The sequence below is a fragment of the Apodemus sylvaticus genome, chromosome 14 (assembly GCF_947179515.1).
Source record: "Apodemus sylvaticus chromosome 14, mApoSyl1.1, whole genome shotgun sequence".
In the NCBI taxonomy this organism is placed as follows: Eukaryota; Metazoa; Chordata; class Mammalia; order Rodentia; family Muridae; genus Apodemus; species Apodemus sylvaticus.
The window spans coordinates 48580089-48652177 of record NC_067485.1 but is presented as its reverse complement, the minus strand read 5'-3'; the positions used below and the strand labels follow the sequence as shown (position 1 = coordinate 48652177).

The 72089-nt window shown below is 40.3% G+C and overlaps 1 protein-coding gene and 1 pseudogene across 1 annotated transcript; one reads left to right on the top strand and one right to left on the bottom strand.

Annotated features, from left to right (window-relative positions):
• Nucleotides 1-11075: 11075 nt before the first annotated feature.
• Nucleotides 11076-15174, bottom strand: Yae1 (YAE1 maturation factor of ABCE1). Its single transcript, XM_052157190.1, has 3 exons — nucleotides 15000-15174; nucleotides 13434-13555; nucleotides 11076-11644 (listed from the first exon to the last, which is right to left on the bottom strand). Exons 1-3 carry the CDS (start codon nucleotides 15123-15125, stop codon nucleotides 11239-11241), a joined length of 654 nt encoding a protein of 217 aa, XP_052013150.1. The 5' UTR covers nucleotides 15126-15174; the 3' UTR covers nucleotides 11076-11238.
• Nucleotides 15175-35162: 19988 nt separating this feature from the next.
• LOC127664576 (ZW10 interactor-like) lies at nucleotides 35163-68459 on the top strand (annotated as a pseudogene).
• Nucleotides 68460-72089: the final 3630 nt, after the last annotated feature.

Below are 72089 nucleotides of genomic sequence, written 5' to 3'. Positions count from 1 at the left end.
TCTTCCTTTTATTATATTAAACACAGTATATATTTTAAACCAATCATAAAAATGATGAACAAACTATTAAATGAACATAAGAAGATGGTCTTTTCATTTGTTTGTTTTGTTTTTAGTAGAACTTAAAATCTTGGCTCTTACTGTGGTGGATACCCAAAATAAGAACAATTTTTTTGGCATTGGAATTCATCGTAAGAAGGCTGTACTTCAATGTCCCTCACATCACCAAATGATTTTACCTCCATGGTAGCTAAGCTAAGAGTTGACAGTTCTGCTGTGCCAAGGAATGAATTATAGGCACAATTATTTGGATACAGATTTCCTGCTATGGTCAAAGCTATTTGACTTAAGTGATTGTCATCATTCTCAGCCTACAAAGAATAGGTTACATTCATTTAAGAAATGGTATGTGTATTAAGGTGGTCTATCCATGAAGTCATTCATTAACTGTTTCAATAAGCAATGGTTCTATTTGGAGGGTGGCACAGACATTAGGTGAGGGTAAGATTCTGGTTCATTCCCTGTGATGATTTTGAAAGGCATTCATCTCAGAAACAGAGTAACCTACAAGATCATCTTCAAAATTGATACAATAATTATAAATACCAAGTAAAACATTCAGTCTCACTCTTTATCGTTCTCTTACAAGCTACCTCCCAAATTAATTGTCTTTGTTTCTTTTGGCTGTATAAATAATTTTGAAATATTTAAGCTGTTCTGAAAACCATAGTATAGTGTAAAAACATATAAAAAAATAACCAATCCTACTTACAGAGAGTCTGAGATAGGAGAAGCATGATTTCAAGACCATTATGTGGTAAACAGCAAAACACTGTCACGAACAAACAAGCAGAAAGTGTATATGGATTATACAATATTTAGCATATCTCTCCAATTACCAAATTACAGAGACCACTGGGTGAGAGCCAACAAATTTCTAATTCTTCATATTTTTGAATTTCAATTGATTAGGATATGTTGTTAATATTAATTTTCATATTAAGAGATATTAAGCATAGGAAGTCTTTCAATTTTCTGGTGTCTTCCAAGAACTCATGTAGCTGAGAATGACCATTAACTCCTTCAAAATTTTTTATTGTTATCGTTTTTAGTGATCTGTGTGTGTCTCTGTGTGTGTGTGTACCACAGTATACATACATAAGTTAAAGGACATACAACTTGTAGAGGTTAGTTCTTTCTTTCCAAGAGGAGTCCCTGGGGTCAAATTTAGGCTATCAGGTTTCCAGGATGGCCTGGTTAGTTTTCTTCTCAACTTGTCACAATGTCAGAGTTATTTGGGAAGAAGAATTTCAACTGAGAAAATGCTTTCATCACATTGCCTATGGGCAAGTGTTTAGGGACTTTTCTTAATATTGACTGGTAGGAGTGAATCTAGTCCCCTGTGGGCAATTCCATCCCTTGGCATGGGTCCTAGATAGTATAAGAAAGAAGGGTCAACAAAAGCCACAGAGAATAAACCAATTATAAGCATTTCTCCACAGTCTTTGTTTCAGTGTTTGTCTTCAATTTCCTATCTTTAGTTCTTGTTATAACTTCCTTCAATAATTGACTTGGATATGTAAATATAAGATGAAATAATATTAGACATCTTAACTAAGATGCAGGCCAGGCACTTTTGCCAGGTGAAGCATCTCACTGGCTTGACCTTGAACTCCAGAACTTCCCTCCTGCTTCTACTTTGCAAGTGCTAGGATTACAGGAACATGCCACCACTCTGAAACCACCTTTATTGTGGTTTAGAATTGGAGGTTTCAACCCATGGTCAGTAGATTTTTGTTTTATTTTGGTCTGAAGCAGGGCAGAATGTTATGTGGTGGAAGAAGTGAGTGACAGAGAAAGTTGTTCCTATTATGGCTGGGAAAATAGGGTTAGAGTCTAGCTGCCTATCACAGTGGCATCCAGGGAGCAGCAAGTCAGAGAAAGTGATTTTGATGTCTGTGTATTTCCTTCAATCAAAAGCTTCCAGAACCCTAGATCCCTCCCGATACGCCCCATCTTCTAAAGATTCTATCAGTTCTCAGTAGCACTTAGATGTTGCGGTCCAAATGTTTTTAACATTTGGGAGACATTTATGACCCAAACAATAACGCCATTAAATTTTAAGATCTAAATTTAAGATTTTGATATAATTGGAAAAAACAAAACAAAAACCCCAAACTCTTCCTGATTCCCAGCTGTATATTTGACTTCCCCAAGAACATTTCCTGATTCAGTGTTTTGAAGTGTGTTTGCTTTTTTTCCAGATCATCCTAGGCTAGCCTTGAACTCAAGACCTCTTACCTCCTGTTCTTTAGTTTTGATATACAGGCATGAGCCATAATACTGGCCTTTGCTTCCTTACTATAAAAACAGTGCATTAAAATTCATTTTGATAAATCAAGCCCTGTAATCTCACTACAACCATATAGAACTACTATATTCGAGAATGATCTAGATTTATGTACAAAATACACATAAAGTCTTGGGCATAAAACGTCAAAGTCCCTACATAACATTTTACAGTGACTTGTATTAAATGTATATCCCAAACTCTTTGTTTCTATTACTGCTGTAATGATAACTTGTAATGTCTCTTTGTAGCATTTAATCTGGTGGAGGTTATAATAATGCTTTTTTATTTTTCATTTCTGTCCTGAGCTGGCCCCAAACTTGTGATCCTACTGCTGCAGCCTAATAATTTTTAAAATGTTGCTCTATTAGTGTGTTTCTCATGCTTCTCCATTATAGGGAACATGGCAATGAATTATATTTGTGCTAATATTTTAAATCTCTTAATTACTTCCTTCAACCCAATTCCCAGAGTCAGGATTTCTCAGCAAATGTATTATTACTTCATACCAAATTAAAAAACATAAAAACAGAAACAAAACTAAGTTGATTTCTAGAATGTTCTTTTGTCACCTTCTCTAGTCATTCTTGTACCAACCAATGTACATTGTTGCAGGATATTTGAACTGTCAACCACAATATTGTGCTATTTATTGGGAAAACCTGTTTCTAGTTGTGGAATGGCTCAGTCCTCACACATACCTTTAATCCAAGAGCTTTCTGTTTGCTGTAAATAGGATAGGTCAAGAGTAGAGCAAGCAAATAGTTGACAGGGAAAAAATATGGGACAAAACCACAGAGAGTGGACAGAGAGAGGGAGATAGGAATTAGAACAGAGAGACGTAGAGGAAGTAGAGGGCGGGACATTCAGTTTGAGTTTTTTTTGTTTTTGTTTTTTTTTTTTTTTTGAGAAGGTATAGAGAGTTTTTCTTTCTTTTTGGGATATTGGCCAAGGAGGAAGGTCAGTTGGGTGCTTTTTCTGCCTCTTTGAACTCGCAGCGTTGACCCCAGCATCTGGCTCCTGAGTATTGGCAAAATCAAATGTTTGAGATTTTGTTAAAAACAACAAACAGTATACTCTATCATCAGCAACTTCTTTTGCCAAACTTTCTGGAATTATTCCTTGATTGCACACTTGAGACAAAGCAACCTGTGACATGGGCAAAAGTGTTGTATTCATCTTGGAGAGACAGAGGCCTCAGAGCCTCTAAGAAACACTCTACCTCTGCTGTTGACAACTTTATGAAGGATTTCTTTTGTTCCGTAACAGATAGAAATGCTCTTCTTTCTGACAAATGTGTGACTTGTGACAGACTTTGTGACAATTTCCAGACATCAAATGACTCTGATATAGGCACACCAATAATACATCATTTAGCATCTTGATGTGTGATAAGTATTTTGCAGTATCTCTGAATAACAAAAACTATTTTTCAATATCATATCAGTATAGTTTTGCTTTAAAGGCAAGAGCTGCCAATACTGTTGTCAAACCAGTCTCTCACTTTATTATAAAATTTTGATAAAATTTGTTTAAAAATGTATACAGAATTATACACTTAAAAAAAAGAGAGAGAGTATCAGGGTCTAGAAAGATGGCTCATCTGGAAAAGGCAAATGCCACTAAGACTGAGGACCCCAGTTTGACCCCCAAGACTCATATGGTGAAAGAAGAAAGCTGACTCCAGCAAGTTATCCTCTGACCTTCACTCGGGCAGTGGCACCCACACCCCAAATAAATGTGAGAAGAGGCTGATGAAAACGATGTGATTAAAAAAAAAAATCAGAGAACATACATCCAGAATGCTGACTGGGCAATTCCCAAGTGAGCAGCTTAGTTACTTGAATGATGTGTCCTTTATGTGAGGAGCACCTTATCTGGTTGTGGATTTGTTGAGAAAACCTAGAGTGGGTGAAAAAGTTGTCTACTACTATCTTTACGTTATCAAAAGTGGTTTGTGTGGGTAAGAGAGAAGTAGGACCCAGAGCTAGAGAAGAAGAGAGATGCCTTTGTTTGAAAACTTTGGTCTTGCCCAGCATGCAGACTCTTCAAGTGCATACAACCATAACTTCACATAGTCTCTCCTTGAAGGCTCTATGTTTCTGGGTCTTGCTGTTTCTTTAGGTCTCAGTTTGGGAGAATGAAAGGTACTTTTTGGGGGAAGGGTCTTGACATAGGCTGGTTATGGGATAATTTTGATAACAGGTCCATGCTAATTTTGTTTTAGAAAATCTCTCAGCTTAGAAGTAGGCAGACATCCTAGTTTTTTTGTTAATAACAGTCCTCCTAACCCTTCCCTATATGCCTAATCTGATAATGATTCAACCATAAGCACAGCTTCAGGGATAATCACTAGCTCCTTGTGAGAGGGCACAGGCAAAGGAAAGGGAAACAGCAGGGTGAACCAGCACCACCCAGTGGCTGAGAACTAATTCAACAGCTTCTTAAAAAAACAGAATCCAAAGACCCTGGCCTCACTCTTTGATAGTGAGTTGTATACAAACACACACAAAAGGACAAGAAAATGGAGTATTCCAGAGGTTGAAAGTCTGGGTTCTTTTTTGGAAAAAGTTGTAGCAGTATGCCATGATGTACAGACACCCCCTTTTAGAAACAATTGTTTTTATGTGTACGTGTGTAGCCTGCTTTTCCCTATAGGTATCATCTCTGGCCATGCGCCCACAGATGTCAGAAAAGGGTACTGGATCCCTCAGAGCCAGAGTTACAGAGAGCTGTGAGCCAACCCACATGGGCTCTGAAAACTGAACGTAAATGCTTTTAACTGTGGAGCCATGGCTTCAGCCTCTAACAGCCCCATTTTGAACTGAATAGGAATATGTAAAAAGCAAGTTCGTTATCACAAAATGGGTGACATCAATCGGACTTTGAGAATTTAGTTCCTACATATGCTAAACACGATTTGCCACCACTTCGGAGGTGATCAAGATTTTCTCCTTCAAGTGGGGAATGGTACATTTTTTTTTTTTAATTTGTAGCACATTTCTGAGGAATTTTCATTTCTTTCAATTTCTGGTTATCATTCATATTATCCAAACAATATTTTATTGTAATAGTATTTGCTATGATGGTTAATTCTGTCAGCTTCACTGGATCTAGACTCAAGTAAAAGATGTGCCTCTGGGCAGGTCTATGAGGGCATTCCCAATAATTAATTTGGGGGAGAAGAGTCCCCAAAAGTAGGCAGCACCTTCTGGTGGCACCCCAGATATAAATAAGTCTGAAGGAAAAGCAGCATTGCCTACTTGCCCGCCTTCACTTCTTGCTGGTCAATGTGTCTGTTCTGTTGCTGCCGTTGCCTCTAATACCCGGCCTTCACCTCAGAACCCAGCTTCCAATGTGAACTAAGGCCAGCAGTTCTCTGGGACCCTTCCAAGTCTCAGTGGTGCACCTGGACTGCTGAAGCACCCCTTTATAAGGATGAGCAGCTATTAGTTTCTCAGCCTCTCCAACACGTAGAAAGTCATGGCTGGCCTGCCAAGTCTCTCTATTGTATAATCTAATGCAACGAACCCTTTAATAACACATTTATCATATCAGGGTTGTTCCCCTTGAGAACCCCAGTACAATTGCTCTTGGGGAAGACTTATGAAATGTAGATAGAAGAAAACCAGGGGAAGAGAGAGCTCCTAGCTCCACTCTTCAACACTTCAACATGTAATTATTTAGTGAGCATCTATCTAGAGCACAAACTCTGGGGCCAGACTTACTTTACATTTCAGCTGTGCCACTTTGGAGCTGAGTTTGGGTTAAGTTGCTCAGCCTGTTCCTTGTCTTAGTTTTCTTGTCTCTAGCATGGGGCTAATGTATCTCGCTCTGACAGAGTTTTAATAAGGATTAAATAAATCAATCTATGTAAAGCTTTTAGAATAGGGCCTGTGCACACTAACACTGTATTCATTATGACTTCTACTGCCAACTCCTGCTATTAAAACCATGAACTAGGAATCCTGCTGAAGGCTAAGCACTTATTAAACTGTTTCTATCCAATTTTGTGTAGTTTCTTTCTGTACTTTAATACCTGAAACTATAAATTCATTTTTATGTTTTAAATTTACATTATAGTATGGTAATGTTTATTTATTAGTACAACTTTTAGGTGGTAGAGTGAATTAAACCCAGGGCCTCACATACGCTAAGCAAATGCTCAACTACCGTGCTTTAGTCTGAACTCAGTGTACTATTTTTAAGGATTGGTAATGCTGTTGCTTGATGTTATATTTAAACAGTTATAAGATGGTGAACCATTTTAGATATGTGAATTTTTATCATTAACATGGAAAAAGAAAATTATCTTTTTTTTTAAAAAATCATGTGGCTGTGTAGCAGGTGCATGCAGTGCCTATGGAAGCCAGATGTGGGCTTCATATTCATAACTGGAGTTACAGATTGTTGTGAGATGTCATGTGAATACTTGGAACTGATACTGGGCCCTGGGAAGCTATTAACTGCTGAGCCATTTCTCCAGAGCCAGGAACATCCTAAACAGGTATTCTGGAATCCCATATCCCTAGTCTTTTCAGTTAGGCTAAAAGATCCACTCATACTTTCTTCTCTCATGCAGCAATCTGTGCATCTCTGTACAGTGTAGGATGCTAAGTACTGGGCATTTAACCGGGAATAAAGCAAGGCGCTTTCCTGATGTACTCTGAAGTTGAAGGACACCCCAGCTGATGTAGAGGGAACACTGGGGAAAACCTGAAGCTTAAATTGCTGGCTAGGCATTTTCAGGGTATGATGGACAGAGGATAAAGTGCTCTGGGCAGGAGCTGAAAATAAGTAAAATCAGAGGTTGAGAATAGTCTCATATGTGCGGAATGACTGTAGTCTTGTCTGTAAACTGCACGGTGGGAGGAGGCATGCAGGGAAATCTGGCTAATGCTGCTTGGACCCAGAACTGAAACTCTGGCTTATAATATGTAGGAAAAGGGGAACACATCCAGGAACAGAGAGACCCTACCTCAAACAAAACAAAGAACAAGAATGCAGAAAACAAAACAAAACAAAACAAAAAAACCAACCAAATTAAAAAAAAATAAGAAAAGTCTATTTAAATGAAAGGCCAAGTTCAAAACATTTTGAAGATATAAAAATACTCAATTGGATCTAGAGTACAATGGCAAAACAAACAAAAAATCCAGTACAAGATATAAAGATGTCTAGCCTTGGGTGAGTCCAGGTGACATTAAGAGAGTCAAAACACAAACTGCAAAGAGAGTCAGGAAAGGGGAGAAAGTAACAGGCTGTCTGTCTAGACATGCTGGTTTAAGCCACTGAAACAGACTTGAGAAACTGGCAGGTGTAAGTTTAGCTCTGGAGCCTGGGATAAAGATGGAAGCTGAAATGATAGCATAGTACAGTCGGTGCTATGGGAGGTGAGATCATCTGGTTAGAGGAAAAAAAAAAAAAAACAATCAAAAGGGGCCCAAGAATGAAACCTCCAGAGATTTAAGAAATGGACAAAAAGAAAAATGATAAATGACCAGGACAAGACTAGTAGTAACTAGGACAGGAATAAAGACAAGCAAGCAGAGGGGCTTATGAGAAGGGGTGGCTAACTTTGTCTGTGGACAGGCAAGTGGCCGGACTGCAATGTGGCAGTTGCTGATATGTTGTCAGCAACTTGCCTAACAGTGACCTTAGGATAACGCAGTATGAGAGGGTGAACAGCAAGCACTTGAGGCAGGAACATCAAACTCTGTAAGTCTGTTAGTCATGAAAAGCACCTATGAGGATGCAGCATCTCCTCAATGGGGATGTGAGATCTCTGGACAGCAAAGTCTTGACTGGTAGTTTATGAACAGCATATGTTTATTTCATCTATTGGTCAAATTTGGGAATAATTTAAATAATAAGTTAAAGACTCCATACAATCTACATACACACATACATGTAACTATTTCCCCCTAGGTCTTAGACTAGAACACAAAGCAATAAAAGGTATAACCTTACTTTGAATAGGGTGAACATCACAATTTGGCCTTTATATGGGCTTACCATGAAAGCAGTTAGCAAGCAGTGTGCCACATAGTAATGGTTTTTTTATCAGACATAATATGGTCCCATAAGGTCCTATCTCCTTGTGACATCATAAACACCTTATATATTTTAATATTTGTTCAATGGAACTCCCCAGGATCATATTTCTCAAAATCCATCCACAGCAAGTGGCACACGGCTGCAAATAAAGATGCTTACAGACTAATCTAGCTGCCTACTTACTCTGCAAATCATAATTTGGCGGTCTAAGTAGTCCTAATGACTTAAGTGTCAGAGGAAAGCTCCCCGTCCCCATTTGCTTAAAAATACCTAGATGTGTCAGTGCCAGAAGTAAGCTACTTCAGATGTAATCTCTTGGCCATGAAACTCTGGTCACAGCTGCAGGGCACTTACATTCACCTAGGGCCTTTTCATGAGACCTGGCTGGCTCACAGCATAGAAAGCAAGGCAAAAGGCTTAGTCTAGTAGACTTTTCCTTTACTGTTTCTAGTTGATCATACCATCTGCAGTGCAGGAACTACTCTAGAACTTTTTGAAAAAGGAAGTTTCCCCTCTAACCCAACAGCCTTTGTGTGTGTTGTATGAGCATTATGTCTTTGTGTGTGTTGTATGGGCATATATGTCTTTGTGTGTGGTGTATGGGCATATATGTCTTTATGTGTGGTGTATGGGCATATGTCTTTATGTGTGGTGTATGGGCATATGTCTTTGCGTGCACACACTGAGGATAGAGGGCATCTGAGGTATTCCTAGCAATCTCTGTTACAGAAATGACGTATCCAGGTTTTTATCTTGCCTTAGACCATTTACTTTTTAGATTAAAAAATATAACTTTTATATTTCTAATAAGACTTAAACAGTATAAAAGCTAGGCAGTTGTCTGTCCTCTATGTTGTTAAAATTTATTGATAACCCTGAGTTATAATTTATTAGGTTTTATCCGGGCTGTTCTTAACCTCAATTGGCCAGTCCTCAGGACCATGTTTTTTACACTCTTTTTCCCCTCATGGTTCTCCTCTGACACCAAGTCTGTGAAACCTAACCCCACTTATGTCTCTTCTGCCCAGTAAATGGCATATTTATTTACCAATCAGAAATAACTTGGGGGCAGGGTCACTCAGCATCTTAGACTCTGGGGCATGCCAACAAGTACCTGCAATCCTAGAGGTCCCAGACCCCCTGGGGTTAACGTATGCTTGGAACCATATTTACCTTTTCAGTGGATACTGGATATGCAGCAAATGCTTTTAACTACTGAAACACCCCTCCTGCTCCCCCAGCTGATACCCGACTTCATCTTCTGTACCTTTTAGTGTAATGGCACTTTATGCAATTAATGATGGCAAGGGATCTTCTATTTAGAGAATCTTATCTAGATAAAATCTCAAGATTTATTACATTCAAATCTTAAGAGTGGCCATCACTGTTAGAGATAGTTATATCGACGGAAAATACAATGTAGAGCAACACAGATACTTTAAAGACTTTAATATTCTGTGGGTTTGAGATGTCCATATGGAAATCGTTCATGAGGTCCTAAGTTCAATTCCCAGTAACATAAAGTTTCAAAATAAAAACCCAGCCATCAAATGTTACTTTGATAAAACATGTATTAGTATATCTACAACACTATTTCAAATTTTGCTGCCCCAATTTCTTAATGTTCTGTGCATTTTAAACAGGGACTTGAGAAACTAGGAGAACATTTTTTGTAGTCCTTTACAAGCTCCTCCAGCCAGTCTCTCATGAGTGCATCTGTCAGCACAGCTAAATACTGGTTAGAGAGCAACTGAAGCTGTCAGTAAGGGACGGTAATTGGGGTGTCGCTTATGTCAGGCATCATATTAACTTTGGGGGGAAGGTGATGAAAACTCCTTTCTTGATCCTGGGTCATAGAACAAAAATCTGACTGTGGTTCTGTCTATGCTAGATCATACATTACATGCAAAAGCAGTAATGATTTTTGTCATTTTTAAATTAAAATGTAAATATCAAGCAAAGTTGTAGTTCAGACAGAAATAATTTGTTACATTTTGAGAAAATGTGGCCAAGTCTCCATTACCTAGAAAACTAAGCATTTCTATTCCTTTTTTAAAAAAAGATTTATTTTTATTTTTTTTTTTTATGTATGTAAGTACACTGTCGCTGTCTTCAGACACACCAGAAGAGGGCATCAGATCCCATTATAGATGGTTGTGAGCCACCATGTGGTGGCTGGGAATTGAACGCAGGACCTCTGGAAGAGCAGTCAGTGCTCTTAACCACTGAGCCATCTCTCCAGCCCCAATATTTCTTTTTCTTTACCATTTAGCACAAACTGTATTTTTTTTCTATTTTTCATGAAATTGAACATCTTTAATCAATATGTAAATAAGGTATTAGTACTTTGCTTCTTATTATTCATTCAGTAATATAAATATTCTGTCAGTGTCACAGTCTCTTGGCTTTAATGTATAGCTACTTATAGACCTACTTCTACTTATCTATGCTAGCCTTCAGGTTATTTCTCGTGACTCTCTGGCTTGCTTGCTGGTGAAGAGGTCTTAAGCCACCCGATTCCGACAAAAGCAGAAAGCAGCATTAGATTCTTTTTCCTTGTTCTAAAATGTGTGGCTTTTGCTAGTCTAAAAACAACTGATTTTGATTAGAAATTTGAAAATGACGAGGATTTCTGACTGTATTTAAAACTAAAAAATTTACCAATGACAAAGACAAACACCATTCCATTTATTAGTGTTAATGCTGAAGACCTTAACACTTCCACAAAGGGTAATTACAGGGGAAGTGTTCAATCAGTGGTTACCTTATCTAGAACACAATGCTCTATGTAATATTCCAAGCATTACATCCACTAGAAAGGGGAGATAATTTTATAGTTGTCTCAGGTGCTGTAATATATCTACTGATACTCCAAGCTGTTTCACTAAATTGGATGTCTGTTCCAGAATCCAAGTGAGGTTTGGTTTTTCCAAATGCGCATGCTCCTGTGTTCTGCAACATTCTGGATGTGAACAATCTATCCTGTTTGGACTCCTGTCAGAATCTGTGTTAATCTGAGCATTACTGTCACCCCTCGCTTCGTCAGCAGGAACTACATGACAAAGGTCCATATCCTCAATGGAGTTCAATAAATCTGTAACTCGTGGCTGTGACGTAACTGACTTCAGACGTTTGAGCACACACTCTTCACACTGGCCAACGGCATCCAGAAGATTATTTATCTTACTGATCAAAGTCGAACTATTACCATGAAGGTGACACCAGGAAAGCAAAGCACTGAATGAAAATATGAACAAGAGTTAAATAGGAAAAAGATTAGTCACAGGCATTTAGAATGTTAAATACATGTCTTTCTTCTAGACAATACCATGCAGACATACTTAATCGATAATGCATGTCAAAATTAAGAAAGTAATATTGTACACACTCACTGATAAGTGGATATTAGCCTAGAAATGTGGAATACCCAAGACATAATCCACATATTAAATGATGTCCAAGAGGAACGGAGGAGTGGCCCCTGGTTCTGGAAAGACTCAGTGCAGCAGTATAGGGGAATACCAGAACAGGGAAGTGGGAAGGGGTGGATGGGGGAATAGGGGGAGGGAAGAGGGCTTATGGGATTTTCGGGGAGTGGGGAGCCAGAAAAGGGGAAATCATTTGAAATGTAAATAAAAAATTATGGACTAAAAAAAAAAAGAAAGTAATATTGTAAATAACACTGAAGTTTAAATACAGTATATTTTAATATGCTAATTAAGAAGATTTAATATTATACCCCATTTTTAAAAAAAATTTTACATTTTCCTGGCCATGTAACTTCTGTACAGTAAGATATTTATAGAAAGACCAAAAAAGAAGGTTTCTCATTTTTCTTTCCTTTTAAAATAGAAAACCTAGACTTGCTAAATTATTAAAGACAAAACATTATCAGGAGTATTTTAGAGCTTCACCCTAGGCTACTGACTGTTTTATCAATGTGACCTCAAGTCTTTTTTCTCTTGGCACTACTCAGTATTTAGCCTACAGCATCAGGTAGTTGAGGCAAGCGTCCGAAGCCTGACCTTTAGCACCAGCCCCACATTCTTCTTAAAGGAGAGCACACAGCTTCTAAATCAGTCATTCTAAACGTTGTCACAAGTGAGAATCACCAACAGAGCTTTAATATTCTTGAAAAGTGTTAAGAATTCGACTCCTAATATATTTAATTGTTTTTGTTACTTTTCTAGTAGACCAACCTTCCTCCCTGGATTTTCTATATAATATAAAAATAATAGTTCTTTCTTTTTTCTTTTTGGAGGGTATTGAAGCCAGGGCTGTGTGCATGCTGGGAACACTCTACCCTGAATTACAAGCGTCTTTGAAAATACTGTAGAAGTGAAGTGTCAATGGATGTGAAACACTGGGTCATAAGCTTTCCAAGGTCATAAACATGAAGTGAAGATGAACGCTTGGCCATTTTCCTCTTGTTCTGAATTATATATTCTATTTAATTTTCTAAAAGTCTCAACAAAATGTAAAACAATTTTTTCTTTACATGTAATTTTTTACAGTAGTTCTCTATGAGGATAGTCTACAAAGTATCCCCATCAAAGAGGCTTGCCCAACTCTCACTCAGCACGTATACCCGACTTTTTGGCTCTAGTCTCTGCCATTATTGCTATGATATCCTACAGGTATTTAAAATTCAGGACTGAAGCAAACAGGACTTCTTTCTAATAGTAATTATGGATTTCCTCATGGCCTTCTAGCTGAAAGACCTACCATACTGTAATCTACTACACGTGCAGGTAAAACAGCTTATTTTGAAGCTGAAAACTCCATCATGTGTGATTAGTGCAAATGGCCAAAAGGGAAAGGCATCAGGCACACCTATTAAAATGGAAGAATTGACGACAACAACTGTTAGAAAACTTTTTGAAAGCAGTATTTTATGATCTGAAGAGTCATATAGCCAACATCAGGAAAAACACTTTGAAATGTTGAATTTTTACATATTACCTTCATTAAAAACTTCCATTAGAATCATGGTTAAGTGATTTATCACTTAACATTTTAAAATTACCTCAATGTTCCCCTGAGTAGTCCGTAGCTCACAATGGCGTCTGCACCCTCTTTATAGCCTTGATTGAAGCCCTGTTGAAGAGTAACTGCTTTGCCAGCATCTATCCCATCTCTGTAACCTTCCTGAAAATAAGAAACCAGTTGTAACTGACACCAAACAAATCTCTTCAGGAAAAGCACGGAACCAATTTTGAGGACAAATTTAGGTTTTTACTATACTAACCGAATTATGATATGGCAGAGATGAAATCCAAAGCAGAATGTTTCTCCTGAAATCTTATTATTGGTTTAATCTTTCCTTATCACATCTGTTTTATTTTTTTAAAATCTTTTCCAGGCTGGCCTGGAACTCATTACCCCACTGCCTCGTCCTCCTAAGTGCTGACAGGCACAGGCCTCACGCCACGTGCTTAACTCACTCTGGAAGGCCAGGGTTATTGCACAAACATTAAAGAGCAGTTGGTATGTGATTTTTAAAGACTGTGTTAGCAAGGTCGTCACAGAAATAGAAAACTACATGTCTGGTGTCTTGGTAACTGGCCAGAACAGGGGAGGTAAGGAGGTTGGGAAGGCCAGGGAAGAGGAAACTGTTTTAGGAACAGTAAAGAGGAAGTCTGATTTTAGAAATCTAATCTGAACTGTGGCGTAGAGATTTGTCCTCTTATTACAGGTTTAGCCCCAGACTCCTAAGCCATTTTTGTAATGACATGATGGTTGCTGGGCTCAACAAATATTAACTTACTGGAACATTAAATTAGGGTAGACACAACTGCAGCTTTAAAAGCGTATTTTAATGGCTAACATATTGGGTGGATGCAGTTCTTATCATTTAAATATTTAAGTAACATATATTTACTTATTTTTCCTGAGAGGGGGCATTTATTTACTTGCACACTCTATTTACTGCTTGAGTGTGAAGGTCAGAAAGTAACTTCCAGAAACCCCTTCTGTCCTTCCACGATGTGGGTTCCAGAGATGTTATTCTCTGGAATCCACCACTATGTGGAGACAGATCTTAGCAAGTAGTTCTGATCCACTCTACCCAGATAGTATTACGTTTCAATGAATGGTGAGACTGGTCCGGACTGAATGTAAAGATGGGACAGTATTCCCTTCTCTACTTTCCCCTTACCGTCCCTTGACAACATTCTTCAGTTCACCTTTTCCAAGCCTTTGTAACACCATGCCTAACTTTGGACTCTCCACCCACTGAGCCGCTGTGATTCTGCGTTCTCGGCCGGCTATTAGGCTAGTAGGTGTGTATTTCTCTTCCTCAGCTCTTTTCCTCCCCAAACTGCAAACTCTTGTGGGACTGGATAAAGTTCACGTTAGTCGGTCAGTGCCCCTGCTCCAAACCCAGCTGGGGCTCCGAGAAAGAACGCGCCTGTTTAAAAGTTATCAATATACAACCAGGAATTCCTAAGACCGGGCAACCTTGGGGCGCGCCCGGCAGACAGAGACCGGTACCCCCGCCGCCCAGGCTTCCATCTGCTTGCCCCAGCCGGGGAGTCCCTGTGTACCGCGTGGGAGTCCCTCTCCCCGCGCGTCCCGGGCCCCGTCCATTTACTTGGACTCGTTTCCGCATGTGACCCTGCCATTCCCGCTGCACTAACAGAGTCTCGTCCGCTTCCTCGTCAAATACATCCTGGTCTTCAGGGCTCGGGATCACTGCAGCCGCTCGAAACCAAGACATCGCGGGGAACTCCACGAGCCCGGTGCTGCCGGAAACTCAGGCAAGTGCTTCCGGTTCGGGGGCGGGACGAAAGGGCTAGGCGTGGGACAGAGGGGCGTGTGCGGCTCTTCCAGCGCCTAGGCGGCAAGGGGCCGGGTCTCCTCCCACGCGACTGGGTTGGGCGGCGGGTAGGTGCTAGGAGCTAAGTCGGGCGGGTAGGTGCTAGGAGCTAAGTTCCACCGTTCATGGGCTGAGGCTCAGTTTCTGCAAGTGCAGAAGGCATTGGACCTGCAGCCAAGAACATTAGAATACGAAAGCTGATTCCAGGATCGGTTTGAGGTTAAGTAATGCGAACACATTTGTAAAACCAGCATCCATTGGCAATTTCCCTCTTAGCCTTTAATGTCTCCTCAGTGATTAAGAGAGTTCAGGAATGTGGCTCAAGCATTAGCAACTTCTGGCTCAGAGAACATGTTGAACAACAGTAGTGTTCTTGTTTTGTTATATGATAACTGAATTTTTCTGACAATTTTTTAAAATATCTATTTCGTATTAGTCATCATTTTAGGTCTTTGAGGGACAGCGCACTCACTCTCAGTCCCAATGGACTTCCTATTAGTGTAGAAATGGCTAGATGGCCAACAGTAATATATAAGTAACTCATAGTTTGAAGACTGTAAGTGATATGAAAAAAATTACTGTGAGGGAAAAGAATACAGGTTACTGTTTTAGTTCATTTTACATAGTTCATTTTTGTCCTGAGGACTGAGCCACAAGCCTTGCAAATAAGGAATATAGGCTCTGTCAATAAGATATCCCCTACAATCCCAAAGTTATTATTTTATATCTTAAGAGAGAATTTTGTATCACATAAATATATGTATAAAACAAAATATAAAATTTGTTAAGGTGTATGTATATAGAGACCCTAATTAGAAACTAAATGGCAGTACAGGAAGCAATAGAGATAGTGACTGAAAAGAGTAAAATAGAAAACCCAGAACTTCTTCCATGAGTTGTTGGTTCAGTAGGCAAAGTCCCAGGAACTGTGTCAATCACCATGACCCATGTGGGAAGAAGAATTCCTACAAATTGTCCTCTGACCCCACACATGTACTGTTGTGGGCAGGCCCACACCCACCCACCCCATATGAAAATAAATGCAATAAGAAAATCCAACTCAACCCTTGTATGATAAACCCTAAAGGACAGGGTCTGAAGAGATGGCTCAGCAGTTAAGAATGCTTGCTGCTCTCTGGAGGATGTTAATTTGGTTCTGAGCATCTACATACAGGTGGGTGATGGCTCACAACCACCTATAACCCCAGCTCCAGGAAGTCTCAAGCACTCTTCTGGCCTCCAGAAGGGCTTGCACACATACGGCATACATGCATACAAATACATACACATACATATAAGTAAAAATAAGTCTTAAAAAGAAAAAAAAGATAAACAGACAATCTTGTCCTGCCTCTTTCTCAATAAAAGAAATGAAAAAAAAATTAAGCAAGATAGGAATTAGGAGTTAACCACTGACAGATATGAAAAACACTATAAATTAGTCTAACTCAAGATTAGCAGATTTAGTCTTTTAAGGCGAAGTCTTATAAAGCCTGAAATGTAGGAGGGTGAGAATAATTTTGAACTTCTGATTCTTCTGCGTCTAACTCCTGAGTGCTGGGATTACAGGTGTGCATCAGCATGCCCAGTTCATGTTGTGCTGGGGAGTGGATACAGGCCTTCCAGAATCCATTCCACCAACTGAGTGACATCTCCACACCCTTCAATGAATATATACCCTTTAAAAGTTGAACTACCTGAGCTATAGCTTTGCCAACAAAATAATTACATTGCAAGGACAAAGACAAGAATTAGAACCCCATACCCCACATTAAAAACAAAACAAAACAAAAAACAGAAAAATGGCAGATGTAATAATGTGTGTAATTCCAGATTTTGGGAGGTGGAGACAAGTGGATTCCTGGGGCTTTCTGGTTAGCCAGAATAGTTTATTTGGTGTGTAAACTCCAGCTCAGCTATTCCAGCCCCCCTTACCACAGGTATAGGATACATGAGGAATGGCCCTGAAGTTGTTCTTTGACATGCACCCTAACATTACTGCACCGGAATACTAACAAGAATCCCCATGTGCATACACACACAGACACACACAGACACACACACAGACACACACACAGACACACACATACACACAAATTGTCTTATTGCATTTTTAAAACATTTATTTATTTTATGTATATGAGTACACTGTAGCTGTACAGATGGTTGTGAGCCTTCATGTGGTTGCTGGGAATGGAATTTAGGACCTCTGCTCACTCCGGCCAGCCGGGCTCACTCCGGTCGGCCCAGCTCTCTCTTGTTAACCTTGCTTGCTGAGTACCTGCTTGCTCAGCGCCGCAGGGCCAAAGATTTATTTTTTATTATAAATAAGTACACTGTAGCTGTCTTCAGATGCACCAGAAGAGGGCATCAGATTTGTGAACCACCATGTGGTTGCTGGGATTTGAACTCAAGACCTTTGGAAGAGCAGTCAATGCTCTTAACTGCTGAGCCATCTCTCCAGCCCAGTTCTCTCCAGTTCTCTTACAGCATTTTAAAACAGGTCTTCAACTTTCTCTGCTGTGGCTCTTCTCCTGTTATAGTGACAGGGAAGTTTAGATATCTCAAAAAAAAAAAAATCAGCAACAACCAATCAAACAACCAACCAAACACAAACAAAAACCCCCAAACCCCCCAAAAAACATACAGGAGCCAATCTGATGTAACTTATAGCAGAGTCTTTATTTTATTCGATCTAGCTCCGCCCCTCAGCTCACTGCTGACAGGCAGGATGGTTTTGGTGTAGAGAAGAGCCTGGAGTTTCTATCAGGGCAAGGCTTTATAGTAAGCATCAAGTAGGGGTAAGTGCGTAAGTATCTAATTGGAAAGCTAATGTGGCCTTTAATATAATTGGCTGGTGCTAGAAGTCATATTGTAAACTGAATTTCTGTTCCCCCTCTGCATTGGTGGTCATTAGGTTAGGGGTGGGCTTGTAACCAGGGGTGCAGGTTTGTTGGGGGAATAATCTGGAGATGCTGGTCTTGTTAGGGGGTGTAACTTGGAGATTCTGGCCTTGCTGGGGGTGAGCCTAGAGACTGGGGCTAGGCTCAGGTTTTGTTGAGGGAATAATTTGGAAACCAGTACACTAGCTCTAATGTTAGATACCAGCCTGTTATTTTATCTGCATTTAAATTTAGGTCAAGTTCCCTAAAAAGTGGAGTCTGAATTTAAAAGATTTGGCCTCTCACTGTGGCCCTTTTCACAGAGAAATTTCCTACAGCTGTTGCAGGATATTTGATCACATTGTGAACCCCGAGACTGTGAACTGTAAAAAACCTGTTTCTAGCGGTGGTGTGGCTTAGCCTTTTATACTAGGGCTTTCTGCTTAGGGTAAACAAGTACCTATGTGCCTCAGCCCTAGCACACACCTTTAACCCAAGAACTAAATAAAATCAACCCTAGGTCAAGAAGTGGAGCAGGTAACCAGGGGAGTGCACGTAAGTAAACAGAAAAGAGGGTCTTCAGTTGAAGGATATTTAAGATAGCATGGAGAAGAAGAAAGAGACTTTTCTTTCTGAGACATCAGCTGGGTGCTTTCTCTGCCTCTCTGAGCTAGCAGGTTTTCACCCTAGCATCTGGCTCCTGAGTCTTCATTCGGTAAATCAAATGTTTGTGATTTTGTTTTTGTTTTTGTTTTTTAAAAAAAACATACAACCAAGAAATTTCAGCAGGACATCAGACGACAACTCCTGGAAGCAGAAATATTAATGCTCCCAGTTGACCTGCCCCACTGAGCTTAGCTTTGTGTTTAGAGAATATAAAGTGTTCTTTTCCTTTTCTTATGTTGTTGAATACTTTGTGCACAAGGGAAATAATCGTATCCCATGAGAGAGCAATTGTCTTGCTTAGCTTCTGCTGTTCTTCCCTGTTATCTGCTCAGTAGGCATTTGTGTGGTGGGATTGTTTTGTAAGCACACACACAGTACCTGTGGGGCTGTGCACTAGTGGGCTGTCAGGGCAAAGATGCAGGGAAGAGATGTTGCTTTGCTCAACAGTTTCTACCTCCAGCCCTTGGGCACTCACCCTGTGCTCAAGCAATCACTGTCAACGACAAAGTAACTATTGAAGTTATAATTGTATTAAGTTAATGCTAATAATTTGAATATTTTATTTTATTTTTGGCTGCTGGGGTAACTTAGCCCTTAACCAAGCTTATGTGGTTGTTTTGTTTTTTGTTTTTTTCCCCTTTTTGGGGGTACGGCTGTAAAATATTTGAATATAGGAAATGTTATTCTTGCAGCCTTGATATTCAGGGTGGATTGTAAAATATGAAGTTTTGTGAGATTTCAAATATTTAGATTATTTTGATAGCATTATTTACAGATTTAAAAGATGTGGTTATCACTAGTTTGTTGAGGGGAAAAACCTCTGCATAAAAAAACTAACCTGGAATAAATATTTTGCATCAGTAGAAAAAAGAAACAACATCAATATACAACAATGAAATAGGTATGAAAATCAAGCATCATACTGATGTATCATATAAAAATTTATTTTATACTCTTTGGTATAACATGTAATTTTATTATTTATTAAAGATAAAAACAAATTTGCATACTACTGTATTGGACATTATTTTTCCATAAATAATTAAGTCTTAGCTGTATTACTTTATACTACAGGACATGTAGCATCTTCAGTGTTTTTCAAGTTGAGAACAACTCTCATGAAATGTATCTGTAGCTCAAACAGCTATTTTTAGAATTGAAAATTCTAATACAATGCAGTCTGAAGATACACTGATACTGACACATGGATAAATGATTGTAGGGAATATTAAAGGTTGTTGTTTCCATTGTATTTTAAAAAAAAGCAGAGAAGGATGTTTACAGTGAAAACCCTTCAGCATGGAACATGCAGGTCTTGACTGTGATCCTGGGTGCGTGAGGTCAGGGTCGCTGGCACTGTGTGGCACGATAGTGTGTGCAGTGCACAGCATGCTTGGTGTGCTTGCTGTGTGCTTAGATGCAGGCTGCAAGAAGTGAACAACACAGCGTGCGTGAGCAAATGTTCCCAGATACACCCTTCATTCAGTACACACTTGATTTTGTGTATTTGATTGGTGTGTGTTCAGAAACCTTTTATTGTTGCTGAAGGTTTCACTCTTGAGTATTCAGTTCTCAATCTCTCTCTCTCTCTCTCTCTCTCTCTCTCTCTCTCTCTCTCTCTCTGTGTGTGTGTGTGTGTGTGTGAGTGCACATGCATGTGTGCAGCCTATCTGCATGCATTGTGTGTACATGTGTGTGGGGGCAGGGGGTTAATGTCTGATGTCTTTCTCAGTGTCTCTCCATCTTATATTTTAAGACAGTCTCTCACTGGCAGTCGTGAATGGGGTAGGCTGACTGGCCAGAGAGCACCAGGGATTTGACCCACTGTCACCTAGAACAACCACACCTGGCTTTTTATGTGACTGCTATGGCTCTGAACTCATGTCCCCAAGCTTGTGCGACAGGCACTTTATCAAATGAGCCGTGTCTCCAGCCACAGCTGCACTTTAGAAGTTTTCTATACATTCTGGACATAAAACCCAAGTCAGATGCATGTATGCAGATGTATTCTGTGTGTTAATTATACTCATTAAGAAACAGAGATACGTATGAAAGCACTGGGACCAGGGACTAAGGAGAGGAGACATGCAGGCAAAGGAAGCTTCCAGCAAGTGATGCCAATCAGCTTCCATGGCGGGTAAGGGAGGTAGGATCAGAGCCCTGGGCCACAGTGTATATTTGATGATGCCTTAGCTAATGCATGAAGTGTTTTGCAGCAATGAACAAGGGAAGTCATGCATTTGGTACACACAGACTGTCATGCTCTCTTGTCAGCTTAGTTGTGCCTGGGGAATGTCCTGGAAGAGTGTGGCCTTGCCTAGGACACCACAGCAGATTCCATAAATACTCATGCCGTCAACAACCAGATGATCTGTCAGTGTCCTTTCATGTGTATTATTCTATTGTTTCCAAAATTGAATCCCCACTCTTAAAAAGGAAAAAAAACCCCTCATAAATAACTATGACACTCTTGCATAAATTTTGATGTCACTATAGGAATTACCCAGGAGGATTTAGGAACTGTATCTTGCTGCTCAGTTTGTTTCTTGTAAACACACTCTAATGGGGTCAGCCTTTAGGATTCACCACAGTCTCCTGGTTGTCATTCATCTTTGTCTTTACTTTCAAAGACTCTAACAATTCTTCTTTATGTCTTTTTATTTCTCATCTCCTGCTGAGTTTCATTCTTTATCTTTGTTTCCCACACTTCATTTGTGCCTCTTGCAAAGTGCTCTTTGGTAGTTGACATAATAAACTCCAAGAGGGAACAAACATTTCTTGGAATCACCAGAGTTTCTGGCACTGGGTGCTTAATCATTCAGCCTTGGTAACTTAGCAGCAGAAGATGTCTTTAAAAGCAAGGAAATGTGGTTTACTGCTCCCCTTCCCCCCTTTAGTGTTTCAGTAATAGATTCCTGTGTTAGCACATTGAGGGACTTTTATCAAGTTGGTTCAAAGGTTATATAATATGTATAGAAAATTAATACAGGTGTAATAATAGGTGAGAGAGGATTAAAAACAGTGACTGCAGAGGGAGGGTTGACATGAGGATTGTATGAAGATTCTAGACAGCTGCCTCCTTTATTTTAGTTTGTCTCTGGAAATCTCAAGTCAACCCAGCCATCAAAGTGAGGAGGAAAAGTACTTTTAAATCCAACACAGATCACTTGTTGAGTACTAGAGAAAAAATGAAGGAGGAATGCCAGACAGGAAGTCTATCTGTCCTTTCTAATAGCTTGCTAATGGGATATCTATCTATCTATCTATCTATCTATCTATCTATCTATCTATCTATCTGTCTATCTATCTCTCATCTATGCATGCATGTTTAGGTCTGTCTCATCTTGCAAAAGCCCTTGATTACCTGCAGGCTCTTTTGAGGTTATTTCTTTATATCCCTCTTTCCCTGTACAACTGAGCCTCTTGAGAGCCCCTTCTGCACCTCTCACTTTTCAAGTCATTGGGATCTGTTGGTGGGGATCTGCAGGTAGAGGCACCTCAAGATTTTTTATCTGACTTTCAGATTTGTCCTCTTGGGACAGGCTCTGGCAAACTGCCCACAGGGTTTCTTTGCTGAGATTTACTTCAGGGATTGCAATGTACGATATGACCTTATTTTGTCTTCCTTTAATGTTCTTGCTTTTCCTATGTCCCTTAGCTTCTTGCTGTTCAGACTGAGGTGCCAATGCCTGTAACATCACCTGGGAAGTTCATTAGAAATGCAGAGTTTCTGGTTCCCACCCGGAACTGTAGAATCGGCGTCTCTCCATCCAGGGTGATGGCAGGCACCAAGCCTGAGGAGCTCTGCAGCGCCTTCAGGGGCTCCGTTACCTCCCAGTGCCCACGCCAGGAGCACGAGTCCTCCTCTTCCTCTCTCTGGTCACATCACCGTTTCTTTGGCATTTACCATGTCTTAGAGATTATGCACATTTACTCTTCTTCTTCATTCCTATTGCCACTTCCTTAGACATTACAACAGCTGCCTTAACTGATCTTCCTGCTTTGTGTCCCTGTTTCTCCCAGTCTGTTTTTTCTACTCAGTCCGAGAATTATCCCTGAAGCAAAATCTGATAGAACTATTTCTTGCTTAATATTGTCCAGTATTCCCTAACCACTCTTAAGATAAAAGTATGACATATGTGGCCAGCAGTGTGATGTGTGGTCTGGTACCCACCAATTTGCCATATGAAGTTTCCTCTGTGCGGAAATGTTATCTCCTTCTTCTCCTAATGCTTTCTAGTTACATTTGCCATTTTTAGCTTAGATGGTCAATCCCATGTGGAAGGCTTTCTCCTGATTTTTCACAGGCCCAAAACAAACAGACATAAGTGCTGGTGCTAAGCTTTTAATGTAATCCAGGGAATGGTGGAATCCACTTTTTTAGTGGGTCTTTCCACATCCATTAACTTAATCAAGATAACCTCTTTCAGGTAGAGCCAGAGACTCCAGTCTTGTTGCTCACTGGCTCACTTACGTGGACTACTTACTTAGAAAGACTACTTTGGGAATGAAATTTGGAGTCTTTCCTCCATTAGCTATAGGAGAGATATCACTTGAACTAATGCCTATCTCTGCTCTCCTCTCTGGTTCTCCACACAACTACCCGACTTGCTGGCACATAAGTAGGGCATCTATGAGTAGTTGTGGTTCATTGCTAGTAAACGGCATTGATGCTCTTCATGTCCCAGATTAGGTCGTGAGCTCCTGCCTTACCTACTCTGCCCCACCCAGGCAGTAATTCTGGTGATCACATACTCCAAGAAACAGACGGGGATGGCTCAGTTCAGTATGAGGTGTTCTTAGAGTTCACTGGAGTTGCAAATAAGCAGGAGGCACCACCAGGTCCCTCTCTCCTCTAGCTGCAGCTACTGCATGCTTCTCCCAGAACTCTGAGACTTGGAAAGCTCCAGGTCGTCTGAGGTGTGACTGAGCACACCACTAAAAAAAGAAGTCCTAAGATCCAGATTATTCATTAGATACAGCTTTGTGTCCTAAACCAGTGAGATGGCTATTTGGGAAGGGAGGACCTGACTTATGGGGAGAAAGGACAGGAATTTCTTATAATTCGGGGATATTAAAAAACCACTGTCTTTTGCCAGATCTGTGCGCCAGTCATTTTGCTTTTTTCTCTGCTCTGGTGTCACTCTCTACAGAATGGTATATTAAAAATGTTTCGTTTCCCCTTCCATGTTAGCATGCCTACAGATTATCATTCTTAAGGTCTTGTTCAGACAGCTATTTCCAGGGGACACATCTCAAAGTGTCCCCTTCCTGTTCCTCTGTCTCTGAACCTTAGGTGCCAGACTATGTTGCAGTTGTATCCACTGGGGTTCCCCTACTATCTATTAGTTGTTACATTGTGTCTAGCCGTTGTTTTCTGTAATGGTCTCCACTTACAAAGAGAAGCTTCTCTGCTGAAGGAGTGAGCGCTCCACTTACCTGTGGGTATAAAGATATTTTCAGAATGTGGTTAGCTTTAGGCTGATCTGTTAAGGTAGTCACTAGTAGGTTCTTATCTAATACCCATGAGTTACCTACCTCCAGGTAGTTGGCTAGGTTTATAATACCAGGAATAATTTTCTTCCTGCTAAATGCTTTCAGTCCAATGGGACAGCTGTTGGTTGCTTCCAGCATGAGTGCTACTCATGCTCGTCATCCGTGGTTCATATGTATCACACTGGGTAGGACACTGATTGCTCTCCTCCCTTGGCAGCTTACATAGTACTTTCTGTACTATGAATTTAGACCACAGAAAGGAGTTTTCAGGTTATATCCTGATCAAATAATCTAAGTCCTGTGTTTTCAGCAATAGGGGCTTATCTTCAACTTCTGAGAGGTAATCACAGGCAACATCAATATCTTACATTGTTTGATTACAAAGTCACTTGGACCAACAACTCAAACAGTGGTTTCTCATGTGTCAGGGTCCAGCATCGACACAGGATCGGGAGTTCTCACCTGGAAGCAGGGATATCTGGAAGGCGCATAATAAGTATATGCAGACTACTTTGGGTTCAAGCTGACAGGCCACTTTTCTTTCTTTTTTTTTAATATTTTATTCAATATTTTTTATTTACATTTCAAACGATTTCCCCTTTTCTGGTCCCCCACTCCCTGAAAGTCCCATCAGCCCCTTCCCTCCCCCTGTTCTCCCACCCACCCCTTCCCACTTCCCTGTTCTGGTTTTGCCTTATACTGCTACCCTGAGTCTTTCCAGAACAAGGGGCCACACCTCCTTTCTTCTTGTACCTCATTTGATGTGTGGATTATGTTTTGGGTATTCCAGTTTTCCAGGCTAATACCCACTTATTAGTGAGTGCATACCATGATTGATCTTTTGAGACTGGGTTACCTCACTTAGTATGATGTTCTCCAGCTCCATCCATTTGCCTAAGAATTTCATGAATTGGTTGTTTCTAATGGCTGAATAGTACTCCATTGTGTATATATACCACATGTTTTGCATCCATTCTTCTGTTGAGGGATACCTGGGTTCTTTCCAGTTTCTGGCTATTATAAATAGGGATGCTATGAACATAGTGGAACATATATCCTTATTACATGGTGGGGAATCCTCTGGGTATATGCCCAGAAGTGGTATAGCAGGATCTTTCAGAAGTGACATGCCCAGTTTTTTGAGGAACCGCCAGACTGATTTCCAGAGTGGTTGTACAAATTTGCAACCCCACCAGCAGTGGAGGAGTGTTCCTCTTTCTCCACATCCTCACCAACACCTGCTGTCTCCTGAGTTTTTAATCTTAGTCATTCTGACTGGTGTAAGGTGAAATCTCAGGGTTGTTTTGATTTGCATTTCCCTGATGACTAGTGAAGTTGAGCATTTTTAAAGATGTTTCTCCGCCATCCGAAGTTCTTCAGGTGAGAATTCTTTGTTCAACTCTTTACCCCATTTTTTAATAGGATTATTTGGTTTTCTGGGGTCTAACTTCTTGAGTTCTTTGTATATATTGGATATTAGCCCTCTATCTGATGTAGGGTTGGTGAAGATCTTTTCCCAATTTGTTGGTTGCTGATTTGCCCTTTTGATGGTGTCCTTTGCTTTACAGAAACTTTGTAATTTTATGAGGTCCCATTTGTCAATTCTTGATCTTAGAGCATATGCTATTGGTGTTCTGCTCAGGAACTTTCCCCCTGTACCGATGTCCTCAAGGGTCTTCCTCAGTTTCTTTTCTATTAGCTTCAGAGTGTCTGGCTTTATGTGGAGGTCCTTGATCCATTTGGAGTTGAGCTTAGTACAAGGAGACAAGGATGGATCAATTCACATTCTTCTGCATGCTGACCTCCAGTTGAACCAGCACTATTTGTTGAAAAGGCTTTCTTTTTTCCATTGGATGTTTTCAACCCCTTTGTCGAGGATCAAGTGGCCATAGGTGTGTGGGTTCATTTCTGGATCTTCAATCCTGTTCCATTGATCTGCCTGCCTGTCACTGTACCAATACCATGCAGTTTTTAACACTATTTCTCAGTAATATTGCTTGAGGTCAGGGATACTGATTCCCCCCAGAATTTCTTTTGTTGTTGAGAATAGTTTTAGCTATCCTGGGTTTTTTGTTATTCCAGATGAATTTGAGAATTGCTCTTTCTAACTCCATGACGAATTGAGTTGGGATTTTGATGGGTATTGCGATGAATCTGTATATTGCTTTTGGCAAAATGGCCATTTTAACTATATTATTCCTGCCAATCCTTGAGCATGGGAGGTTTTTCCATTTTTTGAGGTCTTCTTCTATTTCCTTCTTCAGAGTCTCGAAGTTCTTTTTTTTTTTTTTTTAATTTATTGATATATTTATTTACATTTCAAATGATTTCCCCTTTTCTGGACCCCCCACTTCCCGAAAGTCCCATCAGTCCCCTTCCCTCCCCCTGTTTTCCCACCCAACCCTTCCCACTTCCCTGTTCTGATTTTGCTCTATACTGCTTCACTGAGTCTTTTCAGAACAAGGGGCCACTCCTCCATTCTTCTTGTACCTCATTTGATGTGTGGATTATGTTTTGGGTATTCCAGTTTTCTAGGTTAATATCCACTTATTAGTGAGTGCATACCATGATTCACCTTTTGAGTCTGGATTACCTCACTTAATATGATGTTCTCTAGCTCCATCCATTTGCCTAAGAATTTCATGAATTCATTGTTTCTAATGGCTGAATAGTACTCCATTGTGTAGCACTTTCACATGTTTGGTAAGAGTCACCCCAAGGTACTTTATATTGTTTGTGGCTATTGTGAAGGGTGTTATTTCCCTAATTTCTTTCTCAGCCTGCTTATCCTTTGAGTATAGGAAGGCTACTGATTTGCTTGAGTTGATTTTATAATCTGCCACTTTGCTGAAGTTGTTTATCAGCTGTAGGAGTTCTCTAGTGGAGTTTTTTGGGTCACTTAGGTAGACTATCATGTCATCTGCAAATAATGATAGTTTGACTTCTTCCTTTCCAATTTGTATCCCTTTGACCTCCTTATGTTCTCTTCTCTCTCATTTTCTGTTCTCTTTCTCACTCATTCACTTGCAGCTTGAGGCTGCAAACTCTGCATTCTCCTGCGCACCCCGCCTTTCCCTTGTGTGCTTCTCTTTTCTTGCACTCTCACGCTCATACACACCTCTGTGTGTTTGCCTTTCACTCACACACACACTCTTTACACACATCACACACACATCACACACACACATCTCTCACACACACCACATGCACTCTCCTTTCACTCACACACACACATCTCTCACACACACCACATGCACTCTCCTTTCACTCACACACACACTCTTCACACACATTGAACACACATCACACACACATCTCTCACACACACCACATGCACTCTCCTTTCACACACACACACACTCTTCACACACATCACACACACATCTCTCACACACACCACATGCACTCTCCTTTCACTCACACACTCTCTCTCCATAGACACCTCACATTCTCTCCTCACTCACTCACTTTCCACATTGTCTCCTCACTCGCTCTCCATGTTCACTCCTTGCTCACTCTCCGCATGCCCTTCTCGTGCGCTCTCACTTTCTCTCTTCCCTTGCCCTCAACACTCATCCCCCACACTCTCTACACACTCTCTACATGTTTTCTACATGCTCTCTACATGCTCTCTACACGCTCTCTACACACTCTCTACATGCTCTACATGCTCTCTACATGCTCTCTACATGCTCTCTACACGCTCTCTACACGCTCTCTACATGCTCTCTACATGCTCTCTACATGCCCTCTACACGCTCTTTACACGCTCTCTACAAGCTCTCTACATGCTCTCTACACACTCTCTACACGCTCTACATGCTCTCTACATGCTCTCTACACACTCTCTACATGCTCTCTACATGCTCTCTTCACACTCTCTACACACTCTCTACATGCTCTCTACACGCTCTCTACATGCCCTCTACACGCTCTCTACATGCTCTCTACATGCTCTCTACACACTCTCTACACACTCTCTACATGCTCTCTGCCCTTTTTCTTGCCCAAGCTTCTTACTGATACTCCAAAAGCAGGTAGAAAAAAAAAAGACATTGTATAATCATTGCCAAATCAAATTCAAAAGAATAACCACGTCCCACAAAGAATCAAGAATTACAATTGTCTCCCAAGTTTTCAAGCTTCCCTATTCCCAGACCTGTAGCCAAAATAATAATAATTGCAAACATCATTATATAAACTTTAACTTTTGAGTTATACTTCAGCTACTTGCATTTTCCTGTGAAGTTCTAATGATAAATGACATGGGAAGCTGCCGGGCAGGGCCAGAAAGAACCAAGTTAACCCTTAACTCAGCACTTCTGCTGGCTTTCTGCTTCTGCACTTTGCACACAATGACTCTCCTAAGAGTCCCAGTGTTTTGACTTAGTTTTACTAGTATAAGATTTCACATATTCTATACTTGCTTATCCAGGAACCATTCTCAAATGTTGTGCAAAACATATTTCATAACTTCAATAATATTTTCCTTTCTTGGGGTTCCAATGTTGGCTCTATTCCATTTTCTAATAATTTCTTCAAACTTTCTTTACAAATCAAGCATTAATCTGGAACTACCATTGTGAAGCTATTACATTGTTTCCAAGATGAGAACACACTGCATGCACCTGGGCCATTAGGGCTGTGCTATGCTGTGCTGTGCTGTGCTGCGCTGTGCCCCATGCCTCAATTTTTAATTGCTTAAGAATCATTATATCAGGGAACATCTAGTTTTACAGAATTCACCAGAGCAGGAGAAAGAAGAAAGTCAGATATAATAGAATAATTATGCACACCAAGGCCAACTGAAAAGCAGTCATGCACAAATGAAATCTATACGGCTCTTGTCCAGGGCTAAGGTTAGGAGAAATGGGAACGACTGTTCTTTACTAAGAGCTGCCACAGGCTTCTGAGATGTCTCCATCCTGGCCTACTGCAGGCTGTCCCTGTCACTGTCTACTGTCCCCAGCACTCATGTCTAGTACTGGCCTTTTTGCTTTTTTTAAAATAGTGCATGTCTCTTGTAGGAAGCATTGTCAGCTCAGGTAGTATAACTTAATTTAAGACTTAGTTTAAGTTTAGTATATAATTTATGTATATAGTCTTAATAGGTATGTATGTGTATATATGCCTAAAAAGATGTATAAGATTTATATGCATATATAAGATATATAAGTATATATGAGTATATATATGATACATATAGTATCTACCTATTATATATAAGATAAATTATATATATATTTATATACCTAAAAAGATAGATAAGATGCATATTGCAATAGAACACAGACAGAAAGACACAAGATGGCTGGTCTGTAAGTGGAATAGTCTTCAGCTATAAATGTCCTGTTTATATGTGCTACAGTAGGTAATGAGCTAGTCACAAGAGGCCATGTAGTAATTTCATGGTATCTCCAAAAAGGCAGAAAATCAATTAGCAGTTGTTTGGTAATGAGAGGAGATGGCTGTTGATAGAGATAGGAGTTCTTTCTTGGAGTAAAAAAAAAAATCTGACTAGCTAATGTTTATAGTGTTGTATCTCTGCGTGCGCGCGCGCGCGCGCGCGCACACACACACACACACACACACACATTTATCTAATCAACTGAATACTTTATTTCTTTATTCAGCTATTCATTGTACACTGCTGCAAAGTGCAGTCACTTTGGAATTTACTGTATAGCCAAGACTAGCTTTGAACCTGTAACTCCAGCCATTCTTCCAAAGGATTGCAAGCCTATGCTACCGTCCTTGACAGGGAATTGTATACTTTAAAAGATGAATTTTAGGGCATGTGAACTATCTTAATTTGAAATAATTACCAGTAGAGAAGAAATAAGCTTTGCACAATCACTCGATCTCACTTCTGTACAAAGCAGAAGCTTGAGTGCCCCTGTTGAAAACGCTCTTATTTTATGTAGTTTACTTAAAGGAGCCGATGCACCATTAATATTTGAAGAGCAGAGAATCTCTAATATTGATCTAACTCAATATTTATACCACTAAAGTTAGCTTCCCACAGTAAAATTTATGTTATGCAGCGGCATATCAAGATGGCTAGCAGGATAAAGTTTGGATGGCAAATGTAGAAGCATATGCGAGAATGGGATGAAAAAGATAAAGTATAGAAACTTGCAAACCAAATCCTTTGGTTTTGCACGCATGGAAGTTATCCTCATAAATTCAGGTGTTTATCATGGGATTCCAGTTGGGCAGACAAGAGAACAGTAGAGAATGGGCTTTTCTGTTTGCTGTCATCAGCCAAACCGCAGCCACAGTTTCTAGTTATGTGAGCTGGACTTCCAGCGCTTCAGCTCCTCATCTGAGAGATGAGGGTCGCACAACAGACTGGAAGATGCACAGTTATTTGATGTTCTGCTTAGTCTGCTGCATCTTTAACCTCCTTCTGTAGGTTGAAGCATTCTCCACTCAATCAGTGTGAGTTACGTTTCTGCCTGTCTCCATTTTCTCCTTGACATCGCCACCTATGTTTGAGGTAGTAAATGTTTTACACGTTGCTTGTTGGAACACCCTTCTGGTTTTTAAATTCTGTTCCTCCTCCTCCTCCTCCTCCTCACTTTCTTTTCTCAGCTATATTTGCCTTTTTGAACATCTACAGCTCCACCCGGTCTGGGGCTTTTGTAATTGCTGTTTTCTCTTTGTGAAATGATTTTTCTTCAACCCCTGTCCTCCTCTCTCATGTCTTTCAGGGCTGTGTGCAAGGAGAGACTTTTACCCAATTACTTTAGTGTAAAACAGAACTCCTATCATCCCCCCTTTTTGATTTTGACCTGCTATCTTCATTGTGCTAATGGCACACTGTTTATTGGCTGCCTTTCTCTTGCTGTGAAGAGACACCACTACGACTAGGCAACATAAAAAGAAACATTTAATTGTGGCTTGCATACAGTTTCAGAGGGAGCATCCGTGGCCATCTTTGTGAGAAGCAAGGCACATATAGTGGCAGATATGGTGCTGGAGCAGTAGCTGAGAGCACCAGCAGTAGCTGGTTACATCACATGTTGGCAACAACCTTGAAGGAGAGATACTAGAATGGTGTGGGGGTTTGCAATCTCAAAGCCCACACCCGCTAACACACCTCCTCCAACAAAGCCACACTCCTAAATCCTTCCCAAACAGACCCACTTATTTTTTATTTATTTATTTTTAAAGATTTATTTATTTATTTATTTATTTATATATGTATGAAAACATGGTTGCTGTCTTCAGACACACCAGAAGAAGCATTAGATCCTATTACAGATGGCTGGGAACCACCATGTGGTTGCTGGGACTTGAACTCAGGACTTCTGGAAGAGCAGTCAGTGCTCTTAACCATTGAGTCATCTCTCCTGCCCCCCAGAACCACTTATTGGGGACCAAGTATTTCAACTACGAGCCTATGGAGGCCATTCTTATTCAAATCACCACACTGTCTTTCCTCCCTTTTGATCATCTGCTGGAGCATGTAGCTGAAATTAATCATTCTGTTCTAGGGCAGTCATTTTATCCAGGATGTCAGTACAGACAATCTCATTTCATTAAAGAGCTGGTGATTTAATAATTTACTTAGAAACAGGCTGCAACTTCCATTATAAAGCTCATCTGACATATGTAGACAGAGTCATTATTTTCCCAGTGGCAAGAAAGCTGATGGAATATAAATACAAATGTGCACAGACCAATTTACCCTCACGCAATGTCTATACCTGGAAAAATATAATGCAGCACCCTGCAGTAGATGTGACTCGTTGTAAAATTTGTCACTTCCTGACCACTTGAAATATGGCCCTGTTTCCTATACCCCCTACTCTGCACATACTTATACGATAATGCTTCTTTATTTCAGTCACTGAAGTGACACAGCCCTGTTTTATAAGTTGCCACATGATCAAAGGTGCGAGGCAGGCGGCCATTACCCTGGTAACATCACAGATCCTTAGTTCTTAGGGAAGAAAGGTGAACAGTGATCGTTTAGCTTGAGGCTCATGTGTTCTGTGAGAATGTATCTTCCCAGAAAGTTGTTTGTTTGTTTTCTTCTGTGTAGCCTGAGGAGCAGAGGGACATATTTCACATTTCTATTGACTAGAAGCAGCTCCCAGTTCTTTTGTAAGGATCTGTACAATTCCATCCTTTGGGTCTTTGCAGTGATCTCTGGACATCCTCGAGGTTTTCTTTCATAAAGCTTTCATTATAGCAAGCTGAGTGGGCTGGGCAGGGGAAGTATGTGTGAGTGTGTGCGTGCCTGAATGTGTGCGCATGCTTATGAGTCCATTTGAAGCTCCCTGATTGAAATGCCAATATCCTGTCGCTTTCTAGTCTGAATTTACTATAGCAATAAAATGGAAGCGTCTCCCGCACAGTGAAGGGCAGCAGTTGAGCCTTGCCATTTTTATTTTCAGTTGAATCAGCTTAATAGAGATTTGGTGCTCAGTCTTTTTTGGTTCCTGTCTCATTTCTCTCCTCTAGGACTTCTCATCAAATGTTTAGTTTAGGAGGAAGTACCCCTCTGGAGCTGTGACAGCTCTCTGTGTGGGGGAAATACAGGGGTGGCCATCAATCTTCAGGGTGGATAGATATGAACAGAACTTGTCCAGAGTTTTATTGTTTGAAAGCATCCATGATTTCCTGGTTTTAACTTCTTTGGGGGAAGAATAAAGAACAAATATTGGCAAGGAAAGTTTTGACTTCTTCCCACATCATCAGATGATAGACAATGGTTTGGAGTCTGCAGGCTGAAAAAAACAGCACTTCAGAATCAATTCTCGGAATTCTTTGAGTTCTGAAGCTTTCAAGATTTGGGGGAAAATGACAGAAAAACAATATTCAACAAAAAAGCAATCTTTCTAGATGGAAAGGCACAAGGTATTTCTTTTATTCTTTGAGGGTTGATTTGAGTTCAAAAGTTGCCTGATCTGTAAAGCAGTGCTTGGGCAAAAGTAAAGAAAGCAGTGAGAAGCATAGCCCAATATAATCACAGGGAGTGTAGTGACAGCTCTGTCAACATTGGCCACATGCTGTGATGGAAGGCTCATAAAATTATAATGCAGCCAAGGAATCCTATTCTCAGTAGTTTTTACTGCACCTTTTCTAAGTTTGGACATGTTTGGATGCAAAAGTATTTAACACTGTGTTATGACTGACTTTAGTATTCAGCATAATAACATGCTATGCTCATTTGTAGCTAAGAACAATAACTTATACTGTATGACCCTGTTGTGTAATAATAGGGTATTATCATCTAGACTTGTGTAAGTAAACTCTGATGCTCACACAATGACAGCATCACCGAACACATTTCTTAAAATTTATTCTTTTGTTAAATGACACATAATTCTATGTTTGACTCTCTCTATGTCCTCATGTATATAAAAGAACAGAACAAGTCTCCCTTACGTAGCAAATTTTGCAAGTGTCCAGCTCTAGGATTAACTTGACTCTTGAGGCCAGTGGGGTCCAAATAGTCAAACTGACTGAATGTATTCATCCTGTGAGTGTCAGCTGCTCACCATCATGCCAGGGTGGGAACACAGTGCTGGTTCAAACATGCTTCTCAAACTTGGCTGTGGACCCCTTGAAAGAGGGAGATTAGAGTAACATGGGAATGGACACACAGGCCTCAAAGGTGCCAACATGAACATGCCAACAGAACATGAGCTTGCTGTCCAAACATGCAGCTGAAGGGAGAAAGTGGTGGGTTGTTCAACGCAGGGCAAACTGATGTTGGGTAGAGAAATAGAGAATACTTTTCAGAAGGCATGTGAGCTTTGAGTTTATGGGAAAAGCAGACACATGCTTTCCAGCTGCTCAGAGACAAAGGTATAAAAAAGCAGAAGACACTATATCCATTTTGGATCCATTGGTGCCGGTTAAGGGAGACAAGGGAAGAGAAAAGGACGTTGTTGCAGCCTAGGGCCTATTTTGGAATCAGGATGTGTAAAGTTTTGCACAATGTCTAGGGACATATCAAATATAACACAGGATAGTCATCCAGGAACAGGGTAAGGAGTTTTCAGATATGTGGTATTTTCTGATATCCCTGCTAAAACAAAGTGTGTCATTTTTACAACAATTCATGAATGCCATCAAATTGTCTAATAATTCAGTTTAATTTTGACATTATCTATCTGATATTAGCATCAGAGCCAAGTTAGAGGGTTCAGTCCCCCAAGCCATCAAAGGCCACCAATGGAGTTTCTAGTTGACTGACTCATCCTTCATCACTGACACCTATAAATCTAGACATATCTGTGATTTTCAGCACTGCTTGGCCCAGGGCCGAGGGCATTTAATGATTTTTCTGGCAAGAATCACAAAACTCAAGAGAATTTTCTATTTACCACTATAAAAGAAAACAACTCAGGAACTGCCAAAGGGAAGATTCGCAGGGCCATGTGTGAGCCGGGGGTTTTAGGGCATCCATGTGCTCTAGGTCTTCTGCCTTCCCAGCACATCCATGTGCTCGCGCCACCCTCAGAGAGCTGCCAATGTCTGTCATCCGGAGGTTTCTAGAGAAGTTCCATTGCACAAGCTGGTTTGATTAAATCTACACTACCCAGTAGGAGCTGAGCTCCATCTTCAGACCATTTCCTCCGGGATTTGGGTTGGGGAGAACAGATGAAGCTTCTAACCATGTGTCCAGTTTTTCTAATGACAATCTTCACTGTTAGTTACCTCAGGGGCACTAAAAATCACATCAAATTAAAGTTTTGGGAGCTCTGTGTCAGCCACTTGGGACAAAGAAATTATTTACTACTATTGCTGCTGCTGCTGCTGCTGCTACTACTACTACTACTACTACTACTACTACTATTACTACTACGTAAGGCAGCAACCATTTTGTGCATAGTCTCATCAAGGAAGAAGGCAGTGGTGAGAGCAGTGTTGGGTGATGGGGAGAGAGCAGCAGGGCACTCAGCTGCTGGCAGCTGTTCTGGAACAGGGTGGTCTTGAGCCAGACTGGGTGAGGCTGGGAGCAGGTGCCATTGCTGTAGTTATGAAATCAGCTCTACTTCTTGGCTTGGACTTAGAGAAAGTTAGAAGACAAAGATGACATAAGCAAACGGGCCTTTCTTGCTGTTTTAACCCAGAACTTGTAATCTGGGAGAGATGCAAACCCTGGAGAAGGGATCTAGCTAGTGTCGGCTCTGAGATGATCATTAGGAGTAATTACTCTTGCTCTGCCTAGCTGGAGATGATCCATCTCGTCAGCAGTCAAAGTGTAAATATATGTGGGGAGTGGTGCGGAGAGCATGCTGACTAGCTGTCTCACATCATCTACTGTGTTCACACTTTACCCTTGGCTGTTGGCAGTCATCCTTAAAGGAAAGAACTTAGATGAATAATCTCTAGAGTCAAACAAAGAGGCCAGCTCACAATTCCAGACAACTTTAGGTTTATGTTTTCCTTTACTCTTGTTGAGACTAGGCTAACATTCCTTGAAGCCCTGTGAATTCAGTCTTATAATCTGTTTTACAAAGATGCTGTAATGCCATCACAAGATGGGCAGGACTAACAGCTACTGGCAAGACGGGGAGGCAGGTCTTTGGGAGAAAGCATGATGAATAGAGAGGACAGCTAACATCAAGCACACGCATCACTTGGCAGCCCTGGGATGGGGACTTGTCCTACTTTCTCTCTTTCAATTCGCTGAGAGCTGTGTGACATGGGACTGGGTTCTCTACTTTTCAGATGAAGAAGCTGAGGTTTGTGGAAGGAAAATCAACTTACCTGAAGTCGTTTGACCAATACCATCTAAATTCAGGCTTATACTTTTTCTGTCACATGATAGAAGAACTGTGAGTAACCCAGGAACTCTGATTTTAGATTAAAAAAGGGTAGGCTGAGAGTGTAGCTGCTACCTTGGACTCATGGTAAAATGAAAACCAGGGGCAGCACACTGAGAACTTATTCTTTGATTTCAACATTCACCTGACGATTAGGAAGATGAGAAGAGATGTGATCACGAGTAGATAAGGGTATGGGGAAGATTAATGAAAATGATCACACACATACATACACACACAAACACACCACAGGTACACATATACACATGCACACATGCACATACATGCATACCCACATATGCACACAGACACACATGCACACGCACATACACACAAAAGTATGCATACACACATGTATACACACATGCACAGGTACACACACAGATACACACACACACACACACACACATACACACACACACACACACGCTCTTCTGTTGGAAGATGCCCATATTGATTACTGAAGAGATACAGAGTCAAGCCTGGGGTCAATTGGGCAGAAAATATAATCTTTTTCAGGAAGAAGCTCCCCACTGGGACCCAAGCAAGGGTCAGAAAATAGGCCACAAAGTTTGTATAGAAAAAAACAGAAACAGATTTCCCTAATGGGTGCAGGAGCAATGTTTTACCTTTAATGGAATGCCACAAGAACATCCTACCCATCTGCTGTCTGCCTCAAAATCCCTTTCTCTTTCTGTGGCTTCTATGGGCTAAGATAATCATTAAAGACTTCTGCAAGTAAACATTTACACATAAGGTAAGTTTACAGGCAAAATATAGAAAGAGCTCTTAATGTATCTATTAAGAATTCTAGGCATTGCTTCTCCGCCTTTTGGCTAAGATCAAGTGAAGAATTCTAGGGTGAGATATTAGTGAGAGCTCAAGAAATATTAAAAGATATAATAGGTGAGAATTTTACAAAACAAGAAAAAGGCCTACCAGCAGGATATGATAGTAAATGTATGTAATCCCAGCACTTCTGCAGGTGTGGGTAGCAGGCTCAGTAGACGTAGGTCCTGCTAGGATATATGAGAGACCCTGGATCAACAAACTAAAAACCAACCAACCAACCAACCAATAAGAGCAAAACACAAGGCCCATGAGCATGGCATAGTGGTACATACTTGTAGTCCCAGGTACTCAAATGAGAGGCTGAGGCAGGAGGATCTCTTGAATTCTGGAGTTAGAGATTATCCTGGGCAACGTATCAAGACCCTGACTCTTGATAGATAGATAGATAGATAGATAGATAGATAGATAGATAGATAGATAGATAGATAGATAGGTAGATAATCTTGATAGATATCATGATAGATCAATGGCTTGAAGATTGATTTGAAAACCCACAAGGCAAGCCAGACTTTCTTTAAAAATATGAAATTGCAGAGTGAGATGATGAATAACTAAAAACAAAGAGAAAGTTCTGAAAGTGACAGAGAAAAATAAGATTACTCATAGAGATTTAGAAGAATTTCTTGTTGGCACCTGTACATTCCAGAGATAACAGGAATACCTTTAAGCTTAGAGAAAATAATACAGGAACTAGATTTTGTGCCCAGAGATTTAAGACACAAGAATGCTGGTGGTACTCAGGTGTCATTCTGTATTCAGCCTTGATTTCTTGGTGAGAATATTGCAGTACTATAGATGAATTTAATAAGAAGGTAACTATTACGTGTTAGGCAATTGTGCTTAGAAGTCTTTCCAAAGAACTTAAAAAATAGATTTATATATCACTTCAGTGATGATTGTCCTCAAACAAGGACAATATCAGGCTTAGGGACAAAGCATACAACATAGGGACCAAAGGGCACAGAATTAACGATGTCTGACCAAAAAGGAAATACAACAGGCAAACTTATTATTAATGTAGGAATGAGAAACTAGTCATATTTTAGCTTAAGATTTCAGGTTAGTAATTCTAAATTCAAATAGCACCATTTCATGTTCCGAAAGAATTTAAAATATTATCTCCAGTTATTTCTGATGAAAAGTCATACTCGCATCCTTTTTCATTTGCTTCCTGGTGTTAATATCTCAGGTGAGCATCTTTGAGTGGTCGTGTTTCAGACTGAGGTCCGTCTAGGTTGTACAGAGACTTCCAAGGCCACGTGGATTGGGCAGAGCATCCTGCTTCATGATAGCTTGAGCAAGTCTGGGGCTTGAACTTTGAATCCTGTCTTTGTTTCTAGTTACACTTTCATGGGACAAGAGTTACATTCATCATCCCAAATGAATTTTTTCATTTAAGTCAATGATGACATTACAAAGATGTTGGCAAGTGCTAGCAACATTGTTCAATTGAAATGAAATTCACTCCACTGGGACCCTGGTTCCAAAGATACTTTTATTTATTTTTAACCCTAGTAAGTTTTATTGGTAACTCTTCAAAATTATTCTGCCACTATTCAATTTTCTGCTTTCTGTGAATGATATTTGAATTTCCCTCCACTTATCAGTAGCTGATAGAATTCCGTAATATACCTTTGATAGCATCCCAAACACACATTTTATAATAACCTTTAGATGATAACCATAAGATAACATAGATGTATGAGAGAGTTGAGTAGGGTGTGTCCACACTGAACTGAGAACTGGTTTGGAGAGATTCACTGGGACGTGATCCATGGGTCACCATTTGCTCTCTGCTGCTCATGTACTTCTCTGTCCAGTTGTCTCGGCTCCAGCATATATACTCATATAGCTCCTCTGCCTCTCCTCATATATCTCCCCTCATATTTCCAAAATAAAGGTAAAAAATCGTGACTCTAAAAGTATTATCATTTAGGTCATGGCATAACTAGACTTCTTTACTTAAAGAGTGTCCTTTTCTCCCCCTTAGGTCGTGTAGATATTTATCTCAGCTTTTAGTTTACTTCACAAGTTCAGAATCAAAATGGTACTACCAACAAGGTCCTGGAGAAGCTTATCTCGGCAGTCTGATCATGTGGAAAAGTAAACAAACACATGTCCCACTTCCAGAAAAGACAAAAATTAAACACAAAGCAAAACAAAACTTAAAAAATAAATCAATTCAGGTCTCACTGTTTAACCTAGACTGGTTCTAGACTTGATATGTAACCCAGGTTGTCCTTGAATTCAGCATCCTCCTGCCTCATCCTCCTGCCTGAAGCCTCCCAAGTGCTGGTATCATAGACATGTACTGCGACATCTGTTTCTATTTTCTTCCCTATATGTTTGTACAAACCAGTAAAATGTGATTAAAAATGAATCAAAGTGTCCTTTGAGTTAAGAGTCAATTGAACCAACAACACACACAGGGAAACTTAATCAGTTATTTTAGTATTTGATGTTTAATATTACATTTATTTGTATTGCCCAGTATAGCAAGCACTATATATATATGCACACAGTGTTTTAAGCAGAGGTCATCTATCTCTAAATTAATTAAGGTTAAAAGTTGAGCTCATTGTTTGCATTGGCCACTTTGCAAGTGCTCAGTTGCCACATGCAGCTGTTACTTTTGCCATCAAGAAAGACGCTTTACTGCAGACTGACCTCTGAATCCATGGACACTGAGTAATAACAGAGCAGGTGATCATGTCCTATGCAAGGAAGTCCAGAGCTCTCTTCTGTGTCCCAGTGTCCCATCATCTGGAGAGACAAGCACTAAAATGGAAACACAAATTTAAAGCAAAAAGAGATGATGAGGAAGAAATGAGGAATGGTGGGGGGAGGTAGGGGGAAGAGAAAGATGGGCAGGAAGAGAGAGAGAGAGAGACAAAGACAAAGACAGAGACACAGAGCATGAGAGAAAGGACACAGAACCAAAGTGACCAAGGTGTAGGCATAGGCCATGAGGGTGGGAAGAAAGAGAGGCAGCTGCTGGCAGCTTTTGAGACAGTAAACTAATGAGCTTTCTTTGACAATGAGCTATCCAGGTAAACCAGGTAACACAGTGGGGAGCAGAAGAGGTTGGCAGGGAATGTGGAACAGAGAGCGTTTCTGACAGACGTAACAAAGGGAATGAACGTGTGGGAAGGCTGAGCAGAAAGAAAGACTGCAGTCTAGGACCTGGGAGCAGGGTGGCGGAGCTGGGGTTAGATGGGCATGGCTGCACGTGACGGGAGGTGCAGAGGTAGCGTGTATACACAGCAGCGTGAAGACAAAAAAGATGTACCTGGGCTAAGAGCCCTTCTGGCACTTTCTTAAGGCATCTGGTGTTTAGCTGAGTACAGCTGGTCCTTCATTTCCATGTGTTCTACATTTTAGGATTCAACCAGCCACAGATACAAAATATTTGAAAAACGTAGTGTCTGTGAATATGCAAAGACATTTTCTTTTGGATCAGGATCTCAGTGTGTAGCCTATGGTGATCTTGAACTCATAATCTTCCTGCCTTCACCCACTGAGCGCTAAGATTACAGGGATATACCACCATTCTTGGCTCAGACTTGAGGATTTTTATCATTATTCCTTAAGTAATGCAGTATAATAACTCCTTACACAGCATTTTCATTGAAGTAGCTGTTATAAGTAATATGGAAATGATTTTGTGGGTCATATGAAAGCATTTGGCATGAGGGTCGTGAGCACCATTCTGTATAAGGGGCTTGAATATCCTTGGATTTGCTATGTATGGGGATTTCTGGAACAAATCTTCCATTGAAACTGGAGGGATAACTATATTTATTAATCATGAGCACAGGTTTCTAATTGCCTGTCCACTGCTTCTACTAGTCTGAGAGTTCCTTGAGGGTAGGGATGGATTATTTATCTCCATGCCTTATTAACATACAGATGATCCATGAAGGCTTTTTCTTTCTTGTTGTTTGGAGCTAGGCTTTCATATGCCAAGGATGGCAACATGCCCAGTAGAGAGCTGAGGGTGACCTTGAACTTCTGACCTTTCTGCCCCTACTTTTCTAGTTTGGGAACTACAGTTCTGCACAGCTCCTGGCATGTGGTGTTAGGAATAGAATCCAGGGCTTCCTGTTCACTATACTTTACAAATACTCAAATAACTGAGAAACAGTCTTAATCCTGATTTTCTTTTCTTTCTCTTTTTTTTTTCTTTTTTGAGACAGGGTTTCTCTGTAGCTCTGGCTGTCCTGAAACTCACTCTGTAGATCGGCCTGGCCTTGAACTCAGAAATCTGCCTGCCTCTGCCTCCGAAGAGCTGGGACTAAAGGCGTGCGTCACCATTGCCTGGCTTCTGATTATATATATTTTTAAGTAATTAAAAAACTGTGTTGAACTTAAAATTGATACAGCTTTGTTTTCCTCTAACTCTAGTTTGTTCATCTCAAACAAGAAGTCTCCATTAAGGATATACCCAGCTATAAAATTCTGTAAATCATATTTGATGGAGATGAAATGGCATTTTAGATTAAGTATTATAGTAAGAATTTGGGTATGAATAGCAGATAAAATGAGCATTTTTTTTTCTGTTTGGAGCCAATAGGCTTAATAGCAATGTTTAATTATTGGAACTTTTCTGGATCATAGACAAGGATTCTATGAGAAGAAGGAAGACAGCTAAATCTTCCCATACCCATCAATGTGAAAGCAAGGCATGTGCTGCCTGTGGAAGCACTACTCTGAGAGCCCATGTTGACTTTTCTACCTGAGGCAAGGTGCTGGCAAGCTCTTAGCTCTCAACACTTCATGCAATGAGAATTTACACACCAGACACCAACTTCTCTACAGTAGCACAAGATACAAAACACAAAAGTGGGAAGTAGATGAAATTAAAGATACATATGAAATAAATTTGATGTTTCATAAAGTCATTTTTGGGGAGGGAGAACTCATTAGATTGCAGAAATGAATGACAGCGAGAACATATCCCGTAGGCAGGGCATCATTCACTGCAGAGTAATTCCGCTGTTGTCACAGGGCTCCGTGCAGAGGATGAATTGATGATGATCCTTCTTTTATTGAGATTTGAAGCTCACATCTCATTTATGTTTATGCCTGACAGGTGGTAGAGTCTTTATTTGTCATTGTATTTCTTTGATATTCCTTGATCTCTATGGCTTGAGTGCATGGGAGCTGAATCGGTGTGGTAAGTACGTGCCAGAAATGCATTGGTAAACACTAAAGAAAAAGACAATGCTGAGGCCAGGGCTTTACTCCACGGGACAATGGGGATGAAAATAAGAAAAGGAAAGATTGATACTTGATAGCAGGAAAAAATACTCTGGCCATTCAGCTTTCAGAATAATCTCCCAAGGGAACCCGAGAAAAGCCCAGGACTGAGAAGAGGTTGGATGATGTATTAGAGATTGCCCTGAAAGTGAGTCAAATGTACTGCAGGGCAGAGAGTGAACTAAAACAGTAACATAAGCTTCAAAAGGTCTTTTGTGGTCATGATTCTGCAAACCCAGTCATGTCTTGCGTTACTGAATGATTTTATGAATTTCCCCAAGCTGAACAGAAGGTCTGCCCTTCCAAATGCAAGTTTGGTTAGGTGTTCATACCATTGGCTTGGCCATCTAAGAAGGTAGTCATCCGTGGCTTCTAACAGAATTGTACTGGTAGACAGATTCACCTTCCCTTGCTTTTTCTGTAAAGCAAGGATACAAGGATATCAGTATGGTTTACTGTTGGAGTGACTGCTCTCTGCTATTTTGGGGGTATGCCAAAAGTATACATATATGCTACATATGGGTTTTGCCATATGTAGCATATGTTTATGTACACAAGTGTCAGCATGGGGCAGAATATGCTGAGATGTGCAGGCCATTGTACAAGTTTAAAAGTCCCCAGATAATATGAGAGTCTTGTAAAAATTTTTCTCCTTGATTCTGCTCCTTTACTCAGAGATATACTGGGAGTCTAGGTCTTCTATGTATTATAACTATTCCTAAGGTTTGATGTTAGTCAAAGGAAAGTTTTAATACCCTAGAGACAGATGAAGGCTGATATTGTGGTTCAGCTTTTAGAAACTCAAGAGTGAACACATTGAAGAACTGCTTCTTATTTTTTTTCTTTTTATTGATTGCAATTGATCTGTGGGTTTATTTGGAGAAAAATCTTTGCCTCTGGAATTGGGATACATTGCTGAAATGGCCACAAAACCGAGTCTGAAACACAGTGGCGCAGTCAAGTCAGGAGGCTAAAGGCTGGTGAGTGTTGCGTGTGGAGCTTCTTCCTCACCCGTTTGTTTAGCTCACAGTTTCTCAGCTGCTTAGGATGTACATCAGTTTTTTACACAGTAGATTCTGGCTTTGGCTGTAGCACTTACCATTTTGCCCACTTGAACATGAGTTATAGAAGCCCATTTTATGATTTTATCAGAGTGTTTGTGTCTGAGGTTGGCTGTCATCTTCTTTCTTTTTTCATTGTTCTGTGTGAGGGTGTTTGGAGATGTAGCCTGAGTACTTGCCATGATCCCTCCCTACATTTAAAAATGGATTAATTCCCCCAGAATTTCTTTTGTTGTTGAGAATAGTTTTATCTATCCTGGGTTTTTTGTTATTCCAGATGAATTTGAGAATTGCTTTTTCTAACTCTGTGAAGAACTGAGTTGGGATTTTGATGGGGATTGCATTGAATCTGTGGGTTGCTTTTGGCAAGATGGCCATTTTAACTATATTAATCCTGCCGATCCACGAGCATGGCAGATTTTTCCATTTTCTGAGGTCTTCTTCGATTTCCTTCTTCAGAGACCTGAAGTTCTTGTCGTATAGATCTTTCACTTGTTTGGTTAGAGTCACACCAAGATACTTTATATTGTTTGTGGCTATTGTGAAGGGTGTCATTTCCCTAACTTCTTTCTCAGCCTGCTTATCCTTTGAGTATAGGAAGGCAACTGATTTGCTTTAGTTGATTTTATAACCAGCCACTTTGCTGAAGTTGTTTATCAGCTGTAGGAGTTCTCTGGTGGAGGTTTTCGGGTCACTTAAGTAGACTATCATGTCATCTGCAAATAGTGATAATTTGACTTCTTCCTTTCCAATTTGTATCCCCTTGATCTCCTTATGTTGTCTAATTGCTCTAGCTAGAACTTCAAGTACTATATTGAAAAGATATGGAGAGAGAGGACAGCCTTGTCTAGTCCCTGATTTTAGTGGGATTGCTTCAAGTTTCTCTCCATTTAGTTTGATGTTGGCTACCGGTTTGCTGTATATTGCTTTAACGATGTTTAGGCATGGGCCTTGAATTCCTGTTCTTTCATCAGTATCCCTGACTTCAAGCAATACTGCAGATCAATAGTGTTAAAAACTGCATGGTATTGGCACAGTGGCAGACAAGTGGACCAATGGAATAGAATTGAAGATCCAGAAATGAACCCACACACCTATGGTCACTTGATCTTCGACAAAGGAGCCAAAAACATCCAGTGGAAAAAAGATAGCCTTTTCAACAAATGGTGCTGGTTCAATTGGAGGTCAGCATGCAGAAGAATGCGAATTGATCCATTCTTACCTCCATGTACTAAACTTCACTCCAAGTGGATCAAGGACCTCCATGTAAAACCAGACACACTGAAACTAATAGAAAAGAAACTGGGGAAGACCCTAGAGGACATGGGCATGGGGTAAAAGTTCCTGAACAGATCACCAATAGCTTATGCTCTAAGATCAAGAATTCACAAATGGGACCTCATAAAATTACAAAGTTTCTGTAAGGCAAAGGACACTGTTAAAAGGACAAAACGGCAACCATCAAATTGGGAAAGGATATTCACCAACCCTACATCTGATAGAGGGCTAATATCCAATATATACAAAGAACTCAAGAAGTTAGACCCCAGGGAACCAAATAACCCTATTAAAAAATGGGGTACAGATCTAAACAAAGGATTTTCACCTGAAGAAATTCGGATGGCCGAGAGGCACCTTAAGAAGTGCTCAACATCATTAGTCATTAGGGAAATGCGAATCAAAACAACCCTGAGATTTCACCTTACACCAGTCAGAATGGCTAAGGTCAAAAACTCAGGAGACAGCAGGTGTTGGTGAGGATGTGGAGAAAGAGGAACACTCCTACACTGCTGGTGGGGCTGTAAGATGGTACAACCAATTTGGAAATCAGTCTGGCAGTTCCTCAGAAAACTAGACATGACACTTCCGGAGGACCGTGCTATACCTCTCCTCAGCATATACCCAAAGGATTCCCCGGCATGCAATAAAGACACATGCTCTATTATGTTTATAGCAGCCTTATTTATAATAGCCAGAAGCTGGAAAGAACCCAGATGCCCCTCAAAGGAAGAATGGATACAGAAAATGTGGTATATTTACACAATGGAATACTACTCAGCAATTAGAAACAATGAATTCACAAAATTTTTAGGCAAATGGTTTGATCTGGAAAATATCATCCTAAGTGAGGTAACCCAATCACAAAAGAATACACATGGAATGCAATCTCTGATAAGTGGATATTAATTAGCCCAGAAGCCCAAGGCACAAATCGCATAAAAAATGACTCCCATGAAGAAGTATGGAGAAGGTCCTGATCCTGGAAAGGATTGATCTAGTATTGGAGGGGAATATAAGGACAGAGAAAAAAAGGAGGGAGGTGATTGGAGAATGGATGGAGAGAAGAAGGTTTATGGGACATATGGGGAGGGGGGATCCGGGAAAGGGGAAATCATTTGGAATGTAAACAAAGAATATAGAAAATAAAAATATTAAAAAAATGGATTAAATTTATTCTTTGACAATTTAAAACATGGCAGAGTGCATTTGCTTGTTCTACCCATTTCTTCTTGTCTATCTTTACCCGTGTTACCTTCTCCCTCACCCCTTCATATTCATGCTTTAGGTTTTGTTTTGTGATTCATTGGTTCTTTTTATTATTAATTAACTCATTTATTTACATTTCACTGGATCTCAGCTTCCCCTCCCTCCTCTCTTCCAAGTCCCTTCCTCTCACCTCTTCTCTTCTACCCCTCTTCCTCTTCTCCTGAAGAAAAAGGAGAGACCTTCCATTGATATCAACCAACCTTGTCATATCTTCTATTGAGCATAGACAAGCCAGCCCAGTTAGGAGGAACGGATACAAAGGCATGCAATATAGTCATATGGTCCCTGCTCCCACTTCAGGAGTCCCACATGAAGAAGCACAACTGTTACATATGTACAGAGGACCTAAGTCCTTCCATGCATGCTCTCTGGTGAAGTTCAGTCTCTCTAAGCCCCTTTGTGCCCAGGTTAGTTGGTTCTGTAGGTTTTCTTGTGGTGTCCTTGACCCCTCTGGCTCCTTCAACCCTTCCTCCCCCTCTTCCATAGGATTTTCTTAATGCCACTTAATGTTTGGCTGTGGGTCTCTGTATCTGTTTCCATCAGTTGTTGGGTGAAGTCTCTCTGATGACAGTTATGTTAGATTCCTGCCTGCAAGTGTAGCAGAATATCATTACTAGTTTTAGGGCTCCCTCTTATGGAATTATTTATTTATTTATATTTATTTTAATTATTAGTTTATAGTACTAAGCATATATTCCCTCCTGTGGAATGGGTCTCAAATCCAATATGAAAGTGGTTGGCTACCCTCATAATGGTTGTGCCACAAATACCGGTGGGCACATTTTGCCTTGTAGGTTGCTTATTATGATTTGTAAATGCTTCTAGAGTATAAGCCTCACTCTGGTCAGCCTTCTTAAATGTGTACCATTACGAAAAAAAAAAAAAAAACTCAAGGAACACTCAGAACAGGGAAGATTTGAGTAAAATCAATATTATTAATTTTTTTATTTTAATCCAGGTTTCACGTATTAGGCATCATAAGAAATACAAGGTAAGGCTCTCACTTGAGCAGCAAATAAACCAAACTTAGAATGATACAAAGATGAGCATCTAGTGTCTGAGCTAGGAAAACATGCAAGTCTGTGAAACATTCCATTAAAAAATAAAGAAATGCAAACATGACAAGCTCTTTCATTCAAAGTAATGGAAAGCAACAGGAGGAAAAGAACAGAGTTCTTGGCCAACATAGAGCTCAGTGGGTAAAACACCTGTTGCTAGGCCCTGCTGATTCCCATTCCTGGGATTCACATAGTGGAAGGAGATAATCTGAGACTCACAAGTTGTCTTCCGACCTCATGGGCATGCCATTGCACATATGTGTGTCTACATGACCACACAAATAGAGTGCAATAAAAAATAATAAAAAGATCTATAACAGAGTGGTGATGACACAGGAGATACAGGTGACCAGTGTCTTGCCTTCCAACTCCAGTAAACAGTTCTCTGACTCTCTGGATACCAGCCGTAGTTAAAACAGCAGTCTGCATAGTTAATGCACACTTTGCTTGCTCCTGTGTGTGAATAACTGCCCAATTGGGAAACTCTCTGAACAACATTGTGTGAACACAGTTAAGTCACTGGACAATACAGTTTATCCAATCTCTACCTTCCCTTCTTACAACTTACAAGAAGTGTAGAAGGCAGGTCTAAAACTTCTACACTTCTTATCAAGGCTTCCTTGACAACATACCTTAATCAGGAAGCTAAGTAGGTACCATTCACAATCTCATATAGAAAGTCACTATTTATTTCAGAAACTCCAAATAGTTTAGAAGCTGCATAATTAGGAATGTGGCTAAATAACCAATATCAACTTTTAAAATAACACAACCACCATAGGGAAATTAAGAGAAAACTGTTAAGGACATTTCAAAGAAAAGAAAGATTTCATCCACTTGTTAAAGACCTCATATTGCAATATTATGTAATGTCAAAGAACTCGGGCTTTCCTGTCCTAGATTTGACATTTGGGGTAAATCTCACAGCTACTTTCCTCCTCCTCTACTGGTATTCTTATTCCACAAATGGGAACAGTGTCAAGAAAATAAAGGACCCCGATCTCATCCAGGACAGAGCGTCTTGTGGTACAGGCATATTTTGTTTTCAGTGTTCCAAAGGGTTTAACTCTGTTACCATTTTTCCCCCAGAAACCACAATAAAATGAGGAGATTACTGTGTGGAAGTTGCAATTCCATTATCTGTCATCCTCAAAAGATAAAAGGTGCCACCAGTGTGTCCAGAAAGTAATTTTTCAGTAGCCATAGGTGACAAGAATTACATTTCTGCACCAGGACATCTTGATGTGGTATATCATAAATATTCAGGTTCTGCAGACTTTGAAAAAGATATAATATCTTCTTTCTTGGGTAACATTGGCTTCAAGGTCAGATTCGGGATGACTTAGAAATAGGAACTAAAAATTCTTAGACACAAGAAAAAAGGAGTAGTTGGGGAATGTGCTGAGGTGATTGAAGAAGTCAAATCTGAAAACTGAAGGGCTTGGACTTAGAAATCATGTGATGAATGACATCACTTTGGACCTGGGAAAACAGAGGGCTAGCTAGCTCTGTCCCCTTCCTGTCTGTGCCTGGCCCATGGCATGAGTTTTGGAGGCCAGAGAATATGCCTCCTTCTGGAGGCCAGAGAATATTCCCCCTTGCAGGCCACATGTGCCCTGTTCTAAATTATTCCTTGTTTCAGAAGCATGGGATTTCTTGCAGTCACTGAGGTCTGCATGAGCTTCTTTCTAGATTCATTTTGAGGGATGATAGTGTCCTCTGTGTGCTCAAAGGATAATCAAAGGTTTCTGGGTGGAACAATCAAGTGATAAATATATAGAGCTTGTCTGTATAGCTGTGATACTTCTATGCATATTAAAATGTCTTTCGTATGGTGTGAGGACTAAGAGAGAAAGGGATAACTTGTAGGCCCGGTATAACATTTGCATCATGACTTTAAATTTAGGGGTAGGTTTGTGTAGACGTCTTGGCTTATAATTTCCAAACACAAAACTCTGAATTTGCAAGTAGTTCAGGGAAGAATTGAGCTTGCTTTGTTGATTGCTTTGTGAATTGATTCACTTTGTTGCCATTGATAGTCAAAGAGTTCATTGTGGTAGCTGTCAACCTCCTACTTGGTAACTATGGTGTTTGAGATGATAGGACAGGAAACATAGAAAGAGTGGCCTAAAACTTAGGAGAGTCCCATAATGTTCCTGTACTGGGGCGGAGGGAGTGTTGAGTTCCTTCTGAGCCTGACTCAAAGAGAGGTACTTTCACCAAGACGTTGGAATCTCTTTAAAAAGTCCTGTCTTGAGACCATGGTACAGTCTTTCTTGGCTTCTCCTAATAAGGGGCTCCACCTTCAGAGCTCCTTATTTGAGTTTTAGTATGTTCTGCTCTGGTGCCACCTAAATGGGACTCCTTAGCCTTGTATTGAGCCCCATACAGGTCCAATTTTTCTTCTTAGGGCAATCTTCTATCTTTTCCTGACTCTACAAGGTAGTCTAGGAGCTCTGAGCATCATGCCTTTATGTCAAGGCTAGGGGCAGCTTGGAGCAGAAATGGCACCTGCTGATGGACTAGTATTTATTTATTTATTTTTTTGTGGAAACTGGTGTGCCAGATGATGCTCGTATGCTAACCTTGATTACTCAATTATTTAGATAGGTAAGGAAATACTGTAAAAATATGTATGGGCCCTGAGCAAGTATTTGCACTAATGTCAAGCTCATCTTCCAAAAGTCCCTATAAAGCTGTTGTCACAACATGTCACAAGATACTGACTACACAAACCAGAAACTGAGAGATAGGAACTTGTTGTGTTCAACGCCTCTGTTCTCTTTGTCAGGGATGACATCTAATACTGATTTCTGGGTGCGTGGGTAGAAAATAGATGGATGAAAGACTGCAAAGCTGTGCAATGACTTTCCAGAAGTCACTAAAGGTTTCCGAGCATTGGTATCTTTCTCTTTAAAAGAGGACAGTGACCCATAGCACCCAGAGCTGCTCCTGTGACACAGTGCTCCATACCCAAATACAGCCGGGAGTGAGCTGATTTCTCAGAAGTGTGGACAAGCCTGTGAGCACAAGTAAGACCACAATGTCTGCTCAGAGGGCCCCTCCCAGAAGCCTCAGGACAGAGGAACTGAGGAAAAGCCTGGGACAGGTGCTTTTAGGTTTCCCTCTGCACCTGGAGGTGATCCTGTGCCACAGCACAGGGAGATGGTCTCCCAGGAGTGCCGACACACCTGTGAGCACAGCTAAGACCATCACGTCTGTTCAAATTTCTGGCCCAAGAGGGACCCTCCCAGAGCCATCAGGACATAGGAACCAAGGAATAGTCAGGGACAGGAACCTTCTGCTTTCTGTCTGCACCCCAGAGCTGACCCTGTACCATAGTTCTCTACACCCAAATTTCTCCCAGAGAGAACTGGTCTCCAAGGAGTACTTCACATAAACTTGCAGGAGGGACAAGGCACAGTGAGACACAGCAAGATCAGCCCAGAGGCAAGGGCAAGGGCAAGGGCAAGGGCAAGAACATAAGCAGCAGAAACCAAGGATACGTGGGATCATCACAACCCAGTTCTCCCACCACAGTGAGCCCTGGATACCCCAACATACCAGAAAAGCAAGACTTTGATTTAAACTCACATCTCATGATGATGATAGAGGACTTTAAGAAGGATATAAAACACTCCTTAAAGAAATACAATAGATTGCAGGCAAACAGGTAGAAGTCCTTAAAGGGGAAACACAAATATCCCTTAAAGGATTGCAGAAAAAAACCAACATGTGAAGGAAATGAACAAAACCATCCAGTATCTAAAAATGGAAATAGAAGTAATAAAGAAATCACAAAGGGAGACAACCCTGGAGATAGAAAACCTAGGAAAGAGTTCAGGAGTCAGATATGCAAGCATCACCAACAGAATATAAGAGATAGAAGAGAGAATCTCAGGTGCAGAAGATACCATAGAAAGCATTGTCACGACAGTCAAAGAAAATGCAAAATGCAAAAAGCTTGTAACCCAAAACATCCAGGAAATCCAGGACATAATGAGAAGACCAAACCTAAAGATAATAGGTATAGAAGAGAGTGAAGATTCCCAACTTAAAGGGCCAGTAAATATCTTCAACAAAATTATAGAAGAAAACTTCCCTAACCTTAAGGAAAGAGATGCCCATAAACATACAAGAAGCCTATAGAACTCCAAATAGATTGGACCAGAAAAGAAATTCCTCTAGTCACATAATAGTCAAAACACCAAATGCACAAAACAAAGAAAGAATATTAAAAGCAGTAAGGGAAAAAGGTTAAATAGCATATAAAGGCAGACCTATCAGAATTACACCAGAGATATGAAAGCTAGAAGATCCTTGGCAGATGTCATGCAGACCATAAGAGAACACAAATGCCAGCCCAGATTACTATACCAAGTAAAACTCTCAATTACCATAGATGGAGAAACCAAGATATTCCATGACAAAAACAAATTTACACAATATCTTTCCACAAATCCAGCCCTACACGGGAAAATAGATGGAAAACAACAACACAAGGAGGGAATCTACACCCTAGAAAAAGCAAGAAAGTAATCTTCTTCCAACAAACCCAGAAGATAGCCACACAAACATAAAATAATATTAAAAATAACAGGAAGCCACCATCACTATTCTTTAATATCTCTTAACATCAATGGATTCAATTTCCCAATAAAAAGACAAAGACTAAAAGATTAGATATGTAAATAGGACCCAGCATTTTTATGCATACAGAAAATACACCTCAGTGTCAAAGAGAAACACTATCTCAGAGTAAAGTGCTAAAAAACAAATTTCCAAGCAAATGGTCCCAAGAAACAAGTGGGAGTAGCTATCCTAATAGCAGATAAAAATGACTTCCAACCAAAAGTGATCAAAAAGGATCAGGAATGACACTTCATACTCATCAAAGGAAAATTTTACCAAGAAGAGCTCTCAATTTGAAGAGCTCCAAATACAAGGGCACCCACATTTATAAAAGAAACTTTACTAAAGCTCAAAGCACACATTGCAGCTCACAGAATAATAATGGGAAACTTCAACACCCCACTCTCATCAATGGAAAGATCATGGAAACAGAAACTAAACAGAGACACATTGAAACTAATAGAAGCTATGGACCAATATATGGATGTTTATATATATAAAACATTTCATCCTAAATCAAAAGAATATGCTTCTTCTCAGCACCTCATGGTACCTTCTCCAAAACTGACCATATAATCGGTCACAAGACAGACCTCAACAGATATAAGAATATTGAATAATCCCATGCATCCTATCACTTCACTACAGATTAAAGCTGGTCTTCAATAGTAACAAAAACAACATAAAGTCCATGTACATACGGAAGCTGAACAACACTCTACTCAATGGTAATTTGGTCAAGGAAGAAATAAAGAGAGAAATTAGAGACTTTTTAGAATTTAATGGAAATGAAGGTACAAAATACATAAACTTATGGGGCAGAATGAAAGCAGTGTTAAGGGGAAAACTCATAGCTCTGAGTGTCTCTCAAAAGAAACTGGAAAGAGCATACAGTAGCAGCTTAACCGCATACCGGGAAGCTCTAAAACAAAAAGAAACAAATACACCCAAGAGGAATAGATGGCAGGAAATATTCAACCTCAGGGCTGAAATCAACCAAGTAGAAACAAAAAGAACTATACAAAGAATCAACAAAACTAGGAGCTGGTTCTTTGAGAAACAAAATAAATGAACCCTTAGCCAAACTAACTAGAGGGCACAGAGACAGTATCCAAAATCAGAAATGAAAAGGAAGATATAACAACAGAAACTGAAGAAATTTAAAAAATCATCAGATCCTACTACAAAAGCCTATGCTCAACACAATTGGAAAATCTGGATGAAATGGATAATTTTCTCGCCAGATAATAAATAGCAAAGTTAAATCAAGATCAGATAAACCATCTAAACAGTCCCATAATCCCTATAGCAATAAAATCAGTCATTAAAAGTCTCCCAACCAAAAAAGACACAGAACCAAAAAGTTTTAGTGCAGAATTCTATCAGACCTTCAAAGAAGACCTCATACCAATACTCTTGAAACTATTTCACAAAATAGAAATAGACGGAATACTGCCTAATATGAATCCACAGTTATGCTGGTACCAAAACCTCACAAAGACCCAACAAAGAAAGAAAACTTCAGACCAATTTCCCTTATGAATATTGATGCAAAACTACTCAATAAAATATTCAAAAATGGAATCCAGGAACATATTAAATCTATAATTCACCGCAGTCAAGTAGGCTTCATCCTAGGGATATAGAGATGGTTTGATATATGGAAATCCATCAATGTAATTCACTACATAAACAAACCCAAAGGAAAAAAGCACGCACGATCATTTCATTAGATGCTGAAGAAAGCATTTAACAATATTCAAATTCCTTTCATGTTAAAAGTCTTGGAAAGATCAGAAATTCAATGCCCATACCAAACATAGTAAAAGCAATATACAGCAAGCCAGTAACCAACATCAAATTAAATGGAGAGAGGCTTGAAGCAAACCCAGTAAAATCAGGAACACAACCAGGCTTCCCTCACCTTATTTATAATAGCCAGAAGCTGGAAAGAATCCAGATGTCCCTCAATGGAGGAATAGATACAGAAAATGTGGTATATTTATACAATGGAATACTACTCAGCAATTACAAACAATGAATTCATAAAATTCTTAGGCAAATGGTTGGAACTGGATAATATAATCCTAAGTGAGGTAACCCAGTCACAAGAGAACACACATGGAATGCAGTCACTGATACGTGGATATTAGCACGGAAGCTCTGAATACCCAAGACACAATTCACATATCAAATGATTCACATGAAGGAAGGAGAAGGCCTTGGTCCTGGAAGGGCTTGATGCAGCAATGTAGGGGATTATCAGAACAGAGAAGTGGGAGGGGGTGATTGGGGAATGGGTGGAGGGAAAGGGCTTAAGGGACTTATGGAGAGGAGGGAACTAGGAAAGGGGAAATCATTTGGAATGCAAACAAAGAATATAGAAAAGAAAAAAAAAAAGAAAAAGAAACAAGGCTGCCTTCTCTCTCCCAATCTATTCAATACAGTACTTAAAGTTCTAGCTAGAGCAATTAGACAACATGAGAAGGCCAAAAGGATACAAGTTGGAAAAGAAGAAGTCAAAATATCACTATTTGCAGATGATATGATAGTATACTTAAGTGACCACAAAAACTCCATGAGAGAACTCTTACAGCCGATAAACAACTTCAGCGAAGTAGTCAGATATAAAATTATCTCAAACAAATCAGTAGCTTTCCTATACTCAAAGGATAAACAGGCCGAGAAAGAAATTAGAGAAATGAAACATTTCACAATAGTCACAAACAATATAAAATATCTTGGTGTGACTCTAACCAAACAAGTGAAAGATCTGTAGGACAAGAACTTCACATCTCTGAAGAAAGAAACTGAAGAAGATCTCAGAAGATAGAAAAATCTGCCATGCTTGTGGATTGGCAGGATTAATATAGTTAGAAATGGCCATCTTGCCAAAAGCAGTCTATAGATTCAATGCAATCCCTATCAAAATTCCAACTCAATTCTTGGATAGAAAGAGCAATTCTCAAATTCATTTGGAATAACAAAAAAACCAAGGATAACGAAAACTGTTCTGAACAATAAAAGAACATCTGGTGGAATCACCATCCCTGACCTTAAGCTGTACTACAGAGCAATAGTGATAAAAACTGCATGGTATTGGTACAGTGACAGGCTGGTAGATCAGTGGAATAGGACTGAAGACCCAGAAACAAACCCAAATACATATCGTCACTTGATCTTTGACTATCCAGTGGAAAAAAGACAACATTTTCAGCAAATGGTGCTGGTTCAACTGTCGGTCAACATGTAGAAGAATACAAATTGATTAATTCTTATCTCCCTGTACAAAGCTCAAGTCTGAGTGGATCAAGGACCTTCACATAAAACCAGATATACTGAATCTAATAGAAGAAAAATTGCAGAAAAGTCTTGAACACATGGGTACATGGGAAAAATTCCTGAACAGAACACCAATGGCTTATGTTCTAAGATCAACAATTGACAAATAGGACCTCATAAAATTGCAAAGTTTCCGTAAGGCAAAGGACACTGTCAATAGGACAAAATAGCAACCAACAGATAGGGAAAAGATGTTTACCAATCTCACATCTGATAAAGGGCTAATATCTAACATATATAAAGAGCTCAAAAAATTAAACTCCAGAGAGCCAATAACCATATTAAAAATTGGGGAATAGAACTAGACAGAGAATTCTCAGTTGAGGAAACTCGAAGTGCTGAGAAGCACCTAAAGAAATGTTCCACATCCTTAGTCATCAGGGAAATGCAAATCAAACCAACCCTGAGATTCCACTTCAAATCAGTCAGAATGGCCAATGTCAAAAACTCATGTGAGAGCAGATGGTGGTGAGGATGTGGATAAAGAGGAACACTCCTCCATTGCTTGTGGGATTGCAAGTTGGTATAACCCCTCTGGAAATCAGTCTGGCGGTTCCTCAGAAAATCAGACATAGTACTTCCTGAGGACCCAGCTATAATACTCCTGTAGATATACCCAGAAATCGCTTCAACATGTAATAAGGACACATGCTCCATCATGTCAATAACAGCCTTACTTATAACATCCAGAAGCTGCAAATAACCCAGATGTCCTTCCACAGAGGACTGGATACAGAAAATCTGGTACATTTACACAATGGAATACTACTCAATGGAAAAACAATGACTTTATGAAATTCACAGGCAAATGGATGGAACTTGAAAATATCATCCTGAGTTAGCTAACTCCATCACAAAAGAACAAACATGGTATGTACTCACTGATAAGTGGATATTAGCCCAAAAGTTCATAATGCCTAAGATTCAATTCACTGACCATATGAAGACTAAGAAGAAGGAAGACCGAAGTATGTATGATTCAGTCTTTCTTAGAAGGAAGAACAAAATACAGGAGGAAATATGGAGACAAAGTGTGAAGCAGTGACTAAAGGAAAGGCCATCCAGAGACTGCCCCACATGGGGATCCATCACATATACAGTCACCAAACCCAGGCGCTATTGTGGATGCGGGGAAGTACTTGCTGCTGGAAGCCTGATATGGCTGTCTTATGAAAAGCTCTGCCAGAGCTTGACAGATATAGAGGTGGATGCTCTTAGCCAACCATTGGACTGAGCTTGGGGGTCCCCAATGGAGGAGTTGGAGAAGGGACTGAAGGAGCTGAGGGGGTTTGCATCCCCATGGAAGGAGCAACAGTATCAACAGGCCAGACCCTCTGGAGCTCCTGGGGACTGGACCACCAACCAAAGAGTACCTATGGCACTTACCACATATGTGGCAGAGGACGGCCTTGTTGGACATCAGTGGTAGGAGAGGCCTTTGGTCCTCAGGGTATTTGATTCTCCAGGATGGGAAGACAGGAGTGGGTGCGTGGGGGAGCACCCTCATAGAGGTAGGGGGAGGGGGGATAGGATAGGGGGTTTCAAAAGGGGAGACCTGGAAAGGGGAAAATATTTGAAATGTAAATAAAGAAAATGTCAAATAAAAAAAAAGAAACTGAATTATGCATAATTTACTGCTATTAAAAAAAAAAGAGAGAGAGGATAATGAGGCCGAAGAAGCCATTCAGGGGTTAAGAGCACTTGTTGGTTCAGTTCCTAGCACCCCCCCCCCCCCATATCCTACAATAGTATTTAACTTTGGTTCTACAGGATCCAACATCCACTTGTGGCTTCTGCAGCACTGCAGGCATGTGGTACACAGATAGACATGCAGGTGAGACACCCACACACATCAAAAAGAAGTGTGAAAGCAACAATAATGGGAAGCCTCTCTTCTTCACTGTTCTGTGGCATAGACAGAGGAGCAGATGCAACATGCGTCACAGCCTTTGTGCAGACTTAGGGCCATGGCTGCTGCTGCTTTCCTTCCTTCACTTTTTCTCAAGCTATACATACATACATACATATATAATACATACATACATACATACATACATAATACACACATACATAATACATACATAATATATACATACATACAAACATACATACATACAAACATACATACATACAAACATACATACATACATACATATATGCGTGTGTGTAATCTTTTTCTGTTTTAAAAGTGTTTTAGTCATTTGACTTTCTCACAAAATTGTTCCAGTCTTTTTTGTATGTGTCTCTCAGTGTGTGCACGTATGCATGTTTGCATGAGAACATATGTGCGAGTATAAATCCAAACCAGACCTTAGAAGACTTCCCTGGTTGCTCATCATCTTATTTACTGAGTCAGTCTCTCAGTTAAACTCAGAGGTCTGTGATGCTGGCCCTTCTAGGTAACCATGGGGCTCACGAGCTCCTCTATGAGGACTGGGATTACAGGGTGGGTTGCTGGGAATCCAAAGTCTTGTCCTCATACTTCTGTAGTAAGTGTTTAACCAACAGACCCATTTTCCTGGCTTAGAACTGGTCTAATCTTAAACCTCTCTCCAAGAAGAATACACAAGACAAAAATATTTTTTGGGTTGGGTGTTGATTCTGCATTCCAAGGCTCTGAGTGCTCCTGTCCCCGGTAGACTGTTGTGAATGTAGCCATAGATGCCTAAGGCTTAGAGTAAAGATGGGTGGAAAGGGAGAGAGACAGAGAGACGGAAGGATACAGAAAGGGTGGGGATCAAAAGGAGAGGTTTGTTCTTACTGGTTCCTCTTGCCTCGATAGATTAGGAGCGCTCTTTTTAAACTTGGGGTTCACTGGGGATTGGAAACTTTTTATCCTCTCAGGTGTCCCTTGGAGGAAAGGAGTCTGTCAGAGAGAGTGAGGGTTTCTTTGAGAAGAGCCCTCTGTCAGCACGGAGGTGAGGTGGCCGCTTACTTCCCTTCACCCTTGCCTTTCCCCTGATGGCCCCTGGCTTTCTCCAGCCCTAGTTCAGCCCTCTTGCTGATTTCTGTTCCCTCAACTTCTTCCCCCTTTCACTGTTTGCTCTTTATCCAGAGTGAGGGCTACTTTGCTTCCTTGTCACTCATATCCCAGTATGGCATCCTCATGACCACTGGCCATGTCTGAGTCTTCATTTCTCTTTTGTGAAAGTTCAGACTTATTTAACGAGACTCCTATTGGTCCCTGGCCTAGCATCATAGCCAGAACTTTAAAGCCCACTGTTTGGAATTTAGAGGTGCTGTGCTTTTGTCTTTCCTCCTGCCATCAAACAATTGCCACATTAGTCAGAGAGAGAGAGAGAGAGAGAGAGAGAGAGAGAGAGAGAGAGAGAGAGAGAGAGAGAATACCCAAAGGACAAACCTATATCCAAAACTGCTGAATTTGTGCCCCACTGACCAGAAATGAGTGGGTTTAAAACTCAGCCAAAACATATACAAACTATTGTTTAAATTAAGAATTACTTTTAGTTTTGTTAGTCATGTCCTTTGTGCAAACAATTATCTTGATTTTAATATAAAGGAAATCGAGTCTAACTGGTTTCCAGTAATAGGGTAGATAAGGATCATTCTTTTACAAATATAGGTTGTCAGTGTCTGTGGTGTGATTTATTGCTGCTATGATAGCTACAGCTGGTGAGACAGTCTTTCCATCAGTACAGCCGGAGGACATAGGGATTGATCTGGCCCCTCAACTTTCTTGGGGATCTAGCTATGGCATTATTCCTTCTTGGAGGAGGCACGCAGACAGCTGACTTCAGACGGGTTTTCTGTCCCACAACTTGGACTCAGGCCAGGCTTTGCTATTGATTAGCTGTGTACCTTGGGTATTGCATTAACTTAGCATCTCTCGACAGTTTTAGTTTTCTTCCCCTATGGTATAGGAAGAATACTTAGGTAGAAAGTGGTGAAGTCTTTAAGTGTGCTTAAGGACAGGGATCAGTGTTGGTGCATAACTAATGTTTAAGCAGAGGCTGTGAATGTAGACAAGTGATAGACTGCTTTCTCCATTTGTACAAGGCTTTGTGTACCAGCCCCAACATCAAGGAAAGCAAGAATTAAATAGTAGTTGTGCAAAACATAGGAAATGTATTCAAAGCCTACACTGGCCTGGGCCATAGATGGCTTAAGGTCAGCATCATGGGAGTATACTCTTAATAATTCTCAGAAGTAAGGAAACTTTCTCTGAGATTTGTGTCTTGTGGCAGAAAAGGCTGTTAGTACTATGAAAGTAGTTCTAGGGCCAGGCAGTGGTGGTACATACCTTTAATCCCAGCACTTGGGAGGCAGAGGCAGGTGGATTTCTGAGATCAAAGTCAGCCTGGTCTATAGAGTGAGTTCCAGGACAGCCAAGGCTACACAGAGAAACCCTATCTCAGAAAAACAACAAGAACAACAACAACAGCAACAATAACAACAGCATGAAAGTAGTTCTCTCCACTCTTCAATAGTAGAGAGTGGGTAGCCTTTGACTGGGTGGTAGATCACATACACCTAGATCTCTATAGAATAGGCACCCACAAATACATAGCCACTGAAATCTCTGGCCAGGCCTTCATTCTTCCTGTCCCTTCGTGTCTTGCATAAAGTCAAGCACGGAGTCTCTTTTTCTTCCTTCATCATTCTCAGCCCCTCCTCCACGTTGTGTAACAGTTTCCTCTGAAACTGAAACATTATACACTGAAAAGAAAGCTTCTTAAGCCCTAAGAGAAAATCACTTACAGTATCTTCAGGAAGTTCCCAAAACTGACCAGACTCACTATGCCCCTCCCTGCTAGAGTAAGCAGTCAAGATGGCTAAATCACTCTCAGACAAGCCAAGCTGAAGTGAAGAGACCAGACTATCTCCTCGAAGGAAGCAGAGATCAAGCTGCCTAGGAGAGGTTTAGATCAACCGAGCAACCTGGAAAGCTGAGCTTTGGTGAAGCAGTTGTCCTTGAGGCATTTTTGCCCCAGTAAGTAACCCCTCACCTGTAGTCCGGTAAGCAACTTCAACAAAACTCATTGGTTCACTAAGTTGAACCTTGGTAGTATCTATATTTTGGTCTGTCATGGGCTCCCTATCTGGGGTGAAGGACATGTGTTTTTCCCTAGAAAAAGTTTTGTTACAAAATAGTCTGACACGGTCTTTAATCCTAGTATTTGGGAATCAGAGGCAGGTGTCTCTAGTGAGTTTCATGCCAGCTAGGGCTACACAGTGAGGACCTCTCTCAAAAACACAAACAGACAAATAAACATACAAACATTCCCCAACACCAAACCCAGTCTTGCTATGTAGCTCAGGATGGCCTCAGATGTCTCAAGTAGCCCAGGCTGGACTTGAATTCATGGCGTTTTTGCTTCTGTCTTCTGGGTGTTAAGATGGCAATGTGTAGCTTCCAAGTTACAGAACAGTTATAGAAGCAAATGAGGGTCACTGTAGAGAGTGGGAAAATAAAGAGGTCTTTAAAGGAAATTTGTAAATTATTATCACATTCAAAGATAATACTCACTAACTGTAACGAAGCTGTCCTAGAAATATGATATAGATTATTTTGTTTTTCTTTACTCATTTTTATTCGTTATTTACATTTCAAATGTTATCCCCCTTTCCAGTTTCACCACCACAAACCCCTTCCTTATATCCTCCCCCTCCCTCCTGCCTCTGTGAGGGTACTCCCCCACCCACCCACTCCTGCTTCAGTGTCCTAGCATTCTCCCTCCCTGGGTTATCGAGCCTCCAGAGGATTGAGGAATTCTCCTCCAGTGATACCTGATTAAGGCCATCCTCTGCTACATATTCAGCTGGAGCTGTGGGTCTCTCCACATGTGTACTCTTTGGTTGGTACTTTAGTCCCTGGAAACTTTCGGGAGTCTGGTTGGTTGATATTGTTGTTCTTCCTGTGGGGATGTAAACCCCTTCAGCTTCTTCAGTCCTTACCATAACTCCTCCATTGGATTCTCCGCGCAGAGTTCAATGTTTTGTTGTGAGCATCCGCATCTATGTTGGTTAGGCTCTGGCAGAGACTTTCAGGGGACAGCTATACCAGGCTTCTGTCAGCAAGTTCTTCTTAGCATCAGCAATAGTATCTGGGTTTGTTGTCTGCAGATTAGATGGATCCCTAGATGGAGCAGTCTCTGAATTCTACACTCTTTGTCCCTGCATTTCCTTTTGACAGGAGGAATTCTGTATTAATACTTTTGAGGTATGTGGCCTCATTCCTCATCTGGGGACCTTGTCTATCCACTGCATGTGGTCTCTACAGATTCTATCTCCCTTTTATTGGGTATTTCAGCTAATGCCCTCCCTGTTAGGTCCTGGGGATCTCTTGGGTCCCTGACATCTGGGACTTTGGAGTGACCATCCCCAATTCCCTCTCCATGACTACTACATACCTCCTTTCAAAATCCTGACCCTCTGTATTTCTCCCACATATCTTCCTGTATTTGACCCGGATCCCCTATTCCTCTCCCCTTCCTCTTTCCCTCCTAGATCCCCCTCTCTTTCTGCTTCCTGAGAAAATAATCTTGGGATTATTTTCTTCCCCCTTCTGAGTAGGGCTATAGTATCCACACTTTGGTGTGATCTTCTTTCTTCTTGGCTTTCATATGGTCTGTGAGTTGTATCACGAGTATTCCGAGCTTCATTTTGGTTAATATTCACTTATCAGTGAATAAAAATCATGTATCTTCTTTTGTGACTGGGTTGCCTCACTCAGGATGATATTTTCAAGTTCCATTTATTTGCCTATGAAATTCATGATGTCATTGTTTTTAATAGCTGAGCAGTATTTCATTGTGTAAATGTACCACATTTTCTGTATCCATTCCTCTGTTAATGGACATCTGGGTTATTTGCAGCTTCTGGCTATTATAAATAAGGCTGCTGTAAATGTTGTGGAGCATGTGTCCTTGTTATATGTTGGAGCATCTTTTGGGTATATGTCCAGGAGTGATATAGCTGGGTCCTCAGGTAGAACTATTTCCAATTTCCTGAGGAACCACCAGGTTGATTTCCAAAGTGGTTGTACCAGCTTGCAATCCCACCAACAATGGAGGAGTGTTCCTCTTTCTCCACATCTTTGCCAGCATTTTTTTGTCACCTGAGTTTTTGATCTTAGCCATTCTAACTGATGTAAAGTAGAATCTCAGGGCTGTTTTGATTTGCATTTCCCTGATGACTAAGGATGTTAAATATTTCTTTAAGTACTTCTCAGTCCAACTTTCGAGAGTCCTTAGTTGAGAATTCTTTGTTTAGCTCTGTACCCCACATTTTAATATGGCTATTTGGTTTTCTGGAGTCTAAATTCTAGAGTTCTTTGTATATATTAGATATTAGCCCTTAATCAGATGAAGGGTTGGAAAGATCTTTTCCCAATCTGTTGGTTGCCATTTTGTCCTATTGACAGTGTCCTTTGCCTTGCAGAAGCTTTTCAATTTAAGAGGGCCTATTTATCAATTATTGATCTTAGAGCAGAAGCCATTGGTGTTCTGTTCAGGAACTTTTCCCCTGTGCCAAAGTTTTCGAGGTTAGTTCCCACTTTCTCTTCTGTTAGTTTCAGTGTATCTGGTTTTATGTGGAGGTCCTTGATACACTTGGACTTGAGCTTTGTACAAGGAGATAAGAATGGATCAATTTGCATTTTTCTACATGATGACTTCTAGTTGAACCAGCACCACTTATTGAAAATGCTGCCTTTTTCCCACTGTATGGTTTTAGCTCCATTGTCAAAGATCAAGTGACTATAGGTGTATGGGTTCATTTCTGGGTCTTCAATTCTATTCCATTGATCTACTTGTCTATCTCTCTACTAATACCATGAGGTAATAGTGATCACTATTGCTCTGTAGTATAGCTTAGAGGTTAGGGATGGTGATTTCCCAAGAAGTTATTATATTGTTGAGAATGGGTTTGGATACCCTGGGATTTTTGTTATTCCATATAAATTTCAGAATTGCTCTCTCCTTCTATCTTGGGGAGAGTGGGCAGCCTTGTCATGTCCCTGATTTTAGTGGGATTACTTCAAGTTTCTCTACATTTAGTTTGTTGGCTATTGGTTTGCTATATATTACTTTTATTATATTTAGGCATGGACCTTGAATTCCTGATCTCTTCAATACTTTCAGCATGAAGGGGTTGTATTTTGTCAAAGGCTCTTTCAGCATCTAATGAGATGATCATGTGGTCTTTTTTCTTTGAGTTTGTTTATATAATGGATTACATTGATAGATTTCCTTACATTGAGCCATCCCTGCATCCCTGGGATGAAGCCTACTTGATCATGGTGAATGATTGTTTTCATGAGTTCTTAGATTCAATTTCCAAGAATTTTATTGAGTATTTTTGCCTCAATATTCATGAGGAAATTTTGTCTCAAGTTCTTTTTCTTTGCTGGTCTTTGTGTGGTTTAGGTATAAGCATAACTGTGGCTTCATAGAATGATTTGGGTAGTTAGTGTTCCTTGTGTTTCTATTTTATAAATAGTTTGAGAAGCATTGGTATTAGGTCTTCTTTGAAGGTCTGATAAAATTCTGCACTAAAACCATCTAGTCCTGGGGATTTTTTTGGTTGGGAGACATTTAATGACTGCTTCTATTTCCTTAGGGGTTATGGGACTGTTTAGATGGTTTATCTGATACTGATTTAACTTTGGTACCTGGTATCTGACTAGAAAATCATCCATCTCCTTTAGAATTTCCAGTTTTGTTGAGTATAGGTTTTTGTAGTAGGATCTGATAATTTTTTGAATTTCTTCAGTTTCTCTTATTATGTCTCCATTTTCATTTTTGATTTTGTTAATTTGGATACTGTCTCTATGCCCTCTGGTTAGTTTAGATAAGGGTTTATCTATCTTGTTGATTTTCTCAAAAAACCAGCTTCTGTTTTTGTTGATTCTTTGCATAGTTATTTTTGTTTCTACTTGGTTGATTTCAGCCCTGAGTTTGATTATTTCCTGCCATCTATTCCTCTTGGTGTACTTGTTTTGTTTTAGAGCTTTCAGATGTACTTTTAATCTGCTAGTGTATGTATTCTCCAACTTCTTTAAGGAAGGACTCAGAGCTATGAATTTTCTTCTTAGCACTGCTTTCATTGTATCCCATAAGTTTGCCTATGTGGAACCTTAATTTTTTTTTATTAAATTCTAAAAAGTCTTTAATTTCTTTCTCTATTTTTTTCCCTGACCAAGTTTTCATTGAGTAGCTAGTTCTTCAGTTTCCATGTATATGTGGACTTTCTCTTGCTTTTGTTGTAGAAGACTAGTCTTAGTCCATGGTGACCTGATTGGATGCATGGGATTATTGCAATCTTCTTGTATTCGTGAGGATTGTTTTGTTTTGGTCAGTTTTGGAGAAGGTACTGTGAGGTGATGAGAAGAAGGTATATTCTTTTGTTTTAGGGTGAAACTTTCTGTACATATCTGTTAAGTCCATGCGGTTCATAACTTGTCAGTTTCACTGTGTCTCTGTTTAGTTTCTTTTTCCATAATCTGTCCATTGGTGAGAGTGGGGTGTTAAAGTCTCCTACTATTATTGTGTGAGGTTTAATGTGTATTTTGAGCTTCAGTAATGTTTCTCTTACAAATGTGGTTGACTTTGCATTTGGGGCATAGATGTTCAGAACTGAGAGTTCCTCTTGGCGGATTTTTCCTTTGATGAGTATGTAGTGTCCTTCCCCATTTTTTTTTTTTTTGATAAGTTTTGGTTGAAAGTCTATTTTATCATATACTAGAATTACTACTCTGGCTTGTTTCTTGGACCATTCACCTGGAAATTTTTCTTCCAGCTTTGTCTTTGTCACTGAGGTGTGTTTCTTGTATGCAACAAAATGCTGAGTCCTATTTACATATCCAGCCTGTTAGTCTATGTCTTTTTATTGGGGAATTGAATCCACTGATATTGAGAGATATTAAAGACCAATGATTGTTGCTTCCTATTATTTTGTTATTAGATGTGAAATTATGCTTGTGTGGTTCTCTTTGTTTGGGTTTGTTGTTAGATTAGTTTCTTGCTTTTTCTTGGATGTAGTTTCCCTCCTTGTGTTGGAGTTTTCCTTCTAATATCCTCTGTAGGGCTGGATTGGTGGAAAGAAATTGTTTAAATTTGGTTTTGTCATGGAATATCTTAGTTTCACCATCTATGGTGAAATTGAGAGCTTTACTGGGCATAATAGCCTGGGCAGGCATATTTGTTCTCTTAGGGTCTTTATGACATCTACCCAAGAGCTTCTGGCTTTTAGAGTCTCTCTTGGGAAGTCTGGTGTAATTCTTATGGGCCTCCCTTTACATGTTACTTGACCTTTTCCCCTTACTGCTTTCAATATTCATTCTTTGTTCTGTGCATTTTAATTGTTATGTGTGAGAGGAAATTCTTTTCTGGTCCCATATGTTTGGTGTTTTGTAGGCCTCTTGTGTGTTTATAGAAATCTCTATCATATTCAAGAGATGGGATTTTAGATCTGAATCTTGCTTTTCAGGTGTGTTGGAGTATTCAGGGCTTGGTGTTGTGTTAGAACTGTGTTCTGATGTTGTCAAGTAGCATTAGTTTCTATTGCTTATGGTCTTATGCTTGCCTCTTGACATCTGGTTATTTTTAGTACTAACTGCCCTTGCTGTCTCTAACTGGAGTCTGGTTGTGTCAGAACTCCTGGGAGTCCAACTGTCTCTGTGATCCTGTGATCTTGAGATCCTGGGTGTGGCAGAGCTCATGGGAGTCAAGCTTCCTCTGGGAACCCGAGATCATGGTGTGTCTGAGTTCCTGAGATCCTGTTGTGCCAGGGCTTTCTCTAGGTGTGGCAAGGAGTGAGTGGAGAACCAGAGCTGTGGGTCCACTCCAGGCACTCGAAGGAATTTGTGCTTCTGGCAGGGCTGGGTTCCTGCTTCCCTGGTTTCTGTGGTAGTCACATTTATGATGGGTATCGGGGTAGATGCTGTGGCCTCAACTGTGATCTTGGGTCTGTCAGAGCTCCAGTGATCCTGGGTGTGTTAGATGTTCTGAGAGTGGAGCTTCCTTTGGGTGTTGTAGGAATGGGTGGGGAGACAGCCCTCCGGGTCTGCTCTGGGCACAGGTACAAGCCGAGAGGAACCCATGCCTCTGGCTGGGCAGGGGTTCCTGCATCCCTGGATCCCAGGGGTCCTAGTTACATTGGGTGCTGGGGCAGATGTTATGGCGTCCCCTGTGATCCTGGGTGTATCAAAACACCTGGGAGTCAGGCTTTGGAGACAGTTCCCTGGGTCCACTCAGGGCACCGATTATTTTGTTTTTATATGGGATCTTATGTTGTTGGGGCTTGTCTTGAGCTTATGGAACCAAATTATCCTTCCTAATCATTTTCCCAAGTAGCCAGAGCAACAGCCAGGCACTATAGTGGTATACAGGAGCAGTTCATTGTGGCTGAAAAGGCCAAACCTTCAGATTATAGGAATATACTAGGGAGAAGAATACCAGGTCAATAGCATAGATCAGATCTTCAAAAGATAATAGAGGGGAACTTCCTTAAATCCAGATACAGGAAGCACATAGAACAATAAATAGACAGGACAGGAAAAGAAAGTACCCATGGCATATCACAGTTAAAACATTAAATACAGAACAAAGAAAGAATATTGAATGTTGCAAGAGAAAAAACATAAGTTACATACGATGGGAAGCATATCACAGTTAAAACATTAAATACAGAACAAAGAAAGAATATTGAATGTTGCAAGAGAAAAAACATAAGTTACATACGATGGGAAGCATTTCAGGATACAGCTAATTTCTCAAAGGAAACTTTGAAAGCCAGAAGAGCCTGGAGCAATGCATTTCTAGGTCTTAAAATATCATGAGCCCAGCAAAACTTCTTCCACAAATGATGGAGAAAAAGAATGTTCCCTGATAAAGGCAACCTTAAAAATAAGTATTGAACAGACCAACTATGAAAAAAATAGAGGAAGCAATATTTTTAGGCTGAAGAGAACAAGAATAGTGAAGAAATTGTAAAAAGAAAACAAATGAAAAAAAATGCAAAGTGCTATTGACAATGCAAGACACCAGAAACAAACAATATACTGACTACAATCAGCATATGCATTTCAATAATAACCTTCAAAATTAATGACCCCAATTCTCCAGCCGAAGACTGACCAGATGAACAAAACAAGAACCAAAATCATCTGTTATCTATAAGAAACATATCTTAGCTTTAAAGATAGCACCACCTTAGAGTAAAAGGATGGGCAAAAGTACTCCAATCATCTGAGACAAAGAAGCAAACAGGTATCACTATCCTAAGGTCTGACAAAATGAACTTCAAGTGAAAACTAATTAGAAGAGATAAATTGTGTGTGTGTGTGTGTGTGTGTGTGTCTGTGTGTGTGTGTGTGTGTGTGAGTACACTTCATTATAATCAAGGGACCAGGTAACTCAGAAGACAACTATTCTAAATATATATGCGCCAAATTCTGGTGTATCCAAACTTATAAAAAGTGTACCAGTGGAATTAAAGACATTAATTGACACCAATCTATTAATAGCAGATAATTTTAATACTTCACTTTCTCCAATGCACAGGTTATCTGAGCAGAAGCAGAGAAACAGAATTAAATGACATCATACATCAGATGAACTTAATAGATAATGACAAAATATTCCTCATAAATATCAGAGGATATGTGCTCTGCCCAGCAACACATAGGGACTGCTCTAAATATACTATATCATGAGACACAAAACAAATTTTAACAAATTCAGAAACACTGGAATAAGCCTAAACCTTTAATAGATAGACAAACTCATGGAGACTATACAACTCATTACTGAATGATGAATGAATCAAAGAAACCAAAAAGGAATTTTCTTCTTTAGAACTGAGTGAAAATAAAAAGACAATCCAGAAAGCCCTCAGGGACAGATCAGAAGAGTGCACATTAAAAAATCAGAAAGAGCCAGGGAAATCCAAAAGGCATGAAGGGCAGCAGAGTGTGACAGTGGTGGAGAATCCTGCTGTGGCGGCACAAAGGTCTTGGCTGAGATAGCAGTCATTCTAGAACCTCTAGGCTTGCAGGAAAAAGCAGAGCTGCCTGCCAAGATCATGGAGGAGTTTGTGAGGAACTCTCAGAAGAAAGACAAGTGGCTTTGAAGCTAAAGCTTGTACTTGAGAGTAGTGAACTTCTTACAGAAGCTTCTGACTCAGAAGGATGAAACAGCCCAGAACCCAGACGCTTGGGTTTCTGAAGACATAAGTGGACAAAAGGCAACTGAAGGCCACGTACCTGGATCATGTGGATGCCACAAGGTGTGCCCCGACCCGGGCCTTACTCTGGGTCAAAGAGGCTCAAAGGAAGTACACAGAGCTTCAGAAGGCTCTTGAGCAACCCGAGGCTAAGAGGCAAGTACTTGAGAAACTTGCATTGGCTCAGAAGCAGTGGGAGCTGCAACAGAAGCATTTACAGAGTCTGACAGAGATTTCTGAAGAGGCAAAGGGAGGTCAGAAGAAAGCTCTGGAGAAACTTGACAGATCACATCAGGAACTTGAACCCTTGAAGCAGCAAGCAGGACTGGCACAGGAGAAGCTTCAGTGGAACCAGGCTTACATCCAACTGCTGTGTACACTGCAGAATAAGCTGGTCATCTCGGAGGCCAAGGTTAAAGACAAAGATGTCACGGGACAACTTGCCCTTCCACCCAGGTCTCCCTAAAGGAACAAGGAAAAACACTGGTTGGCGTGGAATACCTTATCCACAGAGAATAACAAGTGGTTTATATGCTTAAGAAGTGAGGTAGTTTAATGGTGATTCAGGAGTTAGGGAGTATGCACTGAAGGAATTTAGTTGAGATTGACAGCTGGATGCAAGCCTGTTAGCAGATCTTCAGGATGGATGTAGTGAAATGTAGCAAACCTGAACTTTGGCTGAAGAACCTGCAACAAGATGCCATGGCCCAGAATGTTGACCCACTGCATGGAGATGGACTGTCTGGGAAAACTTAGACTGTTGAGACATTTATGGGAACAGGAATCAATCTTTCATTAAATTCCTCAATTTAAAAAAAATCAGTAAGAACACAAAAAATGGCTTAATTATAAAACTTAACAACTAAAAAAAAAAAAAACAAACCAAGAACAAAACAAACAGATGAACAAATAAAAAACCCAAACCCAGTCTGTGGCAAAAAATAATAAAAAGCAGTGCAGAAATTAATGAAACACACACACACACACACACACACACAAAACTCAACAATCAACGAATCTAAGAGTGAGTGTTTTGAGAAGATAAATAAGACCGAAAAACTCTTGGCCCAACTAACCAAATTAACAAAATCAGAAATGAACAGGCAGACGTTACAGTAGACACCAACGGAATTCAGAAGATTGTAAGAGAATACTTCAAAAATCTGCACTTATACTAGCAGAATGGCCACCCTTTAATCCCACCACTTGGCAGGTGGGTTTCTATGAGTTTGAGGCTAGCCTGGTCTACAGGGTGAGTTCTAGGACAGCCATGGCTACAAGAAGAAACCCTGTCTTGAAAAGAAAAGTAGAGGTGGTGGATCTGTACAAAGGTACCAAAAGATCCACCCAAGAAAAGAAAGTATCTTCAACAAACAGTGATGGGAGAACTGGATACCAGTACATAGAAGAATAAAATTAGTCTTGTATCTTTTACTTTTCTCTCAAAAAAACTAACAACAATTTGTTCAAAGACACTGGAAGTACTTCAAACACACACACACACACACACACACACACACACACACACACACACACACACCAAACCACAGGCAGTACCTTACATGGTACAGGTGTAGGTAAGGACTGTATGAATGAATTCCATTTCCTTAAGACATAAGGCCAACTATTGACAAATGGGGCTTCATAAGACTAAAACCTTCAGCACAGGTCTTGGTGTCAGTGGACACTTGATGGCACAGTCAGCCTTTCTAATGGCCTGGGGCAATATCATCTTCAGTAAGATCTTGGGAGGGGTTGAATATCTGAATAGAATTGTGAGTCTCCAGTGTTGGGCCTCGCTTGAGCTTCATCCCCTTTGACAGGACCTACCTGGGTCAGAAGCAGGATGGCTCTGCTATTCCTCTGTTCCTTCTATTATTTATTTATTTATTTATTTATTTATTTATTTATTTATTTATTTATTTATTTATTTATTTATTGTTTGTTTGTTTGTTTATATGAGTACACTGCAGCCGTCTTCAGACACACCAGAAGAGGGCATCAGATCCTATTACATGGTTGTGAGCCACCGTGTTGTTTCTGGGAATTGAACTCAGGACCCCTGGAAGAGCAGTCAGTGTTCTTAACCACTGAGCCATAGCTCCAGCCTTCCTTCTCCCCTCCTCCTCCTCCTTCTACTTCTTCAAGTTTTAAAATTTGTTCTTCTCTCATACATTGATTCTGTTTTCCCTTTCTCTTCTCCTCCAAGTCCCCTTTCCTGGCCCCCATCCACTTCTTCATTTCCCTTCAGAAAAGGGTAGGCCTCCCAGGAATATCAACCAACCACAGCCTAACAAGTTACAATAAGGCTGAATGAAGAGGAAAGGGTCCCCAGAGCAGGCAAAAAGTCATTACTCCCTTGATCCCAATGTTAGGAGTCTCACAAGAAGACTACACTACATAACATATATGTAGAGGGCTTAGGTCAGACTACACAGGCTCCCTGATAGTCACTGGATTCAGTCACGGTGAGTCCTTCTGGTCCCAGGATAATTGATTTACTGGTTTTTCCAGTGCACCTGCTTCATTTTTGAATCACCACACTTAGCGATTTCCCACAGCTCCTGCATGATTCCACATTCCCACCATAGTATACAAAGATTCCAATTTTCCACGTCTCTGCTGACACATGCTATTTTTGCTAACGTTTTTCTTAATTTTAAAAACATAGTCTAAGATTTTTGTTTGTTTTTGTTTTCAGAAAGTCTCGTGTATTCCAGGCCAGCTGGTTTCCACCCTAGGCTGACCTCAAACTCATTAAGTAAATGAGGATGAGTTTCTTACTGCCTTGCTTCCACTCCTGAGCTCTGGGATTGTAAGGATGCATCATTACACATGGTTTATGTGGGAATAGGGATGAAGTCCGGGGCTTGGTTCCATCCAGGCAAGCACTCTACCAACTGAGTAGCCCAAATTAGAGAATCTTAGTAGGTCTGAGATTTTGCTTTGCATTTTCTTGATGATTAGTAACATTGGATGTATTTAATGTAGTATTGTCTATTTGAGTGTCTTCTTTGGAGAAAAGTCTGTTCAAGTCCTTTGTTCATTTTAAACTCAGTCTGGGGATTGGAGAGATGGCTTGGTGGATGAAGTGCTTGCAGAAGGGCCAGGGTTTGGGTCCCCATATCAAGTGTAACATAGAGGCTTGTGTCTGTAATACTACAGTGAATATTGGCAGCTTGGGGGTGGGCAGAGAGTCCCCATCATCTCATGGGCCAGCTAGCCTGGCACACACAGCAGTGATCAAGAGACTCTTTTATAAATAAGATGGAAAGCAAATTCCAGCACATTTGAGAGTGTACATAACACACACACACACACACAAACACACACACACGAGATTACTTATATATTTTGGCTAGTAACACCTTATTAAATACTTGCGTTATGAATATTTTCTCCCAATATGTAGTTTCCCTTCATTCCGGTTGTTTCTTCCTTTGCTGTGCAGAAGCCTTATATTTGATATAGTTTCACTTACTTTATTTTTGCTTTTGTGGCCTATGCTTTGGGGTCAAGATTAATCTTATAAGGTTGGTCAAGACGTACTTTCGGAAGGGCAAGGAGTCAAGAATTTGTGGACTGCTTTAGAACTATCACAGACATTAATATTTATTTAAGGTATGTTTCTTTCATGGCTGTCTTTGTCAGGGTTTCTATTCCTGCACAAACATCATGACCAAGAAGCAAGTTGGAGAGGGAAGGGTTTATTGAGCTTATACTTCCACACTGTTGTTCATCACCAAAGGAAGTCAGGACTGGAACTCAAGCAGTTCAGGAAGCAGGAGCTGATGCAGAGGCCATGGAGGGATGTTCCTTACTGGTTTGCTTCCTCTGCCTTGCTCAACTTGCTTTCTTATAGAACCCAAGACTACCAGCCCAGGGATGGCTCTACCAAAAATGGGCCCTCTCCCCTTGATCACTAATTGAGAAAATGCCCCACAGCTGGATCTCACGGAGGCATTTCCCCACCTAAAGCTTCTTTCTCTGTGATAACTCCAGCCTGTGTCAAGTTGACACACAACACCAGCCAGTACAATGGCTGTTGAAGAAAAGTTCCATAATTCTTGGTTCTTAGTTTCTCCATTGCACTATC

Bases quoted from the DNA above. Each gene is read 5' to 3' on its own strand.
- Yae1 (XM_052157190.1), bottom strand. From the start codon at position 15,125: ATGTCTTGGTTTCGAGCGGCTGCAGTGATCCCGAGCCCTGAAGACCAG. The intron at 13,556-14,999 runs GTAAATGGACGG...TCTTATTTTCAG, and splicing joins ACATGCGGAAACGAGTCCAA to GAAGGTTACAGAGATGGGAT. The intron at 11,645-13,433 runs GTAATTTTAAAA...ATTTTCATTCAG, and splicing joins CTACTCAGGGGAACATTGAG to TGCTTTGCTTTCCTGGTGTC.